This window comes from Amaranthus tricolor, chromosome 1 (assembly GCF_026212465.1).
Source record: "Amaranthus tricolor cultivar Red isolate AtriRed21 chromosome 1, ASM2621246v1, whole genome shotgun sequence".
Lineage (NCBI taxonomy): Eukaryota > Viridiplantae > Streptophyta > Magnoliopsida > Caryophyllales > Amaranthaceae > Amaranthus > Amaranthus tricolor.
This window is the reverse complement of record NC_080047.1, coordinates 37,101,555-37,162,502: the sequence shown is the minus strand read 5'-3', so window position 1 is coordinate 37,162,502 and position 60,948 is coordinate 37,101,555. Positions and strand designations below refer to the sequence as shown.

At 32.4% G+C, this 60,948-nt stretch overlaps 4 protein-coding genes across 4 annotated transcripts; 2 read left to right on the top strand and 2 right to left on the bottom strand.

Annotated features, from left to right (window-relative positions):
• The first annotated feature begins 346 nt into the window (after positions 1-346).
• LOC130815940 (uncharacterized) lies at positions 347-12,385 on the top strand. The gene is made up of 6 exons (XM_057682487.1): positions 347-571; positions 747-846; positions 948-992; positions 2,340-2,448; positions 4,276-4,537; positions 11,785-12,385. Exons 1-6 carry the CDS (start codon positions 521-523, stop codon positions 11,998-12,000), a joined length of 783 nt encoding a protein of 260 aa, XP_057538470.1. The 5' UTR covers positions 347-520; the 3' UTR covers positions 12,001-12,385.
• Positions 12,386-18,442: 6,057 nt separating this feature from the next.
• On the bottom strand, positions 18,443-23,288 carry LOC130810292 (uncharacterized). The gene is made up of 5 exons (XM_057676299.1): positions 23,236-23,288; positions 22,584-22,854; positions 22,187-22,273; positions 21,712-21,786; positions 18,443-21,613 (listed from the first exon to the last, which is right to left on the bottom strand). The coding sequence occupies exons 1-5, from the start codon at positions 23,286-23,288 to the stop codon at positions 18,443-18,445; spliced, it is 3,657 nt and encodes a 1,218-aa protein (XP_057532282.1).
• Positions 23,209-26,265, bottom strand: LOC130815930 (late embryogenesis abundant protein D-34-like). The gene is made up of 3 exons (XM_057682476.1): positions 25,789-26,265; positions 24,683-25,006; positions 23,209-23,490 (listed from the first exon to the last, which is right to left on the bottom strand). Exons 1-3 carry the CDS (start codon positions 26,116-26,118, stop codon positions 23,326-23,328), a joined length of 819 nt encoding a protein of 272 aa, XP_057538459.1. The 5' UTR covers positions 26,119-26,265; the 3' UTR covers positions 23,209-23,325.
• A 19,455-nt stretch (positions 26,266-45,720) lies between these two features.
• Positions 45,721-46,492, top strand: LOC130815924 (transcription repressor OFP12-like). The gene has a single exon (XM_057682461.1). The coding sequence runs from the start codon at positions 45,734-45,736 to the stop codon at positions 46,376-46,378; it is 645 nt and encodes a 214-aa protein (XP_057538444.1). The 5' UTR covers positions 45,721-45,733; the 3' UTR covers positions 46,379-46,492.
• The last annotated feature ends 14,456 nt before the right edge of the window (positions 46,493-60,948 follow it).

Here is a 60,948-nt window from a genome sequence, read left to right as displayed (position 1 = left end):
AGCGAAATGAGAAGCTACATCAATGGAAAAATGGCTGGAAATGGCAGGATTGAAAAGAATTTCGAATGCTCTGAAGTGAAATGAAGAAGAGTTAGGTTAATTAAAGTACCACGTGCCTGGCACGTGCTGGTCAACGGTTAAATATACCGGTCAAATGCCAAAATCCGTTATAAGGTAGTGTTTTGCAAACAATTGTATTATGTAAGGTAGATTTTTGCAAAAATTTTTATTTAAGGTAGTTATTTGCAAAATGGGGTATATACTAGGTAGTTTTTTAATATTTTGCCTTTTTATAATTATTTTGCAAATAATCGTGATTGATTAAGAATTTGCGGGGCTTGAAGGGAAGTAACGTTTTTTCTTTGTCAAAGTAGTGTAGTCTATTGAACACATCAACAACGGAATCTAATGGCTAAAGTCTAAAACACACAACATTTTGGTGGCAATATTTATCGGTGATGTAGACTGCAACCACCAAGAAGCAGAAAAACTGGTTGTCATCGCTACAAATTTCACCAAAATGTCAGCGATTGTGTTAGATGAACTCATACGATCTCTCAATTCCAAAAAGGTAAATATTCTTGTTTCTTCCCCTTTCCATTTTTCTCCATGATTTTCATTGATTATGATAATCGATTGTATCGAATCAATTGAAGCCTTGAAGGTAATATCTTTAGTGGATTTGATTATCCTAATGTGAATTGATATGACTGAATTCGAAATTTGAGAATTGGGATTCGTTACAGGAAAAAATGACAATCCAAGAAGCGGAAATCTTCAAACAGTGGAAGTCTGTCGCCATTGGCGGAGTTGGAGGTTCCGTCGCCACAGCTCTTACGTGGATGGGTTTGTAAATTTAACTTACATGTCCATTCATACTTTGTATTTCGGTTTGTTGGCATTATCCAATACTTGAAACATAAATTTCCTCTTATTTGTTCTTGCAGCTACAAGAAAGTTGAACTTTTTTAATCGTTTGGGACTTGCTGGAGGTACTTCACTTTAAGTTCTTGCTCTACCATTTCTTATTCAATTTAATTCTGCAAAATAAATGTTACTTTTACTTAAGTAATTGTTCATTTGCATTTTCCCTGGAAAAATAGTCTACGTTGAAAGCTTTTTCAAGGAAAATGTTTTCGGCAAAAATATTTTCCATCAAACAAAACACCCCCTATGCTCTATTGTTAATGGTCACCAAATTTGCTGACATAATATAATCTTAAGATGAGTTTTCTGGGACTTTAGAATCAACTTCTTTGTTGGTGCTGATCAACTATTGCTAGGGTTTTACAGTCTCAATGCAATTTTCTGGAATTTTTTGTTTCATCTTATTAACTGATGTTTCATGAATAGAACAATAGTTTGTTCATACTCAATACCTTGGTCATTCGATCTTTTTTCCATCAATTGACATGATGGCTTAATCTTACTAGTTTTGTTGTTTTGATGATAGTTTAGAATTTAGAATCTGTTCTCTTCGTCTGATTTGATTGGATCTGATTTGAATTTACTCAGGTCTGACCTGATCTGATTTTGTCTGATTCAGTCTGATTTGATCTGAATCTTTTTGATCTGTTCTGATTTGATCTGATCTGGTTTGATCTGATCTGATATGATCTGATCTGATCATATTTGGTTTCAAAAAGTTATTATTATTATTATTATTATTATTATTATTATTATTATTATTATTATTATTATCTAATTAAGAAATTAATTAATAAATAATAATAATAATTAATTAATTAATTAATTAATTATTTAATTAATAATAATGTCATTAACATTATTATAATTATTAAATAATCATTTATATATTATTATTATTATTCAATTAATTAATTAATTAATAAATGTTGTTAATTAATTAATATAATAATTTTATTACATTATTTATATTATTAACATTATTATTTATATATTTATTTATTACTTATTTTATTAATTAAGTAATTAATTAATTAATAATAATAATAATAATAATAATAATAATAATAATAATAATAATAATAATAATAATAATAATAATAATAATAATAATAATAATAATAATAATAATTATTATTATTATTATTATTATTATTATTATTACTATTATTATTATTATTATTATTATTATTATTATTTATTAAAATATTTAATATTATATTTTTAATTTGATCTTGTCTCGTCTGATCTAGTCTGATCTGATTTGGTCTGATCTGATATGAACTTTTCTGATCTGATCTGAATTGATCTGGTCTGGTCTGATCTGATCTGATCTGATTTTCATAAGAATAAGTAATAAGTTCAAAAAATAAGTTGAAGAGAATAGACTCTTAGTACCTTTACTCTCGCAGGAGCTGGTTTACTTACTTTTGCATGGAACATGAATAAAGCATTAGACTCATGTGTTGATCATATACTTGGATTGGATGGAACTCGAATGCAGCAAGAGCTTAATAAAATGTAAGTATTGTGTCTCACATGATTGTGTCTCACATGATGATCAGTAAGTATTCCCGCATTTAATGTTTTGCTTTGAAATGGAAATTTTAAAAAAAGATGATGGTATTCCTGATCTTGCATCTCTCCAATTACTTAGTATAATCCTAATTGCCCAAAGTCCATTTTCATGTTCTAAAACGGAGGAAGTCATGGTTATGTTTTCTCATTTGAAGCAAATGTAGAAGATGATGGTACTTCTGAGCTTGTAACTCATGACTTTTGTTTTATTACAATTTTCTATGACCGGCTCGCTTGAGCTTTCTTATGGAAGATTCCTCCCCTGGTGAGATAGAACACTAGAAGTCGATTCCTTAAAACTCATGCGCTTGTGCCCTTAAAATCTTATTGGTGAGCAAAATTAAAAATGAAGGGAATAATGGAGGTAACACAAGTCAAAGCACAAAACAAATTGATGGTTATGCACACATGTTTCTTAAAGCTTATTCAGGAAAGGCATTTGGGTTAGCATTAAAGTTCTAGTTTCCAAATATTTCTCAAAAAGTAATGCACCAACGAGGAAGAGGGTTTTGAAATGTTTGTTTGGCAGCTTTGCTGACAGCTTGAGATAAGCTATATCTGAAGATATGATCCCCAATGACAATTTATTGTGGTACATTTGTTTTCTTCATGCAAGTTATGTTATTATCTCTACTGTCCAATTGTAACAAATTTAAATAGGTCATTACATGGCTACTTTCTATATCTAGCTATCTGAAAATGTTTAGTTTAGCTGCCATGAGTTGAAGTCACTGATAGTATGGTCAATTCGTTTGCATTCTATATTTTCAGGAACACTCTCTTGCTAGGTTTAGTAGGTTACATCTTCTTGTGATGATTGTAACGGCGAAGGTCACTCATACTTGGATTTTCAGTAATGTTGAATGACAGAGAAAATAGTGCAGGAAGATATTGGTGAATGACAGGAAATAGTGGATGAAGAATAGAATGGGAAGCAGGAGCTGGATGATAGATAAGACACTAAGGGGGTGAGTGGCAGAGATGAAGGGAGGAGGCAGGAAGAGAGAGAGAGAGTATGGGAATTCGTGATTCTCTTATGGTGATTGAAATTTAAATAAAAAGAATGGGTTTTATGTCCCTCCTTTAGCTTCCATATTTCTTTAAAAATTGAGGTTCCATGATCCATCTATCTAGGTGTATTCTAGATGCTTATTAGATATCCCCTTCACATTCTTTTAAATCATTCCTTTATTCGTAAGTGAGAAAATACCTTAAGAGCGTTGGACTATTTATATCCATGAGCAAACTCTTACCAGTTCTTGTTTTCTATTATCCCCTAACTGTATAAAAGTCAGCAACTTATGATGCTTATGGTGTTGAAATTATATTCTTTTGTGAATGATGCTTGTGGTTCAAAATATTAATTTTCTTCTTTTGGAGCATAATTTAAAAAGTTTCTATTTGTACCATCAAATCGATGTTCTCCAGATTTATAATACTGCTGTTTGATGGCCACCATCAATGACCCGTGTAAGGAGATAGAAGTCTGTCGCAAAAATTAACATACACTTGAGCAGGACCTGACTTGAACGTCTTGTATAGTTGTGATGAACGTTTAAATGAATCTATGTCTATAAAAACTTCAGTCATGCTTGCTTGATGGATGATTGTGTATTGTCATGATAAAGAAATTTAGGGATGAATTTTCTCATGAATATGGTGCTGAATTAGGTCTGGATCAAAGAGATTAAAGTCCATGTTTCATATTGCTACTTAATGTTATGCTGAGAAAATTATAGACTTATCTGAAGTATGGATTATAAATAACAGAATACTGGAGAGGTATGGCAATGATCCTAAGAAAATGCAGCTTTATTCAAAGTATTTCTATTGTGAAGAAGTTTTCAATGATTCAACCCCTGGACTTCCCAAATTAGTTTACCGACCTCGTAATTTGTACATGGATGAGCACCGGACATCTGATGTCAATACTTCCCAAGAGTCTACTGAGCGAGGTTTGTATCATCCACGGAAAAATGATGATACCAACATCAAACCAAAGACCCCTAGTTCAGAGATCAAGAAAAATCCAGTAAGTACATGATCCTGATGTTTGTTAAAGAACATCTATCTGCTTTTGTTTTGCATGTTTTCTGTTGATTAGTGCAGCAACTTCTGAAAATTATTGGAATTCTTTTGAAAATTTGCTTGATGTTTTCTTCTATCGAAGTGAATGTGCCATGTGACTGGGGCAAGAATTTCTATGTCCATATACTTGTGGATTTGCCATCACTATTTTGACATTTATATATTATTAAGGAACGGAGGAAGACAAACCAAATATCTCACTCCGTAAAGCTGAAGGCTGATTCAATTGCCCGATTCCACTTGTTAAAAGCTTGATAAAAAAGTGATTCCATTGCATGTTACACCTCATACCTCTCAAAGCTCTCTTAGTTTCATTTCAATATCTCTCATGTATGAACGACAAGTCGTGTAATCTTAAAGGGGTAATCAACTAATCATCGTGTAAAATGCGGTAACGATCGCGATTGTGGTAATGGAATGGTGACACGGTAATAGGAGTGATGTGGTTATCGTAACACCTAAATATCGGTCGAATTATAAGATGTCCCTTGATACGGCCTAAATGCGGTTTTTGTACACCTTTAACGCAAGAACTATTGGTCTGTTTTGAAAACCTTTACAACACGGCCGATGCGATGGATGCGACCTTGTTTTTACACTATGGGGGTAATTTTAAAAATCCACTCAGAAATACCCTTGATATGACATCTTGAATTTTCATAAGGAATAATTACCCAAAATAATCCATCCTTTACTCAATTTTTCTACAATAATCCTAACTACTAATTAACCATGAATATATCGAACTTTGAGGGATATTTGCCAAGAGTATATTACAATGACCCGCAATCTGTTATAGAGGTAATTTTTTCAAAAAAAAAAAAATAAAATTAAATCAGAAAAAATAAAAAAATTAATGAAAAAAACTAAAAAAAAAGTTACTACCAAAACTCCTTCCCCACCGCCATCCCCTCTCCATGCCCCTCCCCAAGACTCCAACTTCCGCCACTCTAACCCATCTCCCTGCCACCACCGGCCACCCCGTCCTCTTTCCCAACACCCAGTCCCCTCCTCAGTAGCCAATACCTACAACTACTCGTTTACACCCATTGCACCCAACAATCTTACTCTAAATTGTGGTGGTGGTGCTTGGCCTACATCATAATCGAGGCCTGAGGCTAGTGGGGAAGGGAGGGTGGAAGGTGGTAGTAGGGTGGGGGGAGGGCACAAGTAGACATGGGGAGGGTAATGGAACGGGTATGCTATTTTTTTTCTTTTTTTATTTATTATTTTTGTTATTTTATTGTATTTTCTTTTTTTGTTGATTTACCTACAAAATCTGGTCATAATTTGCATAACAACATTCTTGGGTAAATGACTTAATAGTTTAGATTATTCATGATTAATCAATAGTTGGGATTATTATGGATAATCGAATAAATGTTGGATTATTTTGAGTAATTTTTCCTTTTCTTAATCAAATAAGAAATAAATTTAACCAAACATAGGAATATTTGACGTAAATAAGGCAAACTGTTTTCTTTTCTTCGATTATAATCAAACTATGGGTATCTTTCCACAATTTTGGGTTTCATGAATGAGGGAGAAAGATGGAGGAAGACAAAGGAGGATATTTGTTAGAGAAGAAAAAAGTGAAATATGATATTTGGGCTGGTTGAAAAAAGGGCAAAGAAGATGACAATGAGTTTATGAGGCCTGAAGTTTGAAGTTGACAAGGGATATGAATTTTCTTCCGGCAAATTCTCGAATGTAAATGAATACAAAAGAGAAGTACATAAGAAAATTTCTCTAGCTTGATAAGATTAATGAATATGTATATTTTATGAGATTCTTTATTGTTGAACCAAAATTAGTTGGGATCTTCAAAGGCTAAATAAATAATTTTGGCTCTTTACACCATTTGATTCATAAACCAATAGTTGATTATGGTCTAATAAAATGAGGGATTTTTGGATGAGAAACAAAGAACATATTTTATGCATTTTATGGAAATTGATGAAAAAAAATTTGGGATTTTCTAGAATGGCATGTGATGGAGTTTGTGATATGTTGATGGAGGAAGGGGGAAGAAACCTGTTTTTGTAATTTTATCATAATGTTTTGGTGATTGGGGGGACTGATTTTTATTTTTGCTCATAAGGGAAAAGTCCGTCTTGACTTTTTCAAGCCACCATTTTGGTGGATTTGGGATTTTAGGTTTATTTATTATCTAGTAATATTGACTATAACTTGCAAAAAGTTAGTATCATTAGTAAAACAAAAATTTAACCTACGATAACTTGCAAGACCCACTATTGAATAGCTCATACTTGGCAAATACTTCAATTTTTAACTTCAAAAAAACGAAAAATGGAAGTAATATTTAGGAAGTGATCTAGTTTTGGATTTGTGAGTGAAAGTAGTCAATTAGGAGGATCTTAGGGAGTACTCTCTAAAATTGGAATTACTTAAGGAGAATCTGTAGCTAGGACTCTTTTGATCGAAACAACACAAGTTGGAGAGTATTAATGCTAGTTTTGCCAATTTTTGTTGGCGAACGACTTGGAAGCCATGTGGGGCTCTTTATCAACAATATAGTGTGATGGTTCCAATGGGCCCTAAGAAGCTGCTGACATATCAAAGGCGCAAGAAAATTACAAATGAGTAATGACAACAGGATGGAGCTGCACAAATGGAAAAATCAGTTATTTGAAGTGCCACCTAAGCTAGAAAGGAATCTATTTTGTTAGAGAATTCTGTTATGCATTGTATCTACTCAATACAAGAGTATTCTAGAGCACTCTAGCTATATCAGTGACTATAAATAGTAGAATAAAAATACAATGTAATCATCTCTTTCATCATTAATGGAATTGGGGTATCTTGGAGTAGCTGTTCTCTAATTCAGCAACTATCTCTTCTTTGCATCCTTTTTCCTTTGCTAGATTAGAAACCTTTTTGCTTTAGCTCAATCTTCTCTCATCCCTTGATCATTATACATAGAAACTAGCTTTATAGTAATTTTACATCATCTGACTCAAGTAAGAATCAAAAAACCAAATGGGAACATAAGGTTTTGAGTCTTATCATTTCCCTCCCTCTTGAAAAATTCTTTCTTTAGTGACACGTCGGGATATGAACAAAACTATTGAACCATGTAAATGCATAGTACATGGGAAGATGATCCAACTCCTAACATCCTCTGCCAAGGAAGCTGTTTCCATCTTCGAGTCAAACTCGTAAGTAGATAACTCCAAACTTCTAGTCACTATCCTCATTCTTGTCAAGTCATGCTGTCTGAGATGCAACACATGATCTCATATGTAGTACTATAAGTTTCAGCAGTACCTTTTCTCATGCTATAATTCTTTGAATTGGTTTATAAACTTCCTGTGAAGCTTGATGTGTAGGTGAATTTTTTTCTTAATCTTTCATTTCTATGTCAAATGATATTAAGTTTATCTCTCTTGAATATTTTGACTTCTAAGGTGTCACACCGATCTTACAACCTTTGCGAATGAGGAAGTCAGATAGATGGTAAAGTTATTTTCTTATACGAGAAGTCATTATGAACCTTATCAATGCTAGGAAATACAACCCATTCAAATTTGGAAAATTAAATTGTATGGTTACTAACTACTAAGTGTAGTTGAACAATTACATCCCATGTTAAGGTGAACATCCAATCAACTCCACCTTAGGGGACACATTACAGTGAATTTTGTCCAAATCATTTGAACTATCTGCATTAAGCCAAAGATTTTTAATGCTCTGTTATGTAATCCGTGTCGCTTCAGATGCATATACCAATAAACAATATTAAACAGTATTGAGGATAAAATAAAATCAACAGTCGGAGTATACCAACAACAATAACAATGCCAAAGCCTTGTCTTAAGATATGGGGTTACCTGCATGAACAAAGAAAATCCATGTAGGAGATCCTCTGTAACAATCCACATTTTCCGTTCATTCCTATCCAACACCATTGAGAGTAACTGATGTATTAGTTCATATAGCCGATCCCATTCTTTTGGAATTAAGGCTATGACATTGTGGTTGTTGTACTCAAAAAGCCCAATCCACGACCCAAACTGTGAAAAACAAAATTGCAGCATACCAAATATTTACCCATCCACAATATATTTGTCTTTGATACAAATTAACTGAAGATATTCTATACTATAAAAGAAAATAACCACTGAACCAAAAAAGGGTACCAACCAAAACAAACATCATAGTTTTAGTTATACATGAAAATCATAAAATGGCAACAATAAATTTACTCAATGCTCCCACAGAACTCATAGTTTAGTTATACAATAAATCTTGCTATATTACACAGAACTCATCCTGACAATTTTGCTGCAAATCACCAACCGAGGGCAGTAAGAATGGAAAGCATTTGTGCCCTTTTTTGCAGTTTGATTAGTAGTAAAACGTCATTGATTTTCAACCAATGTTCAAATTGTAAAGTTTTTGGGGTTTTACCTGCGGGTTTGGTAAGTGGCTTTTCTCTATGGTCAAGTAGCCCAAAACACAGGTTCTGTAAATGACTGATGTAAGCCAAGATGAAAAGGCTGTTATGAGTGGTTTTTTTGGTTTTGGCTTGTCCCACAAACTGTTTTACTTGATGTCTTTATATAATGCTGACTTAAACACCTGTCTTATGCCTTACTCTTTTTATCTTTAATTTTACTGCTTGAAAATTGTTTCACCAATAAAACTAACTTTTACTGAATATTTTTTGTAAAGTCTCAAGGGACAGAGTCATATATGAACAAAGCAAGTCTCATGATTCATGAACCATTCCATGCAATGTTGAAAGATTGAGTGAGATCCAAAAGGTCTCACTCCTATCACTTGATACAAGTGATATATATTGGAAGTGAAAAAAGTAGTTTATAAATAGTTTTTTATAAAAAAACTTAAGAATTTTTGATGTTGCAAGACTAAGATGAACAAAACTCTGAATCGTGTTTGTATGTTGACCTAGCCTAGTCAATAACGAGCTCAAATTCTATATTGTATTTAGCAAATCGGCACTCCCTAAAATGCAAGTAATACATCCAAAGTCTTGTGTAGCCAAAACTAACCTGAAAAGAGTTCTAGCGTTTTCCCTAATTAAATCAGAAGTAAAATAGAACTAAATTGATTCCAGGAAGGGGTGAAGCTACATGGGGGCCGGGGGAGGCCCGATCCCCCTTGCCTAAAATGCGATAATGTGTATTTTTAGCTTTGGCCTCCTTACTATTTGATATATAATTTAAAGAGTGCAAAATATAACAAAAATTACTATACCTCAATGATCAGAGTAACCCTATTGTAACATAAGTTCAAGGGTTCAAATCCCAATTTAATCTATTATTATATTTTTAACAAAACTAATAAATTTATAACATAATATCACTAATCTTTTTTTCATAATTTTAGTGTGATTGTTATACTTTTTGTCATCTTAATTTTGATAGCGTGTTTTTGGAGACTTACTGGCGAATATATAAAGTCAAAAATACTTGGTTTATTTTCAAAATGGATAATTATAGGGAAGCTTCAACTCTATATATTGAATATAACTTTTACTATAATTCAAGTTCCTTTCAGTCTACATGATATAAATTTTTTATAGTATAATAGTTTTTGTTTAGCAAATAATCTGCTAGTGTATCAACTATTTTCCCCCTAATTCAAAATCTTGGCTTCGCCACTGATTCTAGGTTTGGCAATTAAGCAATTTGGAAGCTTTAATGTCCCTTTATGAAGTAATAAGGAATAATAGCTATAAACATAAACAATAATTAAGCAATTTGGAAACTTTAATGTCCCTTTATGGTTGTACTATTTTGTTCTGCAACTAAATTTTAACTAGAGAAAACTATGCAAATTTATATTAGATTTATTCATGCAAATAAACCTATTCATAACATATATTATATCATAAGTTATCACCTTTATAATAGTTAACAATTATCTTATCATCTATTAGTCTTTGAATGATTTTATGGGTATATCTTGAATTCTTGATTATGCATGTTTTTAGATTTTACGATACTTATTATTGAAACCATTTATGAACCAATTTTGAGAGGCCCTTTCGATTTAAATAGAATTACAATTTGATATAACCTTGGTCCAAATTATATATACTTAGTAGATCTATTCTAAACTTCTTTTTGCTCATCTCATCTTAATTTTTTGTCGTGAGTTGAACTCCGTAGGGCTATCCTACACAAATTTTAGAACTTTTCTGAACTTATCGAGCTTATTGGAACCTATCGTACCTATTTTTTTGGTACGACTAAACGAACACATTTGCATGAAGTAATTGGGTACTAGGATCGAGATCCTACTTAGAATCGATGAAGGGGTGGAAGGATCGAGTTGATAAAACAATATCGTAATATAATATAATCCTGCATTTGGGCTTTATATACGTTGGAATCAAATGGTAACTAGCTATAGTTGATCTTTTTAGGAGTTAGATCTTAGAATCGTGTTACAATCCTATCACTAAAAATTTTATTTTAGCTAGGATCATTTGATCCTACAAACATTGTGTTATGTTTAGCTGAACATATTGTCAATATCAGCATATAATCAGGAAACACAAGGTGAATACAATTTATCAACCAAGGAGATACCATCTCAAATACATATGACAATGGGAGGAAGGACTCCAATGACTTATAAAGTGTATACACCATCTTTAATCTATCGATGTGGTACAAACTATCTCAACACATCAAGATCCTGATTCCTATGTACAATCCATCCAATCGGTTGCATGTTTTTGGGTCATAAAATTGTAGGATTGTAATATCTTTATCCAGAGTCTAAGTACAATGCATGCATATACTAATCATTGTAACGTTTTTCTGTGTTTGCTGTTTTTTTCCTTAATTATAGAATAGTTTACATGAACGCTTCAAATTACGGTCTGTCTTCTCATAGCTTCCAGTGGAATTTATTAGAAGATAGAGATTGTAATATTTATACATCCTGCTGCAAGTCGGCCTTGCATTTTTTGCTGATGTTTATAACGCTGCCATATGAAATCTATAACCTTATGCTTGACTTTAAATTTTCCTTCATATGGGGTAGGGTTAGGTCCTTGTCATCCCTGGTTACATGGAAGTGGCTTCGACATAACATGTCATGATTATACATGCTAACTGCTGCTGGTTTTGGTTTCTTTAATGAGTATGAATGGTGGTTCGATCATTCCATTGTTAACTGTGATATCTCTTGCAGAGAAATCCTGGCATTAATGTGTTTGGATATGGAGATCCCCTAGACGTTTTGTTCGGTGATTCATCAACAAATGAGAATCCTGACCAGCTTGACAAATCTGGAAAATCTACCAAATCGCAAAGTCACGGCCAAAGACGAGCTCGCCGTAGGCATAGAGCTCGCCTTCGTCACGAGGAATCATCATCTGTAGGGCTGACACAGCTCCACGATGCTTGAAAGGAATAAGGTGGATTGCGTAAAGAAAATTTCCATTGTAATCTGCTAATTATAGAGCATGTAACATTGGTTTCTTAGGTGGCTGAAGATACCATGAAAAGAAAAAGTTCTTTTCAGATTCGAATCTTTGTAAGTTAAAGTTTCTGACATTATTGTTATAACGATAGAAGAACTAATAGCTAAGCTTGTATCTAGTGCTAGATTAAGCCGAAGATCATTGAGCAAGAGAAAGACTGGTTAAAGAAAGCTGCATATGCTGTTTAAGATTTCAAATGTTTATGGGTAAGACAGTAACATTGATATTGTAGTAGATAATTGACGCAACCTTAATATTTTGAGATATTGAGCTATATAAATACAGGTCAAGCGGGTTGAATGGACCTAACCTGTTTAAGTCTGTTTCTCTCTTTCATTGCAAGGCCTGACCCTGACTGTTCTTGATTGAGCCTAACTTGACATTTAGATCACAAAAATTTGCATGCATCGGTTGCATGGGTACAATTAAGGTTGTTATCGGAATTCTACGTAGAATTGATGAGGAGTATAATTGAAATCGATAGAATCTGATCGTAAGACTGTGTGATCCTACAAATATGCATTAATATGCTAATTTGGATCAATGAATGTCAATTATATATTTTTTTTAATTTTAAGGTGTGAATAAAAACTTATTTGATTTCATGTAATAAGTTCTGAAAAAGAATACTTTTAATAACTAATTTTAAACCTTGAATCAAGAAATAGTTGAATTTGTTGGTGTATGGATATAATTACATAAGTGAAATTTGTATTTACAATTCAAATTACCCTAGTAGGATTGTAGAATTGTATTATGATTTTATCATCTAAATTCTTGAGCTATGTAGGATCGTACGAAATCATAACTACAATCTGAATCGGTCGCCTATTTTTGGATTGTAGAATGGTAGAAAAGGTTTGAGATTCTAATAACCATGGGTACAATCACCCATATATGAGCCAAATAGTTTGCAGCCCAATTTTTTTCAATATTTTTTAATAATTTTGTAACTTTAAGACTTAAATGATCAAATTCAAGACTTAAATGGCCAAATCTAATACTTAAGACTAATTTCAAGATTTAAGTGGATTTGATTTTAATTCTTAAATTTTGTATTATAATTTTTTTTAAATAAATTGCCAATTCAAGACTTAAAAGACCAATTTCAACGTTATCTTGGATTTGCCTTTTAACTCTCAAATTTGAATTGAGAAAATAAGATTATATATAAATTTTTTTAAAAAAATACTAGTTGAGCCTTTATTGATATTAATGATTGGAATTGGCAATTGAAGTATTAAAATAGGCATTTTAAGACTTAAAATAATGGTCATTTTAAGATTTGGTTTAAGGCATGTGACTTTCAACAAATCTCCTATAAGACAACCGCATACGTGCGACCACTCACAGGTCCAACCCATAATTTGAAGTTGTCATTTTAAGAAAATTTGAAAAAACTAAGACAAATAAACAACTTAATTCCGAAAATAAGCTTCGTAAAAACTTATTTCCCAAAATAAGCGTCCGTACATCCAAGCCTAGCTTCGGGTAAATCGCTGTTAGTAACAGCGAAAGAGGAAAAGAAAAAAAAAAAAATAAAACCCCAAAGTCGCTGTTAGTAACAGCGACTGAAGGAGTTGACCAGTCAACTCCTTAAGTCGCTGTTACTAACAGCGACTTTGGGTGTTTATATATATTTTTTTTCCTTCTTCCTCATTCCAGTATACGGCTTACCTTAGCACACAACTCACGACATTTGTTTGTTTTTTCCTCCATCAAAATCACATTCAATCCTTCAAATTAAGTGATAAAATTCGAAATTTGTATGGAAGGACAGCAGAGCAAAGACAACCACATAAGGTCGTCGAGGGATTGAAGGCCATTGGTGTTGTTAATCGGGATGCACTTTTTTGGATTGATGATGTTGGTGAAATGTGTAAATGGTCATTATGTCACGATGGAGGGTATAGGTATGGTGTTACTAATACCAACTTGGCCGAAGTATTCAATAACGTGATGAAGGGTGTGCGCTTCTTGCCTATAACCACTCTTGTGGAGTTCACCTTCTATCGTGTTAATGATTATTTTGTTAAAAGACGTGAGAACGCAAACGCATGGCTAATTGGGGGAAATAAGTACACTTCACACGCCACTAGAATTATCACCCGTAACACCGAGAAGGCAAACTACCATGAGATCGTCGCATTTGATTACAGACGAGGGCTTTTCCAAGTTAAGACTGGACGTGGTAATAGAGAATCCGCCAAGGGAGGTAAAATACAAAGTGTGGATATGAGAGAGATGAAATGCACTTGTAACAAAACCTCCATATATCACTTACCTTGTTCTCATGTACTTGCCGTATGTATTAAACGACTCTTATCCTACGAGCGTTTCGTGGACTCTTGCTACACGACCCAGAGCTATGTGCATCCATATTCTTGCCGTTGATTGATAAGAGGTCATGGCCTCAATACACCGGTATTGAGGTGCTACACGATCCAGATCACAATCGTGGATTAGGAAGACCTAAGTCCCGGAGGATCACGAACGAAATGGACGAAGGATCGCGGAGACGCAACGCTTGTCGACGGTGTGGTAGTGACGGTCACAACACTAGAACTTGCACGGCAAGGTAAATAGTACATGTATTTGATTATGTAAACGTAAAGATTATCAATTATTTTTCGAATACGAAACGCTTACTTGTTGTTGAATTGCAGGGGAGATGGATCTACCAGCTCCAGGCCCTCACGACCCTAGTGTCCTTACGATGCAGGCGAATCATCGGAGCAGTGTGCTATGGGAGGAGGAGGATTAGCATTACAATAGTGTTTGTATATTTTGAAGATTAGTAACATTTTGTATATATTGAACACTTGTACATATTTAGTATTTGTAACATATTGACTTTTGTGTATCATTTGTAATATATGTGTACATGTATATATTTTATTCGTATTATCAAACGTGATTTTGATGGAGGAATAAGGAAGGAAATGTCGTGCGTTGTGTTTTGTTGCTTGAAAATGTCGTATACTGCAATGAGGAAGAAGGAAAAAAAAAAAATTTAAACACCCATAGTCGCTGTTACTAACAGCGACTATGGCGTTTTATTTTATTTTTTTTTCTTTTCCTGTTTCGCTGTTAGTAACAGCGAATTACCCGAAGCTAGGCTTGGATGTACGGACGCTTATTTTGGGAAATAAGTTTTTACGAAGCTTATTTTTGGAATTAAGTTGTTAATTTATCTTATTTTATTCAAATTCTCTCATTTTAAACCTTAAAATGGACATTTTAGACCTTAAAATAGACATTTTAAGTCTTGAATTTGACAAACTTTAAACCATTGGAATAGACATTCTAAGTCCATAACTAAAAAACTAAATTAAGCCTCTGGAGAAGGAAGATGGAAGACTTGGACTAGGGGTTCCTAATGTTAGATTTGGCTTTCTTATTCTTGAAATAGATGTTTTAAGGCTTGAATTCGGCAAGTATAAATTTTTTTTTGGTCGCACGCGTGAAACGACTTCATACAAGTTTTTGTGTTTGACTTTTCAAATGGAAAGAAGTGAGTTGGGCTTTTTTTTGATTGCATAGAAATGGTGGTGAATTATTGAAATAGATAAGATAAATTATTAAAAAAAAGCACGGAATAAGACGAAAATCAACTTATTTCTAAAAGTAAGCGTCTAATTTTCAAACTTGAGGTTTAGTTCTGTTTGCAGTTAGTATCTGCGAACAGGTGCTTAATTTTTTTAAAAAGTAAAGAAGCTGTTCGTAGTTAGTAACTGCGAACAGGACTGTTGACTTTTTTTGACCCTGTTCGCAGTCACTAACAAGCCTATTATGCTCGATGGTGTTTGCAGTTAATAACTGCGAACAAGGTCAAAAAAGTCAACAACCCTATTCCCAGTTACTAACTGGGAACAACTTCTTTGCCTTTTTAAAAAATTAAGCAGTTATTAACTGCGAACAGAACCAAACCTCAGGTTTGAAAATTAGACGCTTATTTTTAGAAATAAGTTGATTTTTCGTCGTATTTCGTACTTTTTTTTAATAATTTATCTTATTTATTTCATTTCTTCAATGGTGGTCTCATAAGAAATTTGTTGCATATGGAAAATACATTATAGAAATGGCCGACTCATTATATTTTTTAAAATAGAAAAGTTGTAGTTTTATTGCACGATTACTCGATAGGATTTTAGGATACCTTAAATAGACATTTAGGAAACTTTTAGTAGGGATTCACAATATGTCAAATAGGTACTTTTAGCTTTCTAAAATTGATAGTTTAACTAGTTTAAGTGGGTAATTATTAATTTTTTGAACTATTATAGTTGACATTTTAGAATATTCAAGTTGACATTTTTATGGACAGAAATTGGTAATTTAACTGGTTTAAGTTAGTGTGTTATATTTTTTAAAATGTTATAGTTTTTATTTAGAATACTAGAGTCGACATTTAAGTTAGTGTGCAAGACACGAAGAGGGGAAGCCCGACAAGAAGTGGTTGAAAACCTCCTCATGATTGGCCAAATTATTCATCTTTGCAACTACTACCATCTCAAGAGCGTCTCTCATAAATACAAATCAGAACATGTAGTTGTTAGGGCCTGGAGATAGAGTGAATCAAAATCTTCACGGCAGATAGGCACGCGAAAACAACAAACCAGAATCTATTTACCACTAAATGTCTTCTCCTCAACTTTCACTCGCTCACCACAATTTCGATCGAGGTAATTCATCTCACCCTTACTGGACAACTGGAACAAGTTTACAGCGGAAGGTTTGTTTATGATTTCTTTGATTATTCGCACATCACTCAGACAATCAAAGAATAAAGGTTTTCTCGATCAAGGGGTTATTTAAGGCGAATCCTAAGTAATCTTGAAGGACTACTTATCCTGGAAGAAGACACCGATTCCCCTAAGGAATATAAGGCCTTAATCCTCACAATTCTCACAAAGATCAACGTGACCTTGGAGAAGTATGAATCCGTGAAGGCTTGAACACACTCAAACTCTCCAACAGAAAATGAAGAACAAACAGAAACAACACTTGTCTTCTGAATGATTACAACTGAATATGAATTATCAAATCTGAATTATTGAATGTTTTTTACAAACTGGAGGGGAGCCTTATTTATAAATTTGGCTTTCTCCTCTTAACGGCTAAAAATCAAGAAAAAGGCGCCTAAGTTCTAACGGCTCTAACAGAACGCTTAAAATAGAATGCGCTAGTTCTTCTGTCAGGTTTTGGGAACACCTAGCTGTTCCTTCTCCAGCTGTTCCTTATCCCTCCTCTTTTATATACAGAACTGTGTACGCTTTTCTCCTTGCTGGGCCATGTACGTTCATATTATTGAGTAGCTGTACCTCCGTTCCTTGTTTATCAGCTTCCTTAACTTGGGTTGATTTAAGTTCAGCGCGCTGTTCCTCTATACTGTTCCCAGTATTACCCTTGTGCTAGTCATATGTAGAAGGTGTACTTGTTTCATTCCCTCCTTCTTCAGCTCGAATTGTCCCCAATACAGAGTTATCATAGTATGGCTGTAAATCCCCTATGTTGAATATGGGGGAGACTCCATATCGAACAGGCAGGTCTACTTTAAACGCATTATCCCCATATTTGTCAGTAATTTGGAATGGTCCATCAGCTCTTGGCATTAATTTGTTTTTCCTCTGCCTTGGAAATCGTTCCTTCCTCAGGTGAATCCATACCCAGTCTCCAATCTGGAACTTTTGTGAAGCTGAAGTGCTTGTATTAACTTTTTGCTGGTACTTAGCAGTAGCTTGCTCAATGTTTTTCTTGGTTTGCCTATGGATGGTTATCATGTCCTCAGCATGCTGCTTAGCATCCCCATGTGGTCTGCAATGTGAAGGAAGATCAATTAGTGAAATAGGTATTATAGGATTCATTCCATATACACATTCGAAAGGTGATATCTTAGTTTCCCAGCTTGGACTCATATTATAGGCGAACTCTGCATGACACAGCTTAAGGTCCCAATCTCTTAGATTTTTCTTTACCAAAGTCCTAAGGATTGACCCTAATGTTTTGTTGGTCACCTCAGTTTGCCCATCAGTTTGTGGGTGATGAGAGGTGCTGTACAAAAGCTTGGTGTTGAGCAGTCTCCACAGGGTGCTCCAGAAAGAGCTTAAAAATTTGCTATCCCTGTCTGATACTATAGTTCTAGGGACCCCATGCAGTCGTACAATTTCTGTAAAGTAAAGCTTGGCTATTTGGTTAGCATCATTCACCTTATTACATGCTATGAAATGGCTCATTTTGGAGAACCTATCTACCACAACCATGACTGCATCTTTGCCCCTCTGTGTTCTAGGTAGGGCAACTATAAAGTCCATACTTACATGTTCCCATAGTCTTTGTGCAATTGGTAAGGGTTTGTATTCTCCTTTATGGAATGTTATTTTTATCATAGGCTGAGTAATTTATCCTACTTTTATTTAGCTTTTCACTAAAGTATGCTACAGGTCTACCTTCTTGGATTAAGACAGCTCCTATTCCTGTGTTGCTGGCATCGCATTCTACCTCAAATGGTTTACTGAAATCAGGTAGTCTCAAAATAGGAGGGTTACACATGGCTTCCTTAATATTCTCAAAAGCTAATTGTGCTTCTGTGGTCCATTTGAAAGTGTTCCCCTTAGTGCAGTCTGTGATTAGTGTCATAATGGTGCTAAAATCCTTAATGAACCTCCTGTAGAAAGAGGCTAGGCCATGAAAAGACCTTACCTGAGTGATACTAGTGGGTACTGGCCAAGTCTTAATGGCTTCTATCTTTGTAGGGTCTACCTGCACTCCCTGTCTCCCTACTATAAATCCCAAGAAATAAACCTCAGTTAATAAGAAGGAACAATTCTCTAGTTTCCCAAATAGTCTCTGTTCCCTAAGGGTCTTGAACAACTGTTCCAAATGGTCAAGGTGTTCCTCTACACTCCTACTGTACACTAGTATGTCATCAAGATACACCACTATAAACCTTCCTAAAAATGGTCTTAGGACCTCATTCATTAATCTCATGAAGGTACTTGGGGCTCCAGTTAGCCCAAATGGCATAACCATCCACTCATACAAGCCATATTTGGTTTTAAATGCGGTCTTCCATTCGTCGCCTTCTCTCATCCTGATTTGATGATACCCACTTCTCAAGTCTATCTTACTAAACCATTGAGATCCTGACAATTCATCCAACATATCATCTATTCGGGGTATGGGAAACCTATATTTAACAGTAATGTTGTTCATGCTCCTGCTATCAACACACATTCGCCATGTTCCATCCTTTTTAGGAACAAGTAAGGTGGGAACAGCACATGGACTCATGCTTTCTCTAACATACCCTCTGTGCATAAGCTCCTGTATTTGTCTTTGCAACTCCTTGGCCTCCTTAGGGCTAGTTCTATATGCAGGCTTATTGGGTAGAGCTGCTCCTGGCATAAGATCTATTTGATGCTCAATACCCCTTAATGGAGGTAACCCTACTGGTAATTCTATAGGAAAAACATCAGCAAATTGATCCAACAAGTTAGTGATCCTGGGGTCTTGTTGACTACTCTCTTGTGTTACTTCCTTACTGAACAAAAGAAAGGCTAGTCCTTCTCTCCTGACCTCCTTAATACTCACCTTTCTATTTATCAAAGACACATTACCTACAGGTCTCTGTGGAAGTGAAGTGCCTACTGTCTTCTGTGAAGGTAAGTCGAAGCCACTGCCTATTGGTTGCTGTGGAGGTAAAGTCCTGTGGGGTGGCAAGGGCATAAGGTCCTTAATTTTCCCCTCATGTCTCAAGGTATAAACATTAGTATAGCCATCATGTAAAGTCCTTCGGTCATGCTGCCATGGTCTACCTAAGAGCACATGACAGGCAGTCATGTCTAACACATCATAAAGCACCTTGTCCTCAAATGATCCTATAGCAAACTGAATCAAACACCTCTTCTTAACAAAACCACTTGCTTTGCTATCCAACCATTTTAGTTTATAGGGATGTGGGTGTGGCTTAGTTTCTAAGTCTAAGGTCTGAACTAAATCCTTGCTGACACAGTTAGTTTCACTCCCCCCATCTATGATCAGATCACACACCTTGTTCTTAATTTTGCATTTGGTTTGAAAGATGTTTTCTCTTTGATCATTTGGTTTAGTCTTTGGGGTAGCATGAAAGTTTCTTCTAATCAACAAATTTTGCATATCAGGTTCAGGATACACTTCCTCTCTGTCCCCTTCTTCCTCACTGTCCTCAATTCCCTCAAAAGTCTCTAAGACTCCTTCATCATTTACACAGTATGTACCATCAGGGTCTTTCTCAGATGTTGAAGGCCAAACTAACTCCTCCCTACCATTTCTGCTAACCATCATGGCCCTAGGTCTCCCTACTTCTTTAATCTCTGCCCATTCTTGCACAGTGAAGGCTCTAGCATTGGGGCACTCACTCTTAATGTGACCATGTCCATGGCATTTAAAACAAACTACCTCCTTCAAGTCCTTGGGATTTTTATCCTTAGTGGTATTGGTCATTGGTGGGATCCTATCTGGTGCATTGGTCTGAGTCACAGTGGGTGTTGGTGTAGTAATATTCTTTGGGTTATAATTCCTCACTGGTCTATTGTAGGTGCTGCCCATGCTTGATTTCTTCTTAGAATATTTTTCTAAGGTGAGAGCATTACTACAAGCCAAGCTAAAGGTAAGGTTTGGAATCAACTCCAACTTTTTCCTCAGATCTTCCCTTAGTCCTCCTATGAATTTCCCAACCTTCATCTCCTCAGTTTCATTGGTGTCACAAACAACAGACAGTCGTTCCCATTCTTGAATATAATCTGACACAGTTCTATTATCTTGTCTCAATGTTCCCCATTTCATATACAATTGCTGTCTATAATTGCGTGGGACATACTTCCTTCTCAAGTGCTTTCTTAATTTTTCCCATGTATTGATTCTTTCTCTATCCTCCCTCCTTCTTTGCTTTTGCACTCTTTCTAGCCATATTGCAGCAAGCTTGGTCAGTTTGATCTTAGCTAGCTTAAATTGCTGTTCAGGTGGGGTTTCCTTGAAGTCAAAATATCTTTCCATATTGGCTTCCCAATCTAGATACACCTCTGGGTCTGGAGATTGTCCATCAAAACTAGGTAAGTCAATCTTCAAGGTTTTGTCCTCACTGTTCCTATTTTGCAGAAGCTGTTGTGGTCTTTCCCCTTGATTCCCCATATTATTGGCTACAGTCAAGGCTAGTTGCTGGACTAAATTGGTAAGGGTTTCTAATTTCTCATTCATGTCCATATTTTCCAAGACACTCACAAACAAAACAATGGTAAGACAACTAACAACCAGAACCTGCAAGAAGATCTTCACAACAAATTTTCCAGAAACCAAAACAAATGCACAATTCAAATAATCACCAGCCACAATCTTGCAAGAAACTTTCCCAACAACCAATTTCCAAAAACAACAACGAATGCACTGATGTATAAACCCTAATTTCACAGAACAATTTTCAAGAATCAGATTATTTAAACCAACAATTTTAAAAGACAACGCAAAGTTTCCAAATTTGTAAGTGAACGCGATTAACTCCTTATCAAAGAACACAGTTAAAACAATCAAGAACTGACTTATATGAATCAATTTTGCGAAAACTCAAAAATTTCGATTATCAAACACCAAATTGATACGCATGCAATGACAATAGAATCAGATTTCAGGAATCTTTTTCCACAATTAATGGTGTAAGATGATTCAATTGAACTCTACAAATCTCAATCACAGAAATTAATAACAAGGAAGAATTGAATTAATACCTGTGATTTCCAATTGAAACAAAATACAAACGATACCTGATTTTCTGATTAATCTTCTTCTCAGAAAACGCAAAGTTACCTATTACCTCGTATCTCCTTGTGTCCCTCCTCAGAACATGGCTCTGATACCAAGTTGGAACAAGTTTACAGCGGAAGGTTTGTTTATGATTTCTTTGATTATTCGCACATCACTCAGACAATCAAAGAATAAAGGTTTTCTCGATCAAGGGGTTGTTTTAAGGCGAATCCTAAGTAATCTTGAAGGACTACTTATCCTGGAAGAAGACACCGATTCCTCTAAGGAATACAAGGCCTTAATCCTCACAATTCTCACAAAGATCAACGTGACCTTGGAGAAGTATGAATCCGTGAAGGCTTGAACACACTCAAACTCTCCAACAGAAAATGAAGAACAAACAGAAACAACACTTGTCTTCTGAATGATTACAACTGAATATGAATTATCAAATCTGAATTATTGAATGTTTTTTACAAACTGGAGGGGAGCCTTATTTATAGATTTGGCTTTCTCCTCTTAACGGCTAAAAATCAAGAAAAAGGCGCCTAAGTTCTAACGGCTCTAACAGAACGCTTAAAATAGAATGCGCTAGTTCTTCTGTCAGGTTTTGGGAACACCTAGCTGTTCCTTCTTCAGCTGTTCCTTATCCCTCCTCTTTTATATACAGAACTGTGTACGCTTTTCTCCTTGCTGGGCCATGTACGTTCATATTATTGAGTAGCTGTACCTTCGTTCCTTGTTTATCAGCTTCCTTAACTTGGGTTGATTTAAGTTCAGCACGCTGTTCCTCTATACTATTCCCAGTATTACCCTTGTGCTGGTCATATGTAGAAGGTGTACTTGTTTCAACAACAAGGATGTCGTCAATCTCCTTTGTATCATCAGGATAATTTGGTATCTCACGCTTCAATATTTTAGCTGTAGGACATGATCCTTCCTTATTTTTTGGGGGGGTGGAGAGGAGAGGTTGAGAAGAAGACAATGAATGGAATAGTCTGCTATATATTTTTGAATGTTATAGTTATTATTTTAGAATACTAGAGTTAAATTTTTATGCACTGAAGTTGACATTATAACAACCTTCTTTCTACTTCCTTTTACTTCTTTCCTCGTTTCTGAAGGCTACAATGGCCTAGCACACATTAACCTCCCTCAAACACCTACTTTATAAATAAAATTCTTTATAAAAACGATAGATAGAACACCCACAATGACAAATTAAATCTTATTCTTTAAGAAATGGTGGGAATATTTACTTATTATTCCTCATAAGTCAAATTATATAAAATGAATGAAATTCATATATGAAATTATATAAAATCAATGAAATTTATAATTTTCATGCCAACCATCAAGATTCAAGATGTGTTTTTTTTTACCAAACTATTTCATAAGTCTTGACATTGCAAGGAAAAACTAATGCACAAAACATGAGAAAAAGACTATTATCCCTTCCATTTCCAGTAGGCTCAGCATTGCTTTCCCTCATTAAGCCTGGCAGCAGCAACCACCGAGGCTGCCACACCACCAGGCCGCGTGGCTACATTCGGGTTGTTCCTCAGCTCTGCACTCACCACTCCTTCAGCGTCTTGCCTTGTTGCTTCCTTGTCCGCTGGTAATTTTATTGTTGCATTCTGATACATCATTATCATCCAAAAAAAAGAATCAGTCCTACTAATTTCTATGCCTCAATCTATAATTAAGACATTTTGGTTCTTATATATTAAGTTTAGCTAGACTTATAATCAATATAAGTATGCTATCGAGGAAAAACAAGATGCATACAATGGATATGGCGAGTGCACGCTTTATAAATCGCTGAAATCCTTCTTCCTAATATGATTTTGGGATGATACCTTTAAAATGTGTGCACCTCGTATTTCTCTGTTTATATGCTAACATTTACAATAAATCCAAAGCCAAGCATATTACCGAAAAAACACAAAGTGCCTGAGCAAAGTTGAAATACCATTCCAAAACCATTTGCCGAATGCACACTTTATAAGTCATTAGAACCTTTCTTCTCATTGCCATATGATCAGGGGTTGCGGGGTTGCCAAATGATTAGGGGATGATATATCTCCTTCGCTTATAGACAGTGGCGGGTGTAAGTTGGAGCCCACGGGTCAAGTGGGCCTAAGCCTTTTAAAAAGAAAAAAAGTAGATTTTTTTATCGATAAAAGTAAAAATTGAATACTCCCTTATTTTAGTAATTTTGTCGTATTTATTTATTTTGTCTTATTTTTTATCACGTGAGTTGATTTATTTTGTTTTTTTTAATTTTATAGTATGTCGTATTTAAAAGTTTAAAAAACATACGATTGGGATAATGGGGATGATATATCTCAAAAACATATGTGAGCTAAAATTGAGATACCATCCCAAAAACATTACGACTCTCGTCACACTTTATTAGTCGATAAGATCTTTCTTCCCATTGCAATATGATTAGGGGATGTATCTCCTTAGCTTATAGACATTGGCGGGTGTATGTTAGGAGCCCAAGGAGTCACGTGTCCCTAGGAATTTTGATAAAAAAAAAATTAAAATACTTTTTCTCTTGATAAGAATAAAAATGTAAAATTAATATGATAAATACTCTCTCATTTTAATAATTTTGTCATATATTTATTTTCATTTTTTATAATTTTGTCTTAATATTTATTTTCATTTTTTTTTATTAAATCAATCGATTTATTTTGTTCCATGGTAGGTCATATTTAAAAGTTTAGCAAATTGGGTTAATTTTCTCCTATACTGAAATTTCGTCCACATTAACTTTCACAACAACTGCAGCCTAATTTAATATTATAGAAGCGAATATACCGTCAAGACATCGCCCAGCTTGATTTTATCCTGATCAGGAGTGGTCTGAGCATTCATTGAAGCAGCGGACTGAGCAGCAGAAGCAACACCACCAGGGACAATACCAGTATTACCTGTGGCCCTCACTTCTGCTGCCTGGATTGCCGCTGCGTCGCTTTGCTCCACCGCTTTGTCTCCTGCTAAAACAGCCACGGCTTCTAGCGCCTCGCCTATGGTTACCTTACCTGTTGCTCCACTTCCACCTATTCCAGTGGTTCCTCCTTGTGTTATACTCTCTTGCTCACCTTGCACCACCGGCTTTGGTTGTATAGTTTGCCCTACCACCTTCAAAGAGAGCACACATAGTATATGAGTTCAGTATCTTTTTCATACCCTAATAAAATTCAATAATTTAGGTAACACATATTCTTGTGAGAGAATTTCTTTTTTGGGATCATCATCAAACATTCAGCTTTAATAGACTAGGCCTGTCTTAGGAAACTGGCTGTTTACATAATTGCTATTGTTTACAGTGCATTATCGAATTAAGACATTTCAGTAATATATAAGAGGGATTATTATGTTTAGATGAGTTTAGATAAGACTAAATACTTAAAATATTTATGTAATATCCAATCAGATTATAAAAGATATATTGAAACCTCATCCGTCCACTTTAGCTTTTAATTAGATTTATTCTTTAAAATGATAAAGAGCTAACGTGATTAAAAAATCACGGGTTTAAATTTCAAACTATTCCTCATATTTAAATTGTTTTGTACAAGGTATGAAGAAAATGAGTGTTGTGTTGCATCTACAGGCTCTTAAGTGAAGAGATGTGAAAAGAGTAAAATATATACTAAATTTCAACCAACTTAAGCTTTTGACTAAGTCAACTCCATAGAGCCAACATAATAGATAAATTACAAGTTCAAATATCAACTATCCTTTCGTGTAAGGAAAGAACAGGATCTATGCTGCAACACAAGGGCTATTGTGCGGGGAAACGTGTTAAAAGAGTATAAAATATAACATGGAGCCTCAACTATTAACTTTAACTTAAGCTTTTGGTTGGATTGATTATTGACAATATCATTACAATAATTTGCATTAAACGGCGAATAAACCTGTTCACCAACAGACTCAGTGATGATACAAGCACCGGGAACTTCAGTCTCAGCAACAATAACACCCTGTTGTTTGGCCACATCTGAAGCATCAAGATGGCCAACAAAACCAGCCCTCTCATTAGCAGTAGCGGCTGACTGCATGGTGGCAGCTGGACCACCCTTTTGAGTCTGCCCAAACACTGCATTCTCAGCTGTCTGCATCATGGCCGCATCTCTTGGTGCTACTGTTTTTGAAGCTAGCTCCCCAACTACTGGGAATACGTCTCCGTACTTTATTGGCTCAGCATTTTGGCCTTCTTGACGTCTTTCAGGCTGTTGTTGACTCATTTTGTAACACTAGCTAATATTATTGTTGTTGGATCAGTAATTAAGATGAATTTCATACACAATATGATTTGATGATAAATATGAAGGGTTGTAGCTTATGGTGGTAAAGCGTGAACAAGTATAGATGTAGATGCTGACACCTTGCATTTTCAGGTTCTATTTGGCAACAATATAGCTCGTCCAGCTGGTTCTATACATTACACGCGGCTGTTTTCTATATGCATTTATGTAAAAAATTTAAAACAAATAATCAATTAAAAAAAAAAAAAAAAAAAGAACAAAGAGTTTCGGGTAAACTTAATTCTAAAAATAAGCGTCTTCATGTCCGGGCCTAAGGTTGGGTATGTTCGCAGTTATTAACAGTGAACAAAAGTTGGTCAAAATTGTTTGTTCGCAGTTAATAACTGCGAATAAAAGGGAGGCAATATTATAACGTTAAAAGGGACAAAAAAATAGTTGGTTCGCAGTTAGTAAGTGCCAACAACATGATTTTCTTTTTTTTTTGTCCCTTTTAAAATTATAACATTGTCTCCTTTTTGTTCGCAGTTATTAACTGCGAACAAACAATTCTTACTTTTTTTGACCAATTTTTTTGTTCGCTGTTAGTAACTGCGAACATATCTGACCTTAAGTTCGGACATAGAGACGCTTATTTTTCAATTAAGTTTACCCGAAACTCATTTTTTATTATTTTTTTGTAAATTGCTTATTTGTTTTAATCTTTTCGATAGTGTTCGATACGTTGGATACGGGACGGCCTTGAAAAGGCCTATCGACTCGTTAGTTTACATAGAAATTATATATTATTATCCTTATTTATTAATTTATAATAATTAAATTATTATTTATAATATCTAAGTTGTAGAAATGTTAATAATCCCATTGAAAATGTCATTTATGATAAATATATGAAAAAATTACCGTGAATAATACAACCTTTTAGCTTTTTTCCTACAATAATATGAACTATTTATTAACCATGAACAATACAAACTTTCACATACATTTTCTCACAACATTCAACTTTACCAACTTGTAAAACAGGTAAAATCTATAAAAAAATAAAAATTAAATTTACATTAAAAAAAATCTCAACTCTCTTCCCCCTTCTCCAACGTACCTGTGCACCACCCCTCTCCCACCCTCCACCCTAGTCAACCTTCACTGCCAACACCGTCACCACTTTAGTGTCGTAATACGATGGATGCTTAAAGCGGAATTTCAGGAAACACTTCCCTAACATCTATCTCAGGATCATAAACATAATCAAACATATGAATCATATAAAAGGATTAGTCTATATTACCTTTGTAGCGTGAAATCCACGAAAATAACGCGATAAGATAATATGGAGAGCCTCAAGCGTTGCTCCTCTATTCGGTCTACCGGAATCAATTGAACACCAACGTTTGCTAGAACGGAAGAGATTGTTTCTCTTGCTTTTTCTGGTTTTTCAATAACTGTATATGAGAATTATGTATGGTGAGAGTTTAAATAAACATATTTATAATACTCACATCCATCGTCCCATTATCCCCACTTCTCCACTACTAGCATTATATCCTCATATAATACTAGTAACCTAGGTCAAAAAGAAACCGATTCTTTTGTTAACCTAATTGGATCGCAAGCCCATACTCCTAATGGGCCCGAGTCATTTACCGTTCAATTGATTCTTTTGTAAGACCTTATAGGATTAATTATATTAGTTGTGGTCCAATTATTATTGACCCACCAATTATATTTATTCTCTAGCAAGCAAATATAATTACTAATAATAATTAACTTTATTATCTTCATAAATATCCTATATATTTATATTTAGTAATTGTCGGAAATGTCTACGGACATATTCCTTCAATCTCCCACTTGTCCGAAGACAATTGCACAATTATAAATTCCTTAAGCCACTTAATGTGAAATTTGACAACACAGTGTTATTTCTCAAATTATGTTTCTTGATCTCTGAGTTCGAATTGTTCAACTAAGGATTAACCATTTAATCTTATTCCGCATGGCCATGCAATTTTCAATTCTCGCTCATCAAGAGGCCTACACACCAATCCTATCACATAGGAGGACTTATTCATTCTTGTATGACCATAACTCCCACTCAATTCTTAGCCCACCTGATCACTGCCTTTATAGCCTCCTTTTACAGCACGACGTTTAACAGCGTCAAGGTTAAACTAATTATTTCGTAGTGATTAAGACATACTCATGTCTAAGGAATCCACTAAATATAAGGATTCGATTCTGCCCTTTCGAATCAGATTAGGTCAAGTCTCAATGCATCAGGTATGCATCCATGTAATCGATTAAACATCTCTATGTTTCCATAGCCCATGGAACCGAGCTATCAATTAATTACATGCTAATCTTTAATAAACCACTTATGTCCAATTTAGTGATTTAGATTAGGGACATTATATAAATTGTGATTTCAGTTTACTTATAGGGTTCCATTATCGAAACGTTTCCAATAGTCCTATTGAAAACACAAATTATATGAACATTTTATTTAATACTAAACCAAGCAATTAAATAAGAAACAAAACATTTATATTATCGATAAACATTCTAAACATATGGTAAACAAAATTCTTTATAATTGTAAACATGAAGTAAACAACCTAAAGACATTCTCCTATATGCTTAAGCCCCATAGACCTAGTATGACTCTCATGCTTCGGCTGAGGGAGTGGTTTAGTCAACGGATCTGCTATGTTATCCGTGGTATCAACTCTACTTATTATTACATCCTGTCTTCCAACAATATCTCGAATAAGATGGAATTTTCTTTCAACATGTTTAGATTTTTGGTGAGATCTAGGTTCCTTGGATTGAGCAATAGCACCTTCATTGTCACAATACAACTTGATGCCATTCTCAATGCTAGGAACTACACCCAGTTCACTAACGAACTTTTTAATCCAAACAGCCTCTTTTGCTGCTTCAGCTGCTGCTATGTACTCAGCCTCTGTTGTAGAATCTGCAACTGAACTCTGCTTGGAGCTCTTCCAGCTCACAGCTCCTCCATTCAGACAAAATATGAAACCAGATTGGGATCGAAAGTCATCTTTGTCAGTTTGGAAGCTTGCATCAGTGTATCCAGTGACAAACAACTCATTAGCTCCGCCATATACCAGAAATTTATCCTTTGTCCTTCTTAAGTACTTGAGGATATTTTTCGCTGCTATCCAGTGTGCATCTCCTGGATTGGACTGGTATCTGCTGCACATACTCAAAGCAAATGCAACATCTGGTCGAGTACATATCATAGCATACATGATTGATCCTATTGCAGAAGCATAAGGAACATTATTCATACGCTTGAACTCTTCTGAACTCGATGGGCACATAGTCTTGCAAAGTTTAATGCCATGTTGCATAGGAATAAACCCTCTTTTGGAGCTTTCCATTTTGAACTTTGTGAGAATCTTATCTATGTAAATCTCTTGATTTAGTCCAATAAGTCTCCTCGATCTATCCCTATAGATCTTTATTCCCAGTATGTACTCAGCCTCTCCCAGGTCTTTCATAGAGAAATGACTTTTAAGCCATTGCTTGACCGACTCAAGCATATTTTTGTCATTCCCAATGAGGAGTATGTCATCTACATACAAGACCAGAAAGGTGATATTATTCCCACTTAACTTCTTGTATACACAAGATTCCTCTTCATTTCTAAGAAAACCAAACTCTTTGACTGCCTCATCAAATCTGAGGTTCCAACTCCTTGATGCTTGCTTCAATCCATAAATGGATCTCTTAAGCTTGCATACTTTCCTTGGATTTTTCGGATCTTCAAAACCTTGTGGTTGTGTCATGTACACATCCTCCTTTAAGAACCCATTCAAAAAGGCAGTTTTGACGTCCATTTGCCATATTTCAAAGTCATGAAAGGCAGCTATTGCAAGGATTATCCTAATGGATTTTAGCATGGCTACTGGAGAAAAAGTTTCATCATAGTCTATACCATGAATTTGTTTGAAACCTTTTGCTACCAACCTTGCTTTGAAAACACTAATGTTTCCATCCTTGTCTGTTTTCAGTTTGAAAATCCATTTGCATCCAATGGGTTTTACCCCATCAGGCAAATCAACCAAGTCCCAAACTTGGTTTTCAGACATGGAATCCATTTCAGATTTCATGGCTTCAAGCCATTTTTCGGAGTCAGGACTCTCCAAAGCATCTTTGTAACTAGTAGGCTCTTCTGATTCTAACATGGTTATTTCAAAGTTTTCAGTCAAAAGGAAATCAATATATCTTCTTGACGGAATTATTGTCCTACTAGACTTACGTAGGGGAACAACAAGAGAAGTTTCTGCCTCATTAGGTAGAGTGACTTCGAGTGGATTTTCTCCACTTGGGGCGGTAGGAGGTAAGTGCGTTGAATGTATTTCCTCCTGGGCATTTTCATGCTGGGGCGCCTCTAATGAGGTGTTAACCTTATCCATTTGTTGCTCATCTCGAACTTCTTCGAGATATACATTACTCCCACTTGTTTTTCTAGAAATAAATTCCTGTTCTAGAAAAACACCATTGCGAGCAACAAACACTTTGTTTTCGCTTTGGTTGTAGAAGTAGTATCCCTTTGTCTTTTTTGGGTAACCCACAAAAAGACATTTGTCAGATTTGGGTGCTAGCTTATCAGATATTAAACGCTTAACATAAGCTTCGCAACCCCAAATCCTTAGAAAAGACAACTTCGGAACTTTTCCCGTCCACATCTCATATGGTGTCTTTTCCACTGCTTTGGTAGGTGCTCTATTAAGTGTGAATGCAGCTGTATCCAATGCAAATCCCCAAAATGAAATAGGAAGATCAGCAAGACTCATCACTGATCGAACCATATCTAATAGAGTTCGATTCCTCCTCTCAGAGACGCCATTTAATTGTGGTGTTCCTGGTGGAGTCAATTGTGAGAGTATGCCTCGATTTTTCAAATGATCATCAAACTCGTGAGACAAGTATTCACCACCACGATCGGATCGTAATGCTTTTATTTTCTTCCCAAGTTGGTTTTCTACTTCATTTTGAAATTCCTTGAACTTTTCAAAGGACTCCGACTTATGTCTCATGAGGTAAACATATCCATATCTGCTTACATCATCAGTAAAGGTTATAAAGTAGCTGTAACCACCCCGAGCCACGGTACTCATAGGTCCACATACATCAGTATGTATGAGAGCTAAGAGGTCATTGGCCCTTTCACTTGTACCTGTGAAAGGTGACTTTGTCATTTTTCCCATCAAACAAAACTCGCAAATACCAAATGATTCAAAATCAAATGATTTTAGAATTCCATCTTTATGAAGTTTCTCTATTCGTTTTGAACTTATGTGGCCTAATCGACAATGCCATAGGTAAGTGGGGTTTGAATCATTTGTTTTACGTTTCTTGCTGTCTATGTTATAGATGTGAGTTTCTAAGTCTAGCACATACAACCCATTTAATAATTTAGCTGAAACATAGAACATATCATTTAAATATGCAGAACAACAATTATTCTTAATAGTAAATGAAAAACCTTCCGTGTCCAAAACCGGAATTGAAATAATGTTCTTGGTGATGGCAGGAACATAATAACAATTATTTAGTTCTAAAATTAAACCAGAGGGTAATGTTAAAATATAAACTCCAACAGCTAAAGCAGCAACTCTTGCTCCATTTCCGACTCGGAGATCCACCTCACCTTTGCTCAAGCTTCTACTTCTTTTTAGACCCTGCACATTACTAGTAATGTGAGACCCACAAGCAGTATCAAATACCCAAGAAGCCGAAGTCGCTAAATTAATTTCAATAACATATATACCTGAAGATGAAGCACCAGACTTCTTTTCTTCTAGATAGACGGGGCAGTTCCTCTTCCAATGGCCAATCTTGTGGCAGTGGTAGCACTCATGTAGTGCTGCTACTTTAGCCTTTGGAGTAGCCTTTGGTCTGGGAGAGGCATTAGTGGTAACTACCTTACCATTGCCATTCCATTTAGGAACCCCTTTCTTCTTGAACTTTTTATTCTTTCTGACCATAAGCACATCTTTCAGTGCGGGTTCAGAAGGTAAGCTCCTTTCAGCCTGAATAAGCATACCATGCAATTCTGGCAAGGTTGCTTCCCCTCCTTGCATGTAAAAATTTAATCTGAAAGCATCAAAAGTTTCTGGCAAGGATCTGATCACAATATCAGTGGCCAGCTCTTTGGGATAAGGAAAACCCAACTTTTCCATGACTTGAAAATGCCCTATTAAGGCGAACACATGGGGTCCGACGGGTTTTCCCTTGCCCAGTTTGCATTCCAAAAGTTTACAATTAGCTTCAAATCTCTCTAATCGAGCATTCTTTTCGAACATTGTTCTAAGTTGCTGGATTATTGTGTAGGCATCAAGATTGTTAAAACGTTTTTGAAAATCATGTTCCATGCAAGCAAGCATCAGACATGTTACTTGCACAGAATTGGCCTCGAGATTTTGCCTAGCTCTTTTCTCTGCAACTGTTGCAGTTTCTGGCAGGGGTTCAGGGAGTGGAGTGTCAAGAACACTTTCCCTTCCTTCAGCTCTGAGAACAATTCTCACAGCCATTTCCCATTCAAGGAAGTTGTTTGCATTCAATTTGTCTTTTTCCAAGACACAGCGCAAGTTAAAAGCAGGAGTGTTGTTGTTAGTTGAACCAGACATGATTTCTACAACAATGTAATAAAGTAAAATTAATAGTCTATCAATAAGCAGTAATTAAACAATTTAATAATTTATTCAAAATTTTAAAATCCCCTTTTGAATAAATAACAACTAAGATCCTCTCCCACTACAGTTAAACGGACTTTGGCCCTGCCTTTAACTATAGTAGTTAAGGTAAGTAAACGTTTTACTAATTATAACTAATTATTAGTAGATAGATTGATAATTCTTGTTCAATCCTATCTCTTAGTTTCAAAACCCAAAACTTTGTTTTTGATGATTTTGTTGAGTGAAACCAAACATGAACCTGTAAATTTTCAAAAAAAAATTTACCCTATATCCCAAGATTTATGAGCAATACCTCGCTTTGGCAAAATGTATTATTCATTATCAAAGGCTTATAGGTGTTGTTTGGAAAAACAATAAAACTCAATATTATTTATGGGGATTCAAGTTAATTAGCATGGTTAATATTACGTGAACACATAGCATATTTAACCAATACATTAACTTATGCATGCAAAGACCAAAATAAACGCTCAAAGCAAATAAAAGCATGAATAAAAGATGATCTAGTATGGCCCCTAAAAAAACTAATCTTCAAGAAGCTTCCATGAATTTCCATTGATCACCTTCCTTGAAACTCCTTTCATTTGTGATTACATACTTTGAATAAAAATATTACGATACGCAGATCGTATTTAATTACATTCAAAACAAACGATTCGCAGATCGTATATAATTACATTCAAAACAAACGATTCGCAGATCGTATATACTATCCTAATTTTATATATAAATTTTGTTTTGGGCCATACTAGTCATAACATGTCAAAATAATATCAAATATTATAAACGACAATAACAATGCAATATATCAAACTAAAGGGTTATAACAATTAGCATGTAAAATACCCTTTATGTTTAGTCAAACTTGACTAATTTAAGTGAGACTATAGAAGGGAAAAAAAAAAAACTATTTAAATCAATTAAGACTCAATAAACAGTTATATGCACATAAAAAAACAAAAAAATTCCAAAAGAAAAACGGAAGCAGCATACAAGAATGAAGACCAACCCATTTTCTGGGACCATCTTCATCATTTCAAAAGAAAAAAAGGTCACCTTCAACCTTCATCATTTTGTACTGGAAGAAAGAAACAGTGGCCGTGAAGAATGGAACCCAGCAGCCGCCAAAGAACCCAGCAGCCGCCAAGGAACCCGGCAGCCGCCAGCAGCCCGCCTCCCTCCGGCCACCATAAACAGCCCGTTTTTTTCGGTATTTGTTTCCTCTCTTTTTTTTTTTTTTTTTTTTATGAATTCGAACAAATTCGAATTAATAAACAACCTTTGTGCATGAATTGCTTCAAATTTCAGGCAAAACAAGTTTTTCGCATTTAAATTTCAAGCCAATTGAACCAATTTGTGTTTTAACAATTAAAATTGAATTGGGGAAAAATTAGGGTATAAGCATTTTCGATCCAAAACACTTGAATAGCATAACGAAAAACACAATTAACAATGAACAAATTTTGTGTTTCATTTCATTGTTTGGATTTCGTGAATAATCAAAGCCCCAAGACAATTAACACAAAATTTCGAATTTTCATCCAAAAAAAAAACTGATTTTTTTTTTTTTTTTTTTTTTTTTTTTTTGATTAATTCGAACAAATTCGAATGGATATACAATATTTGGGATGAATAGCTTCAAAAATCAGGAAAAACAAGTTTTTTTTTATTTATATTTCAATCCAATTGAAATTGAATATTATGAATAACTTCCATACAGTTAACATAAAAAAAAACTGATTTTTTTTTTTTATGCAAAAAAAAAACGATTGTGAATTGTTCCAGAGAAAAAAAAAATCATATGAATATTATGAATTAGGCTTAACTGATACCACTGTCGTAATACGATGGATGCTTAAAGCGGAATTTCAGGAAACACTTCCCTAACATCTATCTCAGGATCATAAACATAATCAAACATATGAATCATATAAAAGGATTAGTCTATATTACCTTTGTAGCGTGAAATCCACGAAAATAACGCGATAAGATAATATGGAGAGCCTCAAGCGTTGCTCCTCTATTCGGTCTACCGGAATCAATTGAACACCAACGTTTGCTAGAACGGAAGAGATTGTTTCTCTTGCTTTTTCTGGTTTTTCAATAACTGTATATGAGAATTATGTATGGTGAGAGTTTAAATAAACATATTTATAATACTCACATCCATCGTCCCATTATCCCCACTTCTCAACTACTAGCATTATATCCTCATATAATACTAGTAACCTAGGTCAAAAAGAAACCGATTCTTTTGTTAACCTAATTGGATCGCAAGCCCATACTCCTAATGGGCCCGAGTCATTTACCGTTCAATTGATTCTTTTGTAAGACCTTATAGGATTAATTATATTAGTTGTGGTCCAATTATTATTGACCCACCAATTATATTTATTCTCTAGCAAGCAAATATAATTACTAATAATAATTAACTTTATTATCTTCATAAATATCCTATATATTTATATTTAGTAATTGTCGGAAATGTCTACGGACATATTCCTTCATTTAGCACCGGCTACTTCTCCAGCCCAACCCCTATGCAATCATTATCTCTTCTCCAACCCTTTTCCACCTAGAAACTCACAGAAATGGTGGTTCCAATTTCTAAGGGTGGTCCTTTCGCATAAAATTGTGGATAAGAATATTGTGGTAATTGAAGGGAGGACTGGTAACTGCCTTTAAAGTGTTCCATCTGGTGACTGACGTTAGGAGAAGGAAGGGAGGTATTCGTCTGGAAACAGGAAAAGAGGTGGCTCGATATGATTTTGTGGATGGACCATTCTGAGATGGTGGTTGGTAGTTTGGTGGCGTAGGAATTGGGGGGCAATCCTTCCTAGGGAGGGGAATAGGAGGGATGGGGGAGGCACGCTAGGTGGTGGATGTCGATGAAGGTGATGGTGGTCGAAAATGGGTGGGTCATCGTGAATGGTAGTAATTGAAGTGGGTTTAATAGGTGGTTTTATTTTTTTTTTTCCTTTTTTATAGCATTTAAATTTTTTTTTTGTAATTTCCTTTTTTTGGGCAAGTTAACCTATAACTATGGGTTTCCAACAAGTTAAGGTTCTTAGAGAGAAATGCACATAAAAGTTGGTATTATTCATGATTAATCAAAAGTTGGTATTATTGTAGGAAAATGGTTAAAAGTTTGTATTATACATGGTAATTTTTACTAAATATGTTAGAGCTCATTTTTTTCTATGGCAAAAACTTAGGCGAGACGGTCTCATTATGATTATAGAAGGTATTTTTGAATAAAGAAGTAAATGTTTTTGCATACCAAAGTAAGTGTTTTGACATTAAAACTAGTCATAGTAGGCACTTAAACTTGTTATTGTAGACATTTGAACTTGATAGAATTAGTTTTTTGCTTAATATAGTAAGTGTTTCTAGTTGATGAAGTAGGTATTTTCAGTTTAAATAATAAAGTAGGAACTTGAACTAATTGTTGTAGGCATTTAAACTAAATATATATAGATATACAATATTTATATTACTCAAATAAATTATTTTAGATAACTAAATGTCCAATTTGATGAATATATTACTCAATTGATATATCACTTATTCTAAGTCGTTGATCTTTGTATATAGAGATGTGAGATAGGGATGACAATTCAGTCCGAATCCGTCCCTGATTCGACTCAATCCGAGGATTTTATCCGATTCGACGTGTTTATATATAAGTTATTTAATAACCTCATAATTCTAAATAATTCTTATTCAATTTATTGCTAATTAGCTTTTTTAAGAAAATATTCATTAAAATAGTATTTACCTTAATTAAATTTAAGCCATTGATGGTGTGTAATGTGGATGAATGATTGGTTTAGATAATGTCCACCTCATCAATCCTTAAAGACGTTCAATAACCAATTACATACAACTATGAATGCCACATGAATTTTGGATTTTAACCATGGATTTCAAAATGGTTTCAATCTTAGCCTTTCATTATTTTTCTCATAAGAGTAAATAGAAAGCAATAGAAAGCAAGATAAGTCTAGATTGAAGTGTTGAAAAAACATCTAAGGTTTTGTATTGTTCCACTTTAGTATGTTTCTAAGGTTTTTGTAATGTGCTTATTGGTTTATAATTGATATCAATATCATGGGGAATCTTATTTATTTATAGATAATCTTTTTTACAATGTTTCAATATTAGAAATTAGTTTTCAAATATTCAAAAAATCATAATTAGAAAACTGAAATTGGACCTAATTTGCTGAAATTAGGTGAAAAATTGATTCGGATTTATAACAGTTCGATTAATAATCGGTTCGGGTTTGTATCAGTTTGGGTTAAAAACAGTTCGATCTTAATCGGTTTTAGTCAGGTTGCATTCGGTTACGTGCATAATTCAGGTCGGATTTGACTTGGGTCGATCACTGTTGAGTTCGGGTAACATCGGTTTAACGTTTATATGTTGGTTATAAAATTCGGTTGCAGTTCGAGTTCGATTTTACCCTTTTCAGTTATCAAACGGTTCGAGTGCAGTATCGGTTCGGATAATGCCGGTTCGGTAAACCTAAAAAATTAACATTTTTTGGGTCGGATAATTTTCGATTTCGGGTCGAATTTTCGGGTCTGGTTAGATTTGAATAGCTCTACTCATCACCCTTTTGGTATTGGAATTTATAAAAGCAATAGGGGTAAGTCATGTATGATTCATGTTAATAATTTTAATAAATAATAGTTATATATACTTTGTTAATGATTTTATGGTAGTGTTTTTCGATTATTTTTTTGATTTAATAGTTATCCTGTATTGTTTAGTATTTTCTATATCATAAAAAAATCATTGAATTTAGGTATAAAAATATTGTTGATTTGTTATTTTTCATTGGTTAATTGGGTTAAATAAACAAAGTAGTATCTTGTTTGATCAGAATAAAATTAATATATCACAATTGATATTTAAAAAAAATAAAACATACATATTCATATTTTTATTTTTGCTCAAGACCCTTATAATAACTGAGACGGCTCTGCCCCAACTAAAACTAGAACCGTATCATTATGCATGGCAACAAAAACCACAAAAAATATTAATTTTTTCTTAAAGAAGTATGGGTAGCCTATGCTACCCATTGCCATAACATAGGCTTGCCTATGATTACATGTGTTTCTAAACTACTAATACACTATTACCGAATAAATAGGACCCTCCTAAGTAATTTAATGTTATTTTATTTGAGAGAATAATAAGAGTGATACATAACAAGCTTATACAAAGATAATAGAAAAGATGAACAAGTGCACATGTTGTACTTAATTTGATTTAATATGTACGTATTCTAATTCTAAAATAAAGCACATAGTCGATACTATGCAATAAACTCCCATCATAAATCCAAAGAGCGTCTTATGTTTAATAGTCTAATTTTATTCCATCAATGTTTATATATATGTGCCCTTATAAATTTAAGAAAAAATTATTTAGAATAATTTAATTTGTTCGTGATTTTCTATAATAATTTCACCTGTTGATTAGCCATAAATAATTCTAACTTTAAGAGGTATTTGCCTAGAGTAAACTTGGATAACCTGAACCAATTTGGGATGGTTCAATGATGAATCACGTAAGCAACATGGATGAAGATTTAAATAAAGAGTCAAATACAAGCAAGGAAGCAAATTCTTCAACAGAAGAAGAAGATACAGGACCCAAAACAGCAACACAATAGGCCATTGATAACTAGTGAACAGATGACCTTGCAGACCATGCCCAGACCAACTAGGGGTGACTCAGAGGCCATGGAAGATGAAAATGGAATCTTGGTACATGGAACTTCATGCCTTGGCCCAAAGACATTGCTATACATCATAGAAAAGCCACCGAAATCAGCAGTGAAGGTCAGCCAGTCGCAAGGTGTGCCAGAACAGAACAAATCAGCATTTCAGAATTGTTCTGACCAGCTGACCTAGCATGCTTTGGCCCGATCGTGTTTCATGGTATCTTGTGCCACCAAGGGTAGAAATGGAATCTCTACACTAGGAACTTGCTACCAAGACTCTTAGTAACCATTATCAACCTTTGGAAGGGCACAAGAAAGTGTGTGGAAGGTCACCTGGTCAGCATCCTTTCTGTCAGAATATCAGAGTATTTTTATAGCTTGTTTTTCATGTTTTTAATGAAGCACATGTTGTGCACGTGTTACTTTATGACCGTTATTGTTAGTTGGACGTGTCATTAGCCTTCTCATTGTATTTCCCTCGTCCCTCACGTCTATATATAGATGGCATTAGCCTTGTAATAAACAAGTTTTAAGTTTTGAAATTTCAGAAAATTAATTCATTGGATTTTGATCCTTTGTTTTCTCCTTGAATGTGTATGAACATTCAACGATCTTGAGTAGTGCAAGATCATCACCTTTTGTAACTGAGAGTAGTCCTGGTTGTATTAAGGGGATTGTTGGCCTTGGAGGATTAAAACTCCTAGTCTTTCAATTCAAGATTCACCTTACAAACATTGTTCTGTTTGTGTGAATCATATCACTGTTTCGTGTGTGTTTTGGGTTTGTTTGGTTGTTACAGTGCGTGGATTTGAAGACTGGTTTGCATCTTCACATTACATTGAAGATTTCCAACCCAAACACGCATCATAACCCGATGACCTGCTATAGTAGGTAATTCACCAAAAAATAAACTTAAAATTAATTTAAAATTAGAGAAATTTTTAAATTTTACATAAAAAATTCTAAATAGTAAAAAAAATCATAAATTTTTTTTGAACATTTTAAACATTTTTTTCGATATTTTATTTTAATTTATCTTTTTTTTAAAAAAAATAAAACTTGCTTTAGCAAATCATCTGGTAACCGGTTTACTCTAGGAAAATACCCCTTAAAGTTGGGATTATTCATGGTTAATCAATAGATGAGATTATTGTAGGAAAATCATGAATATGTTGGATTATTCTAGATAATTTTTCCTAAATCTAATTATAATTAGCTAATTTTGTGAAGAACCGTCTCAATATGAGACCAATAGTCTAATTGGTCTAATTATAGTTTTTTCTTATATGCAATCAGTAATTGATCTATTTAAGGTCATAATTAATATCTTTAAGGTCAAAATTGATTTCTTTTATAAGTTATAACTGATCATTTAATTAATCATTTTATATATAATTGATCACATTATGGACTGAACTGATTACCTTAACATTGAAATTAAAAACTTTAAAAAAATTGATTTATTTAAAGTTATATAACTTGTAAGTAGAAATTGATTACTTTAATGTCAAAATTGATCAATTTTAGATCAAAATTAAAATTTTTTTATTGATTTCTTTTAAAAGTTACAATTGATCATTTAATAAATCACTTTATATATAATCATCACTTTAAGGTCTGAACCGATAACTTTAACGTCAAAATTAAAGACTTTAAAATAAAGGTAGTTTATACAAAACCACCCATAACTTTCTCTATTATTCTACAAATCACCCTAATTAAATTTAGTTTTTAAAACCATCAATAATTGTGTATTTGTTTTCTTAATACCACCAACTTCAATTCCATCCAATCTTCCATTTATATGTTTTAGTATTCCGTTAATTTATTTTTTTTCATTTTTCATTCTTATTAACAAAGTTGACAAAAAAATTTAGAAATTAAAAAGACGACTTTCTCTAGCGCTAATCTTGAAGCCTTTGGTTCCTTCAAAAAAAAAAATCTTGGAGCCTTCAATTAATTGTTTGATGAAGAATAGATGCCCTTTTCAGGTATTTTTATTTTATTTGTTCTTGCTAGCCCAAAATTAAGATTATTAAAATAATTCTTAAAATTAACATAGTAGGAAGAATAATGAGTTAGGATATAACACTGAAACTAATGGAAAAGTGAATAGGTGTTTATTATTAAACAACTAATTAGTAATGGGTGATCTTAAGAATTAAATTAAATTAGGGGTGGTTTGTAGAATAATAGAGAAAGTTATGGCTAATTTTGTATAAATGATCCATAAAATAATTGATTGATTTATAAACTTATAAGTAGAAATTGATCAGTTTAATGTAAAAATTGATCCCTTTTAGGTAAAAATTGAAATTTTATATTTTAATTGATATGTTTAATGTTTATTTTAAGTTGAAATTGATACCATTAAGGTTAAAAAATTAATACCGTTAAAGGTCAAAATTGAAATTCTATTCTTTAATTTATGGAATTTGGGAAATTTTCTTTTTTTCAATTTTTGGCTTTTGGGCAGGCACATATGGACGGTCTCAATATGAATCGTCTCTTGCAAGTTTTTGTGTTCCATATAGTTGTACAGTAATCTCATAAGTATATGTACAGATCAAAGTAGGTTTCTAGCAGGGTTGTTCCTAACCATAGACAAGGTAGGTATTTGCATAGGGTCCGTAATTAGAAAGGGCCCTAATATCTAAAAGTTCTGGTTAATGAAGTAAACATTTGAAAATTTGCAATTTATAATTAGTTATTTTTCCAAACATCTGTAAAGTTCATAATCGACCCTCCATAGAGAGAATCTATTTCTTTCAGTTTGTCAAGTGCCTATAAAATGCCAGGAACGACATTGGTTTCTAGTGAGATGCTATGATCACCTAAAATAATCAAATATATTCAATATTCATAATTATCTCTATTTATATTTTGTCATCACACTTCATGTCTTCACACTTGATCAAAGGACATTTATTTTCTTAAATCTTCCACTTGTCCTAAAATAAGTGTTTAATCTAAATTCTTAACTCACTTAAAGTCAAATTTGATAGCACAATGACATCGCATGCCATCAGTATAGATGCTTGATCATAATCTTTCTTCCTAACACATATTTGTATAGTATATGTAGAATAAGAGAATTTATCTTTTCATCAAGGACTCTCTTAGCTCCACAGTAATGAGATTGAGAGACAACAATAGAATCAAGAAATTGCAGTGATATCTTTTGCAATTCTTGATAAAATTAGGAATTTTGTAAAATTTTCTTTCCATCATTCTAAAAATTTAATATAATTAGGAGCAATTTTAAAAGGTCGGCTAACATAGTTATCTAATTTAGAGTTGTTCATGGGCGGGCTATCCGCTAGGCTTAACCCATCCGACTCGAAAAATGGGCGAGATTGGACAATAATTTTGAAAAAAAAAATTATATTTGGGCATGTACTATCCGCCTGCTAAGTTAAACAGGCGGGTAACATCACAAAACTAATACCCGCGGATAAATCCGTCCCCAAGCTTATTATCTTAATATACAATTATTCTAATTTTTGTTATATGAGATTGACTAACTTTTATTCTTTTGCTTCAGCTGGTTTCCATCGATGTATACTCAAAAATTGTACGAGGATATTATTAGACCCAAATAATACTCAACTACCTTAAGTACATCCATAAAAAATGTGACAAGTAGCCACACTTGAATTAAGTGTGGTAAATATTTAGGAGCTTTTTAGCTATGGTAACTTCAGGCATGCTTAATAAGTATGGGTAAAATAAGCTCACTTATAAGTGTGGGAAAAACATGCTTAAAATTGCTATAGTATGAGTGTAATCATATGAAAGTAGGCATTTAAATAGTTAAAGTAGGTATTTAAAATTGCTATAGTATGTAGTTTTGTATATTAAAGTAGATTTTTGTCATATTAAAGTAGGTGCTTGTACATACTAAATTACATATTTTAAATAGTTGGGATATTCTATATGGTAAGCACCAACTATGGTAAAAGACGAGCGGTAGCAATTCTTAAAGTGTTTTCTACAAAATAGCACTTAACGCTTGAAAAATTAACTACAGTAACATTATGAAGGTAAAAGCGTTTAATTTCAGTTATGATTTGGTAAAAGTCATAAATGCCCCTAAAAATTCCCAAATTTTTTCCACAAAATAGCTTTCAACTCTTGAAAAATTAACTACCGTAACATTTCCGCTAAGTTGAATTTCAGTTAAGTTGGGCTTTACATTTGGGATTTATTAGGGGCATTTATGACTGTAGTTAATTTTCCAAGAGTTGAGTGCTATTTTAAGGAAAATTTTTTATGAATTGCTACCACTCACCTTTTGCAATAGTTGGTACTTATCATATAGAATATACCTAAATAGTTTACTTAGGCATTTAAACTAGTTATAATAGGTATTTAAAATAGGCAACTAGTTATAGCAAACACTTGGACAAGTTTTAGTAGGTGTTTTTATATACGGTAGTAGACATTTGAACAAGTTATAGTGGCCATTTGAAATTGTTATAGTATCTATTTTTGCATATTAAAGTAAGTTTTGTTTCTTAATAACATAGACATTTTGAATAGTAGAGGCAAGCATTTAAACCGGCTATAGTAGGTATTTTTGTAATTAAAGTAGACATTTTTAATTGTTATAGTTGGTGTTTTTTATATCAAAGGAGGTGTTTTTGTATAATATAATATTTATTTTTGCATACTAAAGTAAGTATTTTTGATATGGAAGTAGACATTTTAAATAGTTGAAATAGACATTTGAAATGGTTATAGTAGATGCTTTTGGATATAAAATTAGACGTTTTTGCATTTTGAAGTGAGTGTTTTGACATACAAAAGTAGACATTTTTAATAGTTGAATCAGACGTTAAAACTAGTTATAGTAGGCATTAGAACTAGTTATAGTAGGGATTTGAACTGGATAGAACAAGTATTTTGCTTACTATATATAATAAGTGTTTTTAGTTGATGAAGTAGGTATTTTCGGTTTGCATAATGAAGTAGGCAATTGAACTAGTTGTAGTAGGAATTTAATATTAATATAGTAGGTTTTTTTGCTTAATGCAGTAGGTGTTTTTAGTTAATGAAGTTGGTATTTTTAATAGTCTTCTTTATAATATTATAAGTAGCTATTTATAATAGTTATACTAGGTGTTTTTTACGTATAAAAGTAGATGTTTTAATTACCTTTATACAAGTAATGATATTGTTATCTTCAACAATCCTAGTGCATTACAAATTCAAGCATCAATTCTTCCATTCTTATCCTCCTTGTTGTTTTGATTTTCTTTTTTTTTTTGTATTTTTATTGTGCTTATTTGCGAATTCAAGCTTTAGTAAATTGAATAAAGTTTTCATCAAGAGCAAACTTACGGAAGTAGTTTTTGCGTGAAAACTTAATGTCGTTTTTTGAAATAATATGCGTGCAGAAAAACATATTTGGAATTTTGAAATTTTTTTACATATTGTCCTACTTGTGAGGGTTGTCTTTCGGAGAGACGATCCCTCACAAGACGTGTAGTTAGTCTACTATTATAACATATAAATGACCACTTTAAAGTTATACGTACCACTTTTAAATTATAATTGGCCACTTTATGGTTGCAAGTGATTATAAATGATTACATTAGATTATAATGTCATCATTCTAAAATTATATTTGATCACTTTATTATAAGGTCATAACTGATCACTTAAGATTATAATGTCATCACCCTAAAATTATAAGCAATCACTTTGTTAAAAGGTCATAACTGATCACTTTAAGATTATAATGTCATCACTTTAAAATTATAAGCAATCATTTTATTAAAAAGTCATAACTGATCACTTTAAGATTAAGTAATCACTTTATAAGTGATCACTAACTGGCCACTTTAATATTCATTAATATTATAACTGATCACTTTAAGATTTTAAAATGATCATTTTAAAATTACAATTGATTACTTTAAGGTTAATAATTGGTCATTTTAAAATTATAAGTTCAACATTTTAAGGTTATAAGTGATAAATTTAAAATTATAATTGTATATTAACCAACCTAATATAAATGATCTCACCTTTATTAGAGAATTCATAATCAAATTCAAAATAAAAAAGATTATAACCCATCGTGTCCCTCAAACACACAAGAAATAAAGAAAATCGAAGTTAAAAAATTTCAGTTTCATTCTCTTTAATTTGATGATAAATTTGCATCTCAAAACAAAAATTTCTTATTTATAGCGTTTATTTATGCATCTAAAATACCAATTGACTGCTTTTTTGCCGCATTATTATATATTACTCATCCAAAATCCTTCTTATTGCACGGTATATTTGCATCATTGAGAGTTACAAAAACCATTATTAACAGGTAAACTAACCCAAAATTATTATAGATCATTGATGAATAAATCATACTTATAAAAATGATTTTTTTTATACATTTATGAAAAAGTAATTTTTTTTATTATTAGATAATATAAATATGGAATTTTTAAGTGGTTCTTAAACACTAAAGTAGCACTATTTTCAACTAAAAAAAAAAAAAAAATCAATATCACTATTGTGCATTCCGCATTCCTCTTTTAACTACTCATATTCACCATAAAAAGAGTTCACATAATTAGTCTATTTATTAAACTGATTTTCTTAAAATAGTAAATGATCACTTTAATATATTAGACATACATTTCTTTACCGCTCGTATATTGTCACACCATGAGATAATCTTTTAACCTATTTTTATAATTGAACGTTTTAAATTGTTTATGTCTGTTAGTCTAATACAAATGATCTCATTAAAATTTGAGTTCTCCTTCATTAGAGTGCATAACATATCCTGGGGCTTCAACCATCAGCTTAAGCTTTTGGTTGTGTTGGTTCTTTGATATGGTATCGGTAGCCAAGTGACAAGTTATTACGGGTTCGAATCTCAACCACCCCTCATTTAAAGTGGAATATTCAGCGCTTATGCACATCCACACTTCTAGCCTAATGGGCTCTCATGTGAAGAGGCGTGTTAGAGTGCATAACATATTATGGGGCTTTAACCATCAGACATTAGATTAAACTTTTGGTTTTGATGTCCTTTTGACACCCATATTATTCAATAATAATACCTCCGGTTCTAATACACCAGCATTCAACACTAATCATCTCCACAAAACCAAGTAAAATGGCGAGCATTTTTAGGAAAAGCTTTCATCAATGCTTCTCCAAAATCACTTGTTTACCAACCTCTTTCTCTCCACCACTAACACTCGAAGACGACAATGAAGACGCCATTACCGATTCCCTCTCCGACCACCATTCCATTTGCTCTTCAACTCACCTCAGCATGTCCATCATCGACTCCTCCGAATCCGAAACCTCGTCTTCGCTCGATAAATCTACCGATTTCTCCGCCATATTCGCCTCTCAAAGGCTCATCGTCACATCCCCCGGCCGTTCTAATTCCATTTTCGACTCTCTTTCATCGTCCTCGTGCGAGCAGCAACAGTTATTAGTCAGAGGAGGAGTCGCTATAAAGAAGGATTCTCCCGATCCTTATGCCGATTTCAGAAAATCAATGCAGGAAATGGTTGAAGCTAGAGAGAAAGAAAGGAAGATCATAAATCATGAATCTTTAGAATCAGTAAGAAATGAAGGTGATTATGTAAGGAATGATTTGTTGGAGTATTTACAAGAGCTTTTGATTTGCTATTTAAACCTAAATCCTAAATCGACTCACAAATTTATTATTCGAGCCTTTTCTGACCTTTTTGTGTCACTCATGTCAACTCAATCTCATGTTTCTAATTCTGAAAATTACGATAATTAAGGATGAGTAAAATCAATATAGTCTTGTATGATGATATGTATTAAATGTATTAAATGTAGCCATTCCACCATTTTGTTTTCATTTTAGATTTTTTTTTGTATACTGTCAATATAGTTAAAGGTGGATCTCGGAATGTGAAAGGTGCATGTAAAGTGCCTACAAAACTGTTCATTGGGTATCTTTGCTTCACTTGAATAATTAGTTTTTTTTTATAAAACTATTACGGTCTATTTAGTAAGGTATTAATCAGTGAAAATTATAACGAAAAATTAGTGTAATTTTGATATGAAAATCTATTAACAAGTTAAATGTTTATACTTTTTTTTTTCAATCATCTCATTTTTTTTTTACAAAATTCATTATAATGTATTACCATTTAAAAATGTCATATAAAATTGTAAATAAATTTTTTTTTGATGATTAAAATTATATTACCATGAGAATAAAATGTTACATTTTATGAAAATTTATACTATAAATTATTTTTGTTACTATTATTTAGTATCAACAACCATATTAAGCGTTAAGGTTAAGTTTTCAGACATGTCATAGTCATAGTCAAATTCAATTTGAACATCCTAGTTTTACTAACCCCATTGATCACAACACCACATCACCACTTTGTCCACATCACCACATCCTAGTCAAATTCTTTGTAATATCTATATAAATTGAAATAAATAGAGAAGATAAATCTATATAAAATATTATTAAAATTGATGTATTGGTTTATATAGATGATCTCAATCTTAACTTTTAGGATTAAAGCTTTAACATTGTTGTCGTTATTTCTCCTTTGTAATAAACTATATATAACATATATTTTATATCAAAAAACTATATAATACATATTGACGCCTTCTCAATTATCAAATTACACTTTTGACTAAATTGATTTTTTTAATATGGTTTCACAGTCCAATTTGTTGTTGGTTCATGGTTAAATGCCTTAATATAGGTTATACTAGTCTATCACTTTCTCTATTCTGTTGTCTTTACACTACAAATAAGTATCGAAATAGCGATGAAAAAATAGCGAGGGGGCGGGTTGGTCGCCCTTGGCGACGGACAAGCGAAGGCTGGAATCGACGCAAAAAAAAAAAAAGCAAATTGGCGACGGGAAACGTCGTCGCCCATCCTTCGCCGCGCCTATTTAATTTTTTTATTTTTTTAAAAATGTTTACCGACGGGGTTTTCGGTCGCCAAGTCGTCGCCAGTAAGCCAGCATTTTAATAAATTTTTTTTTAATATATGGCGACGGGCGATTTGGTCGCTAAGTAGTCGCTAATATGAATTTTTATTTTTTAATTCGTTGGCGCTATTTCTTCGCCAATGTTTTATCAATTTGAATTTCAAAATGTGGCGATGGATTTGTGATCCCCGTTTTATCAATTTGAATTTATTTTTTTATTTAATTTGTACATATTTTATTTTGTTTGTTATTTACTTGAGTTTTTTATATTTTTTATTGTTTTATATTTTATTTTTATTGTCATTAATTTCCCTTAATAATTGTTATTAGAATAATTATATTATTATCATATATTGTTATTTTCATGAATTGTTTTACATATTTTTATTTTCATTAACTTACTTTACTAATCAGTTGAATAATTATATTATTATATTATATTTAGGTGTTAAAAATGAATTTTAGTGTGTTTCCAGATGGTGCATGATATTTGTGCTATTGTGAACAAAGTGTTACCAGAAAAGAATACGATGGTAAACAGTTTCTACGAAACGAAAAAACAAATAGCTGCCCTTGGATTACCCGTTGGGAAGATTGATTGTTATCCTAACGGATGTTTGATATATTGGGGGAATAATGCGAATGCAACTTGCTGTTATATTTGTGAAACTTCTAGATGGAGAAGAAACAATAAGGGTGATAAGGTTTCGCGGAAATCCAAAGTACAACATTGACTTATATCTTCACCCACTAATACATGAGCTGAATATGTTGTGGAAGGAGGGGATTTGTACATTTGATGTGTCAAGAAAGGAGAATTTTTAACTGCGAGCAGCTTCAATGTGGAAAATCAATGACTTTTCAGCTTATTCGATGTTGTCCGGGTGGAGTACGGCGGGCCGATATGCTTGCCCTTACTGCATGGATGATTCACAAGCCTTGTACCTTACTCATAACATGAAGATGTGTTGGTTTGACTGTCATAGAAGGAATGTAGATAGAAGTCGTCCCTATAGGAATGTAAAGATCCACCTATTATTCGGACTGGACATGAATTGCTTGATGAATTAGACCAGTTTGGTTTCTTGAGACTTGAGAGTAATTGAAGAAGATGCATCGGAACATAATAAAGAGGTTAGTAAGTACTCTGCAGAATGGAAGAAGAGTAGCATATTTTGGGATTTGCCATATTGGAAAACAAACATGATTCGACATAATTTGGATATTATGCACATAGAGAAGAATGTTTTTGATAACATTTTCAACACTTTGTTGTGTGTGCCAAGTAAAAAAAAGGATCACATCAAGGTTAGACACAAAGAAGATTTTTACGGGCAATTGCTTGAAATTGTAGAGGTAGAATACCCGGGGATACCTATCAAACGAGTAACGTTCTTCAAATGTCATTGGTATGACCCAACTCGTATCGTTTATATGATTCATTTGTATTGGCAAGTCAAGCACGTCAATTATATTATCTTCCATATCCGAGTACAAGACAAAATTTAAAAGATGTGGATCTTGTACTCTCAGAAAACGAAGAAGCCGTGGAGTAGTTTAATTATTTATATGTAATTATTTAATATTTTCTAATATTTAATACAATTTTATTATATTCCTCCGAATTATTAATATTTTGCAGTAATAATAATAACAACAACAACAACAACAACAACAACAACAACAACAACAACAACAACAACAACAACAACAACAACAACAACAACAACAATAATAATAATAATAATAATAACAACAACAATAATAATAATAACAATACTAATAACACATAAAAATAAGTAGTAATAATAATAATAATAATAATAATAATAATAATAATAATAATAATAATAATAATAATAATAATAATAACAACGTTGTAATAATAATAATAATAATAATAAAATACTGCAGCCGATTTTTAATAAAATACTGCAGCCGATTTTTTCGTTACTGCCTCACGCAATCTTTTTTCATTTCCAAGGTATAGCGACCAACCAGCGACCAGAAGGTCGGTCGCTAGATTCAGAAAGTCAAATACCTGTCATGTCGTTGCAGACAACGACCACCCAGCGACCAATATGTTGGTCGCTAATTGCTGGGATAAAACCGTGCTATTTTGCCCTCATTTCTCATTTCCTACAACTCTATCTTCATTTACCTTATACTTCTTCCCTTATACGCCTCATTATCTTTCCAACTCTAAATTTTTCTTTTCATCCATTAATCTCATTCTCTATTTATTTTCTTTTCTTTCTTAATGTCATCTTCATCATCTTTTGGTTATAATTCATTTTCAACTCTAAAATTTTCATCTTGTTACTAAAAGGTTAGTATTTATTATATATTTTTTTTGTATTTTTTCATTGTTATTATTTTGTTTAATGCTATTTTTTTGCCCAGTTTTTGTTTCATGATGTTTTTTTTATATTCCGAATTGTGGTATAACTTGAGCATGTTTAATGTTATTTTTTTGCCTAGATATTGTTTTATGTTATTTTCGACATATTTTTATGTTTTTTTTTATATTTTCGAATAATGGCATTTTTGAAACATGTTTAGTGCTAAAATTTTTCAGTTTTTTCTTATGTACATTATTTAGTTTTAAATCGTTTTTTATAATATTTCAAGAACAATCGAAAGGTCAAAGAGCCACAGCCTACGAAATATTTGCAAGAAGCATGGCAAATGGAGTTCAATAATCAATTATGGAAAGCGGTGCATATGGGAAATGTTTAGACTGCCTATGAGACTGAACAAATTCAAAGAGAACGAGATGTATCAACCCCCTCCAAATGAATGATTAAATATATGTACTTTTTGTGAATTTGTACATAAACTTTAATTTTATATATATATATATATATATATATATATATATATATATATATATATATATATATATATATATATATATATATATATATATATATATATATATATATATATATATATATATATATATATTTCCAGTTCTTTATTTTTATTTACTTGTTTTACGTGTATATATATATTTATCTTAATATTACAATAAATATAATATATATATATATATATATATATATATATATATATATATATATATATATATATATATATATATATATATATATATATATATATATATATATATATATATATATATATATATATATATATATATATATATATATATATATATATTAATTAAAAAAGGGGCGACCAAACAACTATGAAAATGTGGTCGCCAAACTGGCGACGCAACAGCTACGAAAAGATGGTCGCCAAACAGCTAGGAGGAGGTGGTCGCCAGCGTGGCGAGGGTACTGGTCGCCAATTGGTCGCCGGTATTTCTGGCGAGGAAAGCGCGTCCACTTTGAGATTAGCGACGAAAGAAATAGTGACCACCTCGGTTCCCGTCGCCAGCCCGTCGCTCGGCCTACTTTTTGACCGTTTAGCTATGAAATGGCGACGAAATGCGTTGTCGCCAATTCGATGGTTATTTGTAGTGTTAGTTATTATTTTCTGAAAAAAACAAAAATAATATGTATGTTACACACAAAAATTGACAACACAATAATACTCAACGTGTATAGTGTCATTAACAAAATCTTCTAAATTATTTGGTCCGTTGGTTAGTGGTACTAAATAGTGGTGATCGAAATGATTTATAGTGTAAAATTACATCAAAGTTCTATGTCATTCCCATGTTAAAGAAATTTTGATCACAAAAAAATTATTTTATTTATAAATTTCCATTACCGCCTAATACCACCTCTCCCAATAGTAATAAATTGAAATGAAAATTATGAAGAAAATAAAATGATTAAAGTTGTACAACAATGGCCATCTAAGTAGCAAGAGATTTTTCAACTAAAATTACACTAGTTTGCATTCCTATTACCTCCGTTTAATACCACCTACTAAACGGGCGGATTGAGCAATAAGCTTTTAGCTAATGTGTGCTGTGTCAAAACTCCTACTGTATCTCTTTGAATTAGCATCAAATAGAAAAGAAATTAATAGATGTAGATATTTATAATAAATAAAAAAAATTAAATTGAAAACATAAAATAAAAAAAGAATGGTGAAACATTATTTTAAAAAAATAATGCAAATCGAGTGAAATATATCAAAATAGTAATAAATAATACAAAATAATTGAATTGAGAAAGTATATAATTACTAATCAATGATTCTCCTTAATTGGATGATGACTAGAAAGTATGGTGTTTGTTAACAAGATATCATATTATTTTTGCGTATATTTGGCAATGTTTTCTTGTAATGTACCAATACCGTATAAGTGCACATTTTCAGCAGCATTTTCTTGAAACATTTAACTAAAAGTAAATATAGTAAATACAATATTAATTGAACAATGTTCTTTTAGCTTATCATCTTAAATTTAACAAAGTCCATGTATTTTAGATATTTCCCCATTTTAAGATACTAACGTTTGACTTTTCATATAGTCTAATGTATCAATTCAATTTTTAATATCTCTAATTATGTATAATTAAAAATTATATGAATTTAATATTATTAATAATTTTTGCATTGAGTCAAATTAAATAAAATCTTACTTGACTATATTTTAACTTATAAATTAAAAATAAATTAAAAGTGATAAATAAAAATAAATTATGTATAAGCTGTCATTATATATATATTAAAATGTCAAGAAGGTTACCTTTTATTTTCTACTTAAGTTTCACGACTAAAAATGACACTGAGAGAATTATAGATTGATATAGTTCTTAATAATTTCTTCTTAGGGCTTGATTTTCACTAACTATATAAAAAAACAACTCCCTTTTCATCTATCGAAGTTTCACGACTAAGATGCTACTTTTATTTTAAATTATAAGGTGTCATCAGGTATATATTATATTGCCAAAAAAAGCCATCCTTATGCCCTACCCAAGTTTCACAACTAAAAATGACAATGAGTGAATTATGAGTTAATATATTCCTTAAAATTTTTCTTTTAGTGCTAAAAAACACAATTCTCCCTTTTATCTACAAGAGTTTCTCTTGATCCTAGCTTAAAATCAAAAATATATTCAATCCATAATACAAATAAAATTACTTATATGTCCCGATGAATTAGCCTTATTTACTTTTTACACAAAGATAAATTAGAAATTAGATATATTAAGTTGAAGTAGTGTGAGTACATATAATTATAACTATAAAATAGAATATAGAAATTAAAAGTGAGGGAGTTATGTCTAAAACGAGGAGCATCTCTTATCCAATCACATATTAGTATCTTGCATGGGAAGAAGATACGAGATGGATCGGATGAAGGAAGATTGAAGAGACAGTTGTTGTTTGTAAAAAAAACAAATAATGTTGGCTTGGAAAGCAGGGTTGTTGGCGTCTCTATGTAAATGTCATGTCATTTTATGGCGTGCAACGACCAAACCAAAACTATATAAATAATGTTGTGCTTTTAAGATCTCGTTTACCTTGCTCACATATCATTTTCTTTATCTACACAACTAAAGAAATAAATTAAAATTTTGAGGAGGGGAGGCCCAATTTGTCCTCTTCTCAATGACCACATTTTATTAATTGATACAACCTTCATTCCATCGAAAATGTTCTATTTGTTTTTTTTACACTATTCAATACAGTTATTCAATAATTAATATTTCTTATTGAACGTTACAAAATACTCCCTCCTATTCACCTTAAGAGTCCCATTTGACTTTTCACGAATTTTAAGGAGAGTCAAAAGTGGGACCCTAAGGGTAGGAAAAAGAGTGGTATTATGAGTTTTTAATGTAAGGGAGAAAATTAGTATGGGTAATGGAGGGTATAATTAAAAATAGGATAAAGCTACTAAGGGCATAAAAGTCAAAAACTCATACTAAAAATAGAAATGAGACAATTAAGGTGACTTGACCATAAAAGGAAATGAGACACATAAGCTGAATAGAAGAGAGTATTATAAAAGGTGGATATTAATAATCTTTGCATTGAGATGAATCAAACAAGATTTCACTTGAATATATTTTAATTTATAGATTAAGAATAAAATACAAATTAAGAGTAATAAGTGAATATTGTCAAAAAGTAAATCAGATATTTTCAGTGGATTGAAGGGAGCATTTATAATAGTATAAGTTTATAAGATCGCTACTAATCAACGTATGATAAAACTTGAGTTCAATAAAATATTTTACATAACAGTTACAAATATAAGTTTACATTTAATATTTATAATATAAGTTTATAAGGCTATTTTTATATTAATATTTATAATACAAGTTTATAAGATCAGAACTGGGAGGAGATTTTTCTCTTTTCATGAATAGTTTAAAATGTTGTGAGGCACATATCTTACCAAATGTTTTTTATACTTCCTTAAATTTCGCCTAAGTCATTTGAGGTACATGAAATGTCGTTGGATAGTTCTTCAAATCTTGTTCAAAGGCCACTAGCTAGACTTAACTTAAATCATTACGAGTTGTATATCAAAAGTCATGGATAAAATAGTAAAAATGTGTATTAAAGAACACAAGTTAAATTTCTTGCCTTTTAAAGTGTGTACTAGAATGTTTGTTTATTTAGAATATACAACATATCTTGGGGCCTCAACCATAAGCTTATGGTTGAAGCGTATAGGCGCTGAATTATTCCACTTCAAATGAGTGGAGGTTGAGATTCAAACCTGTAGCCTCTAGGCGCGTTAGCTTCTGATACCATGTCAAAAAACCAACTCAACTAAAAGTTTAAACTAATGGTTATAAGAAACACTCATTTTCCCCTCGTAAACCATAAATGAGAAGGGTGTGAATGGGAGAGACTTGCACTTTTCAAAAAATCCAAAAACTTCCTAAGTTCCTAAAAGTTCTAAATCCATAAAGATGAAACTATGTCCTACCCTTAAATGGCCATAACTTCTAGTTTTGATGTCCATTTTATGCATATGATATGTGACTGAAATATCTTGAAATCTTATTCTCAATGTGTAAGGTCTTGCATTATTTCGAGTTGTATATTAAATACACACAAATAATTCTTGTGAGAGGCGGTCTCTTTGAGAGACCATCTCTAATTAGTCTGACCTAAAAAAGAAAATATAGAGTAAGTTTTTCAGTAGGCATTAAGAATATTATAAGTAGACATTTAAAATATTGTAAATACTTAAGTTATTCGGTGGGTATTAAGTATATTGTAAGTATGCATTAAAGATATTGTAAGTATGCATTAAAGATATTAAGTAGGCATTAAGGATATGGTGAGTAGGCTAGTAGGCTACGTTTTTAGGTAGACATTAAGAATATTTTAAGTACTTTTTAGGTGGGCGTTAAGTATATTGCAAGTAGGCATTAAGGATAATGTAATACTGCAACATAACTTGCTTTTAGTGAGATATATTTAGCGACATTTAATTTAAATGTCGCTACTTTAAAATTCTAATAGTAAATATAGAGGATTTAATGACATTTATTAGACCCTTTAGCAGCATATAAAAAAATCACATTAAAACTTTTTACGACATAGGATTTAGTGACATTTCTCATAAATGTCACTATGGACTATAATAACATTTACATATGCCACTAAAGGCCAAATAAAGTGTCACTAAATCATTTTAGAGTGGAACTTAAGATAAAAACCAAGAATTATTGCTTAAAAATATAAATCAGTGACATTTTTTCAAATGCCACTAAATTCAATATCGCCAAAAGTTAAATTTGTTGTAGTGTAAGTAGGCATTAAGTATACAATAAGTGAGCATTAAGGTTTAATAGGTTGGATCTGAGAGACATCTCACAAAGATTCAAAGAGATAGTTTCTCAGAAGACCGGCTGCAAAAACTATGACTAAAATAGTCATTATGTATCCAAAATTAAAATTTGTTGCCGTTCAAAGCTGTGTGTGCTTGAACTTTATTTTATTACTATGAATGGGAATCGGGAAGGTGATGAATGAGATGGGGGTTTGTATGGAAATGATATTTTATTACTAAAAAACCTCCAAAATTGCCTAAGTTCTTAAAAATCCGTCTCATATTCATGAACACTAAACTACTTGTTGTTCTGAAATAGCCATAACTTCTGATACTAATGTTTATTTGAACGTATTATTGAAAAACTCTTGAAATCTGATCTAGTTTGAAAATCTATTAGTCTTGCTTCATTAAAAGCCAGTGAATACAAGTAAAAAAAGAATGCAAAAAGTCAAATTTCTTACCTTTTATAGTGTTAGATTGGAAGAATCATGTAAGAGTTTAGATGCGTAAAGTGAAATTGCAAGAAACATATTCATTATATCTAAAATATGATATCATGTATGTAATAATATGATGAATACAGTATATGAAAGAATCATACCCTCGTATCGTTATTTCCTCGATGCAAATGTATAAATAGTGTGATCGATTTGCTATTGTGGAGATATTGACAACATCAATATCATGCTCTCAAATGTTTAATTTACCATTTTGATGTGTAATTCGTTGTCTAATTCATCAATGTTCTCAAATGCTGTAACAATTTTCTTTCACTTAAATTGTTGACATTTTTTTACAAAAGGTACCTTAAGCACTATTACATAAGCCATAATGTTCACTTAATGTACTTAAATAAGATTATAAAATTTAAAAGATGCATTTCAAGTACTAATATCTATGTACTTAACTAGGATTATAAAGTTCAACAACCAACACTTAATAAGGAAAGAAACGTCAAAATGGTGAATTAAACGGAAATTGCCAAGAATTTAATTAACGGAAAAATGCTACAGCAGTTATATAGAACATAAATTACATGCTACCATGTGGAAAAATCTTACAAAAATACTACCACTCGCTTTACCACTCGCTTTTCATAAAATTTTCCTTATTAAATTACTACAAGATGTTTTTAATCATCACTTTATAGTCAATATAACGTAAATACCTTACAAATATCCTTTATTCTCCACCTTAATAGAATCTCAAAGAGAAATTAATAATGTAATCATAATCTCTATTTCAAGCCCAAATGCAATGTTTTTAAATACATAATTTTTACTTCTTATATATGTTACTCTCAAATGTCTTTAGGCTATTAGCCCAAAGTACATACTAAAGTCATCTATATTCGAATACTTGAGCAAGATTTTGAATTCATAATGTGCTTAATGGCTCGCTTGAATTTAGAGTAAATATTTAATGAGTTGGGTAGAAAAGTTAAATTAGTGGAACAAAGATAATTATAAATGCAAATAAAATTATTGAAATAATTATAAAAGAGGAAAAATGAGAGTAAACTAAAAAAGATTAATAAAAAAGGAGGATGATTTCTCTCAATTGGTGGAAAAGAATTTCCCTACCCTCTACTAGGGTAAATTTATACCTGAAGTATAGGAACTAATTGCTATTTTATCTATTTTTCGTTACTTTCTAACTAATTCTTTCACTTATGTAACAATCAAACTTTTTTAATCATCTTTCTAATGATTTTGTTTTATATTTGTTCTTTAAATATTTATACGCACTCCAAGCATATTCTAAAAATAACTTAGGACTTACGGAATTTAATTAAATATTCCCCTAATAATTTATAGCATTATTCAAACAGTAAAAGTTCATTGAAAATCAAGTATCAAGGAGATTTTGTGGAGTCTATCAATTTTGCATTGGACATGAACACCCTATTTGGGTGGGGTTAATGTTATATGGGTGGGTCTAAGACTCTACATTAATTTACCTTCAACTAGATTCAACATCAAGGAGCTAGATTTGGTAGCTCATCACCATCACACGTACACAATTCTACTTAGAAAAACAATAGACATTATTCTTCCGTCAGTAAAATAAATTTTAACTAGTATAATGTAATAAGAAAATTATCTTTTTGCATTAGAGAATTTTCATATGTGAAAATATTTTAACGTATTATAACGTAGTTTTAAAATAATGTTGTTATAGTTAGATTCATATGATCTGGGGATATCGAGTTGAATCTGAAAACTATTAAACTTGTAGAAAAAAATCTAGTTTCAGGTCTAACCTAAATCATATATGGACTCGATATATTATCATGCTTACTTATCCGTCTCTATGCAAAAAGTTATCTAAGTACATTTAATACCCGCGTTTTTTAATATAAAATTTATAAAATTCTTTTTTTTGTTTTTATAGATGTAAAGTTACTCTTTTTAGTTTTTATTGTTTTTAAACAATTGAGTAAAATACAAAATAAGTTCCTATTCCAAAATTCTAGATTTCTTATGTGTTATTTTTTTTCTTGAATTTATTAATATTTATCAATTCTATATGAAAAGAAATTAACAAAAATTATCTAATTAAGTTGTCAATAGTTTAATTTATTGATTTGTTTATCTTTAGTTCTTTAGGATAAGTATTTGATCCTAGTAGTTTTATTTCTTTCTTTCTTATTCAAGATGGTATTGTTTCTCACAATTTTGCCACATGTCACAACCTAAAATCTACAATTATAGTATAAAAACAACAATTTAATGTACGATTATGAATATCTATGTCTCAATCATATTATTTTGTAAAAGAATATCACATATTTGATTTTATACCATAATTATCTCATATTTCAATGGATATATTCTTCTCTTTTGTAATTCTAATGCTCTAAAAAAGTTTTTAAATATTATGAATAAATAGCTCTCAAATGTTATCTCTTTCTTTTATATATATAATAATAATAAATATATATTTATAATAATATATACATATAACGTTATAATGTTTAATGTCTTTTACTTCTATTTTTTCTTCTATTTTTCTCATATAAACGTTTTTTAGATTTTCAAAAATCAAAACCCATTCCATATTTAAAAATCATTAATTGTTATTTGATCCAAACAATTTAATGAAACTCATTCGATGATAAAGAAATCCTCAAAATTTTGTATTTGAAAAATATTTATTTTGCTTATGTAGTTTTGCGCTTGCATTAATTTATTTTCGTTGTTTATCTTAATTTGCTTTGCATGTTTAATAAATTCGCATATTATTTTCTTTAACTTTAGTTAAATTTTCATATCTATCAAAAATAAACCAATGAAAAATTCAAGATCATCAAAAAGATATAGTGACCTCGGAAATTGATAACAAGCAAAGGAAAATTTGGCAAGGAGAGCAAGCAAAGGCAGCAGCATAGCCTTGAAAATTTGCTCCAACAAGTGGGTGAATTAACAAAAGATAATAACAATACTGAAAAGGAAATTGATGAAATTTCTGGATTACTTTTAAAAATTAATGAAAAAAACAAGATAATAACAATAAATGAAAATAATAAGGTTGTTTTAGGATCATCATCATCATTAATAATAAAGAATGATGATGATGATGTTAGTTATGATCTTATTATGAATCTTTGGGAATTACCTTGCCCTCCTTCTATGCCTTTTTAAGCTTAAACTAGTCATTATATATTAAAGTTCAACTATCTTTGTGAGAGACTGTTTTTCAATAAGATGACGTTAAATACAGAGTTTATATTTTTTAAGATGAATTATTTAACTTATGTATAATGTAGGTCTTTTGAGACTGTCTCATACAACAATTTATAATTGAAATTCTAATAAATTCTTTATATTAGAGTGGTATTAGCTTTAGATTCTGAAGTATGTAGTAGTTAACTAATGGTTGTCTTATAGTTATGTTAAACTCACACCGGTCTTTTATATATATATATATATATATATATATATATATATATATATATATATATATATATATATATATATATATTGTTTTGATGTTTTTGTATTTATTATGTAATGTTCTAGTGAAATGATTAGTTAATTTATTTTGTTAAATTAGATTTTATGAAGGTTATTATAGGATCAAGTACAAACGGCTAACTTGGTATAAACAGTACAAATAATTTTGAGGGTGATATGATATACCACTTTGGGGTGACATATCTTGTTATAAGGGTTGCACGTGTTTTATGCCAAAAATTGTTGCTAAACAAATATCAAACCTTTAACAAGATATATCACCCTCAATTTTCAAGTGCATTCTGTTTTAAACACATTTCATGCTTTTAACAAGATATGTTACCTTTGAAATATTTTATGTCATCCAGAAACACTCCGATTGCAGTTTATATTTGTTTTTACCAAGCTAGACATATTTACTTGATGAAAATTCCACATGGTAGTATTGAACTTTTATGAAACGCCAATGGTAGTACTTTGTAAGATTTTCCTACATTTTAGCATTCAGTTTATGCCTTATCCAATTGTCGTAGCATTTTCCGTTAAATTCTTGTCAATTTTCGTTTGATTCACCATTTTGACGTTTCTACCCTTATTAAGTGTTGATTCTTGTCTTTATAATTTTTCCTAAATATTTGATAGCGTTGATAAATTAAATGGTGAATTGAATGTCATAATGATAAATTAAACATTTGAGAGCATAAAAATGGTTTAGGAAAAATTATAAAGATAACAACTAACAATTAATAAGAGTAGAAATGTCAAAATGATGAATTAAACAGAAATTGACAAGAATTTAACGAAAAATGCTACGGTTAGACAAGACATAAACTGAATGATACCATGTAAAAGAATCTTACAAAAGTGCTACCTGTTGTGATTAGTGTGACTTGAGTGCACATTTGATGAGGTGCATTCATGTGTGACCTTTGGGATGAAGTCCCATGAATGTGTTAATGTGAGTGTATTAAGTTAAGTTTTGATGATTGATTTATGATGGTGATTAAGTATGGATTAATAAGGTAATGAAGTGTGAGAGTTATGGGACTTAATGAAGAAGTGCAAAGGACTTTGGTTTATGTTTGATTTATTGAAGCTCGATCAGAATTCTTACAGAAGAAGCAGAATGGTCGCTCGACCTGTCCGCTCGACCGAGCGAGCCTTATTGATTGATCGAGCAAGCAAACAGAATGCATCCAGAAAGGGTCTGTACTCCGCTCGACCGAGCGAGCTCTCTGTTCCAGTCGAGCGGTTTCTTTGATGTGTCTAAGATGCTGTTTTCGACCTTTCAAGTTCTTGGAGAAGTTTCATGTCATTCATTATTCAATATTAATTCTGTATTTAGTGAGCTAATGACATTTATGTACCTAGTACTATATATAGGGAGCTCTCAATCATCAAATGAACATCCACACAAATACACCCCAAGCCAAACACTAGCATATATCTCTTCTCTATTGTAATTCTCCATATTTGAGAGTTCTTTGAACTCCTTTTTGATAATATAAGAGATACTACACACCGGAGGACGTAGCCTTAGTTGGTTGAACCTCGTTAAATCTTTGTGTCATTTTATTGCTTTATTTTCTCCTACAAACATCGATATTATTGATAGCGTAATTTGTTTGTCACAAAACCTCATACACTCGATCTTGGTAATATTGGAGTTTGAAACACGTTGTTCGAACTCTAA

Excerpts from the sequence above, each read along its gene's own strand:
- LOC130815924 (XM_057682461.1), top strand. The coding sequence starts at position 45,734 with ATGGCGAGCATTTTTAGGAAAAGCTTTCATCAATGCTTCTCCAAAATC.
- LOC130815930 (XM_057682476.1), bottom strand. The coding sequence starts at position 26,118 with ATGAGTCAACAACAGCCTGAAAGACGTCAAGAAGGCCAAAATGCTGAG. Across the intron at positions 25,007-25,788 it reads CTGAGTCTGTTGGTGAACAG|GTGGTAGGGCAAACTATACA; the intron begins GTTTATTCGCCG and ends CTCTCTTTGAAG. Across the intron at positions 23,491-24,682 it reads AGCTGGGCGATGTCTTGACG|AATGCAACAATAAAATTACC; the intron begins GTATATTCGCTT and ends ATGATGTATCAG.
- LOC130810292 (XM_057676299.1), bottom strand. The coding sequence starts at position 23,288 with ATGTTTTGTGCATTAGTTTTTCCTTGCAATGTCAAGACTTATGAAATA. Across the intron at positions 21,787-22,186 it reads CGGATTCATACTTCTCCAAG|AGTTCAATTGAATCATCTTA; the intron begins GTCACGTTGATC and ends TGAGATTTGTAG. Across the intron at positions 21,614-21,711 it reads ATTCTATTGTCATTGCATGC|GAGTTAATCGCGTTCACTTA; the intron begins GTATCAATTTGG and ends TTCTTTGATAAG.
- LOC130815940 (XM_057682487.1), top strand. The coding sequence starts at position 521 with ATGTCAGCGATTGTGTTAGATGAACTCATACGATCTCTCAATTCCAAA. Across the intron at positions 993-2,339 it reads TCGTTTGGGACTTGCTGGAG|GAGCTGGTTTACTTACTTTT; the intron begins GTACTTCACTTT and ends TTACTCTCGCAG. Across the intron at positions 2,449-4,275 it reads CAGCAAGAGCTTAATAAAAT|AATACTGGAGAGGTATGGCA; the intron begins GTAAGTATTGTG and ends TATAAATAACAG.